Below are 64800 nucleotides of genomic sequence, written 5' to 3' on the forward strand. Positions count from 1 at the left end.
TTTCCAAACTGCCAGAAGATATTTCTCATTTAGGTTCATTGGAATATCTCAACTTATATGGAACGGGTATAAAATCGTTACCAGTAGGTTTGAAGGAGTTGAGAAAACTAATCTACTTGAATTTGGAGTATAGTGAGCTTCAGTGTATTGATGGGATAGTAGGAAGTTTGCTTAATTTGCAAGTATTGAAATTGTATTGTTCTGATGTTTATGTTGATGAGGCATTACTAAAAGAGCTACAACTCTTGGAGCACCTGAAGCTTTCAACACTATGCATAAGGGATGCCAAGATTTTGGAAAGTATACAAGGTGTTGCCCCACTGGCAAAAAGCATTCAAACTTTAAGGCTCTCCTATATATCATCACCTCGTGTAACATTATACACGCCAGCTCTGAGCGGTCTTCAACGCCTAGAAATTAGGTCCTCTGAGATTTGTGAGATAAAGATAGATTGGGAAGACAAAGAAAGGGGGGAGTGTTCTCCATGCTTCAAGCAACTCTCCCATGTTTCTATAACCAAGTTGGAAGGTCCAACAGATTTGACATGGTTGTTGTTTGCTCAAAATCTCAGGGCTCTAGATGTGTATCAATCATCAAGCATAGAAAACATAATAGATAGGAATAAAGCAATGAAGATTACACGTGTGCATCCAAATATTGTTGTCCCCTTGGGAAACCTGGAATCCCTTCAACTAAGTATGATGGATGAACTAAGGAGTATCTGTGTGAATTCACCGGCTCTTCCAAAACTGAGTTATCTTAAAGTCTTTAGGTGTCCAAAGTTGCCCGAAGATGCCATTGACATTCTTGGAGATGCGACACCAAAAGATTTCTCTTAGGAGGAAGCCTAGCTAACCTCATCCACTGGATGGCGTTGCTACAAATGGAATTCGAGAGAAGATTCAGCTAAAAACTAACTTAAAGTTTGGCGGCTGAAGGTGACCAAAGTGAAAAAGTGGTACACTCTCTCTTTCTCACTCTCTCTTTCCCCAGTATGTGACTACTTCCTTTCACTATTAAATTATGTTGGTGTTTATCGATTTATGTACTGCGTTTCACAAACTTGGAATCTTTCATATCAAAAGTATGTGTAAATTTAAAGACTTGTTAGGTGTGTAATTTCTATCTACTCTACTATCAGAAACAATAGCTATCTGAAGAATTGTGTGAAATATATTATTCAATAGGTGGGCTAATATATTTGAATTTGACACACCCAATAGATCAAGTAGAATATATATGATCGATTTAATCTGAGAAGGCTGTAGTAATTTCATTCAAATGTGATGTAACATCTACTTACGTTATGGGCTTCTTCTTTTATTACTCTTGGGTTAAGACCCATTTAGCTTAATTCGTTTTAATTCGTTATTTGACTTTCCTTAATTATCGAAGAGATTAGGTTAGGGCTTTGGTGTTTATCTCTTCTTAGACTCCTATATAAGGTTTGGAGCTTTCTTCTTGTATCGTTGGTTTTTGATTAATAAAGAGAGTACTTCTCAGAATTTAAGTCTTCGAGTTTATTGTTCTCTCAAGAAGAAAGCATGAACTCTAAGCAACTAGTGTTATTCGGAATCCATTGATCTTCGACGAACCCTAGTTTATCCCGCTGCAACAGTTGGTATCAGAGACAAACCGATCCAAAACATGCCGCCTAAGAAGAATCTTCAACAGCAACTCGATGAGCACAACGATGCGTTTAGGGAAATCATGTCAGATTTTCAGAGAGACTTGCGAGTTACTTTGCAACAATCTTTGGAAGGTGCAGTTCGTACAATGATGCAGGCACAACGCCAAGCTCCAGGGTTACCGCAACGTGAAGAGCACTATCTTGAGGAGGATGATGAGGATGGAGATGCTGTCTTCGATGACAACCGGTTCGCAAGGAACCAAAATCCACCGCAACATGGCGTGGTGGAAGCTCAGCGAGGTGATGATCGCCGTTGGGAATTAGGGTTAAAGTTGGAATTACCAGATTTTCATGGTTCAATGAAGGCAGAGGAGCTGCTTGACTGGATAAGCACCACCGAAGAGTTGTTAACCTTTAAAATTGTTCCTGACAACATGCGTGTTTCATTGGTGGCTACACGTTTTGGAGGTCAAGCCTCAGCCTGGTGGAGGCAGTTGAAAGAACAGAGGAATCGTGAGGGGAAGAGTCGTATTGATTCGTGGGAAAAGCTTAAACGCAAGTTGCGCAAATCCTTTTTACCGTATAACTACTCACAGATGATTTACACTCGATTCCAAAATCTGTGACAGGGTAACCGTTCCGTTGATGATTATGCTGCAGATTTTTTTCCCTCCTTGCTCGTAGCAGCCTGCAGGAATCGACTGATCAGCTGGTCTCACGCTTTATTGGGAGCTTACGTCAGCAGATACAGCACGTGCTCCTCCAATTCAACCCAGCGACGGTCTCGGAGGCACATCAACGTGCTCTTTTGATTGAACAGTAAGCTCGCACGTCTTCTTCTGCTTGGGGTTCTACTGCGAGACAACGTCTCTCTTCAGCTGTTGAGATGAGTGTCTCGCGAGGAAGTGAACCGAGTTCTACTCCGTTACTTCCTCCACCATCTACTGATCATCACGATACTACTTCTGCAACTCGTTGCGCACGACCACCAGCTTTCAAATGCTTCAATTGCGGTGAGACTGGACATCGTCAATCGGCGTGTCCTCATCAAAGTCGTCGTGGTCTCTTTGCTGATGATGAAGCGGTATATGATGAAGATCCTTTTGAGACTAATCAAGACCTTACTGAGGAGCATCTCACTGGTGATACAGGCACTGCATGCATTGGTGATTCGTCGGAATTTTTTGGCTCTGCAGGGCGTTACAGAGTCCTGGTTGCGCACTAACATATTTCGGTCGTCGTGCACAATTCGTGGCAAAGTCTGTTGTTTCATTATTGATTCCGGAAGTTGTACGAATGTAGTCTCAGAGGAAGCCGTCTCCAAATTGGTGTTAGTCACCGAACCGCATCCAGCTCCGTATAAGTTGGTATGGCTTAATACTCAAACAGAACTTCGTATCTCGAAGCGATGTCGGGTGCCTTTTTTGGTGGGATCGAGCTATAAGGACCTGATATGCTGTGACGTTATCCCCATGGACGCTTGTCACTTACTTTTGGGTCGCCCCTGGCAGTATGACAGGCGTACTTCTCACGATGGATTTGCTAATACGTATTCTTTCACGTTGAAAACAAACGTCTTATGTTACTTCTGACGCAAGAATCAGCTAATCCGATTGTCACTAGTGAGGAAGTACCTGTTCCTCCTATTGTTCCTACTTCGAGCCGACCTGTTCTCTTGTTATCGAAGTCTCAATTTGTGGAAGAGCTTCGGACATCTGAGGTGGTACTTGCAATTTTCACGGTCTCTCCTCCGACACCACTTGATCTTGTCGTTCCTCCAGAATTTCAGTCCTTGCTCACTGAGTTTCTTGATGTGTTTCCAACTGAGTTGCCTGAGGGGTTACCTCCACTAAGGGATATTCAGCATTGTATTGATCTAGCTCCTAACTCGCCACTACCGAATCGGCCGCACTATCGCATGAGCCCACTTGAACACGACGAACTTCGAAAACAAGTGGAGGAATTGCTGCACAAGGGATATATTCGGGAAATCCTTAGTCCCTGTGCTATGCCAGCTCTTCTTATTCCAAAGAAGGATGGGTCTTGAAGAATGTGCGTTGACAGTCGCGCAATTAACAAGATCACTGTGCGTTACTGCTTCCCCATTCCACGACTTGATGATCTTTTAGACCAGATCGGAAATGCTGTTGTCTTCACCAAACTCGATCTGAAAAGCGGTTATCACCAGATCCGTATTCGCCCTGGTGACGAGTGGAAAACGGCGTTTAAAACTCGTGAAGGACTCTTTGAATGGTTGGTAATGCCTTTTGGGTTATCTAATGCTCCTTGCACGTTTATGCGTGTTATGAATCAGGCTCTTCGTCCTTTCATTGGCAAGTGTGTGGTGGTGTATTTTGACGACATATTGATCTTTAGCCCCTCTCTCTCGGCTCATCTTACTCATCTGCGTGACGTTTTGTTGGTCCTGCGCCGTGAGAAGCTTTTTACGGCAACAAAGAAGTGTGTCTTTGGCGTGAATCAGGTGCTTTTTCTGGGGTATATAGTGTCGCAACATGGGCTAGCTGTGGATCCAGCGAAGGTATCTGCCATCAGTTTGTGGCCTACACCAAAGTCTATTACGGATGTAAGGAGTTTTCATGGTTTAGCATCTTTTTACAGACGGTTTGTGGCCCATTTTAGCAGCATCATGGCACCCATTACAGACTGCCTTAAGCAAGCACAATTTGTTTGGACGGAGGATGTTGAACGAGCTTTTCGATTAATCAAGACGAAACTTACTACTGCTCCAGTTCTGGCCTTACCGAATTTTGCGTTGCCTTTTGAACTCCACACTGATGCGTCGAAGACAGGGATTGGCGCGGTGCTCAGCCAGCAGGGTAAACCCATTGCATTTTTTAGTGAGAAAATTTCGGGTTCGCGTGGCAGGTATAGCACCTATGACGTCGAACTGTATGCTGTCGTACAGGCTATTAAGCATTGGAGACATTATCTGTTTCACAAGGAGTTTGTTCTTTTCACCGATCATGATGCGTTGAAACATATGAGTTCGCAGGAGAAAGTCTCAGCTCGTCATGCTTCGTGGTTTGCTTATTTGCAACAGTTTACATTTGTCATTAAGCACAAAGCTGGTGATTTGAATAAGGTGGTGGATGCTCTAAGTCAACGTCAACAGCTTCTAAGTACTCTTCATGTGTCGGTTCCAGGTTTCTCCATCCTTCCGGAGCTTTATCCTTCTGATTCCTTTTTCAGTAAAGTTTGGTTGGACGCTGAAGCTGGCCGAAGTTCAGAGTATTTTGTTCTTGATGGTTTTTTATTTCATGGAAGCAAATTGTGTATCCTAGAATGCAGTTTGCGCCTTCAGGTGATTAAAGAACTGCATGGAGAAGGTCATGTTGGGCGATCGTACGCTGCAGTTGGTTACATCTTCGTACTTTTGGCCTACACTTCGCCGTGATGTTGAAAGATTTGTTTTACGTTGTGGTATTTGTCAAGCGGCCAAAGGACATGCTTCGAACGCAGGTCTTTACTTGCCACTTCCCATTCCCACACAACCTTGGACGGACATCAGCATGGATTTTGTTCTCGGTCTTCCGCGTACTCAACGTGGACATGACTCTATTTTGGTGGTTGTTGACCGTTTTTCGAAGATGGTTCATTTTATTGCCTGCAAGAAGACAACTGATGCTTCTCAAGTGGCTACCCTGTTCTTCCGTGAGGTTTATAAGCTTCATGGGTTGCCTTTGTCCATTGTTTCCGACCGTGATACTCGATTTCTTGGGCACTTTTGGCGTTCCTTGTGGCGTCTTCTTCGTACTAGTCTTGACATGAGTTCTGCTTATCACCCTCAGACGGATGGGCAAACAGAGGTGACTAATCGAGCTCTCGGTGATTTCTTACGGAGTCTGCTTGGTGACAATATCAAATCATGGGATACTGTTTTGTGCCAGGCAGAATTTGCGCACAATCATGCCGTGAACCGTAGCACTGGATTTTGTCCTTTTCGTATTGTTTATGGCATTGTTCCCCGCGGTCCTCTTGACTTGAGTGTTGCTCTGGATCGTACAAGGCTTCGTGGGCGAGCTTCTGATTTGGTAGAGGAATTCGTGGATTTGCATTGTCAAGTTCAAATGAATTTGGAGGCTGCAGCTACCAAGTACAAAGCTGATGTTGATGTGCACCGCCGGGAGTTACAATTTTCTGTTGGTGACAAAGTCTGGGCTGTTTTGACCAAAGATCGTTTTCTTTCGGGTACGTCCAACAAGCTTTTGCCTTGTAAGATTGGTCCCTTGGATGTCGTTGAGAAGATTAATAACAATGCGTATCGACTTCGTCTTCCACCACATATGAAGACCTCCGATGTCTTTAATGTCAAGCATTTTGTTCCTTTTGTGGATGATCAGACCGATTGAAATTCAAGGATGAATTTCTCTTACCCCGGGAGACCTGATGTAGCGTCTACTTACGTTATGGGCTTCTTCTTTTATTACTCTTGGGTTAAGACCCATTTAGCTTAATTCGTTTTAATTCGTTATTTGACTTTCCTTAATTATCGAAGAGATTAGGTTAGGGCTTTGGTGTTTATCTCTTCTTAGACTCCTATATAAGGTTTGGAGCTTTCTTCTTGTATCGTTGGTTTTTGATTAATAAAGAGAGTACTTCTCAGAATTTAACTCTTCGAGTTTATTGTTCTCTCAAGAAGAAAGCGTGAACTCTAAGCAACTAGTGTTATTCGGCAACTAGTGTTATTCGGAATCCATTGATCTTCGACGAACCCTAGTTTATCCCGCTGCAACAAAATGCTTCTTAAATTTGTAGGCGAATATGGTTTATCGTTTATAATGGTGATTGGATGATTCCCTCATGATTAGGCAGAGCATAAGATTTTTGCTCCTCGGTTTTTTAACATTAGCAATTATCTTTCAGATTTGTGCAAAAGGGCTGTATTCTAAATTAGTTACATGTCAATTAAGAGGATCGTGTGTACTATTTAGTGTGATCAGCTCCTCTGTTTTACTTGCCATCAAATCCAACGTTTAGTAAAATACTACAGTGATTAGAACGTGGAACGGTGAGATAATTTCACGTTTAAAGGATTCACTTTCTGGACCATCTTGGCAAATGGAAAATCGTCAACGAAGCAAAAAAAAAACCTACTAGGCCACATGTTGAGGATATGCATCACTATGACTTGATTTAGTACAAGATCGTCAATACTGGTGAGTAAATGTTAGGAACTCGTTATAAAACTGCAGGGCACAAACTTCTTTATTGTCGCACAATAAGTTCTCAAGCGAGAGCCTAAGCTTACAAGATGTGACTTCTTGGGGTCGTGTTGAATGAGAACAAATAAATCAAATCAGAGATACATGTTTGTGATACACGTCTTCTAGCTTTGTGTGTTCAGTTATGATTAAGGAAACATGACACTTGATCGAATTAAAAAAAAATTGATTGAATAATATGCTCGAATCAAATCAACACCAAAACGATGGAAATTAATAGTAAAAAAAATTAAAAAAGAAAACTAAACCTAAACAAGAAAGAGAAAGCTCTAATTAGCTAATCAAAAAGACCAAACAAAAACGAATGCTTAGTGATGGGGATGGGGCCTAAAGCTCTGTAACCACTTGATGAGGCGATCCAAAGGTGACAACTTCCTCTTTTCCCACACAGCTCTGTGTAGTGGTCGCACCACCACTCGAAGCTTAAGCCCATCCTCACAATGACCAGTCTTTGAGGTAATGAAATAGTGGATTCCTGGTTTCGTGAGCCTAATCAGATCTTGTCCCGAATTGTGCACGGCAACAGGAGAACTCGGGTCGCAAGATTTGAACTCAAGATCACCTCTGACTTCCAAGACGTCGTTGACTTCATCGTCGTAACAGAAAAGAAGACTGTCTCCCACATGAAACTGTTTCTCTTCACTCCACTTGTAATACAAGTCACTCTCTTTAGGAACGCTCCATTCGTTAGAGTCACCGACTTTATATGTCTTTCCAAAAGGAAAGATCTTGCACGGACGTGACGGGTCATAACAGACGACAAGAACTTCGAGTTTCTGTCCGGCTACGCATTGAGCATGATTCGAGCTGATGAAGTAGTGATAACCTGGTTCCTTGAGAGTCACGGTATCGTTTCCTGTGTTGTAAACGGCTTTAGGAGAAGAAGAGTCGCATGAATCGTATGCCAAAGCACTAGAGACTTGAGTGACGTCGTTGAAGTTGCGATCGTATTCGAAAAGCAGAGAATCTCCCACGTCGAATTCGTTACGCTGAGCCCAATCATAATATGTGTCGGCCTTAGCGGTCCATCCCTTGGAGTCTCCGACTTTGTAGATTTTCGCCGAGCAATGACGTCCCATTAGAATCGTGAAGCTCATCATCACGAACACGAAGCACAGAGTTGTTCTTGTTGTTGTCGCCATTGTAGATCGAAGACAAACAAGAAAGATCACAAAAGATAACCGGAGAAGAAAACTTTAGGAAGAGGCGAAGAGCTCGATGAATCAGAGAGCGTTGATGAGTATGTAATGAGGAAAAAGAAACTAACCTAACTTTCTTTATATAAGGTTTTACTTACGGAACCTAATCCTTGCCGATTGAGGATTTTACTTGGTATACTTTCCTTATATGGTTACTTAATCCTAATCCTTACGGTATTAGGAGATTTTCTCGGTTTTGGCTATCCAATAACAATTTTATATTTTAGCAATTCCAAAGATAAATAGATATATTCTAGGCAGTCAACAAAGGAAAAATGTGTAATAAACTATCTGTGTTTGACTGTTTCAAATTTTATTTTGGTTTATCTTTAAAATAAATTAAAACTGTTTTTTTTCTTTTTGGATGTTAAGTCTTAAAAAAGTACAGTTTAACAATAAAATAAAACAATTAGCACGTATAATAAAGCAAATATAATAATATTTAAAAAAATTGAACATTAACATCTTTAACTCTCTTATTAATGACCAATTAACTTGCAGCATACTCAAACCGAAAACAATTTTTTTGCTATATGAAAAAATTTCATTATATCAAGCTCAAAACAGAGCAAAAACCAAATGAACACCAAAAAAGTGTCCAAATGCATGGCAAAAGCATCTTTTATATATATATATATATATATATATATATATACATCTAAACAAACTATACAAGATATTAACCATACAAAACCATATTAACTTTCGGTTTAAATATATATTTTAATTGGTAAATTAAATAAATCTAGATGGCTCTGCTACCAAATGTAAGTTTTAACTTTAATAATTGTAGTTCCAAGATCATCTAGATTTGATTGTAATCCAACCACAAATACCTTTAAGTACTTACCTTATCCATGCTCTCCTTTTATATTTCTTATGAGAGTCAATTGATTTTTTTATTCTTTAACCTTTCTCTTTTATGATATTTTTTTATGGAGAAGAGATCTAAATTTTTCTTATCTCTTATTTTAGCTTTAATGGATGTGTGTTCTAATCTGTTAAACTAAAATTTTGAGATTATGAGACATTTTAAATTACTCTAGCTAAACCTTCTATAAAAATGATATGTATGAGGACAAGTGTTAACCTTTAAACTATTACGTATAACAATAAAAAATCACACATGCAACCATCATAATTAGAACACATGCCCATCTGACATATATTATCCTTAATGAAAGACTTAATATCATAAGGTAAGAAAAAGGTTATCAATACACCTAAACTCTAACATCTTTAATCAAAACTGATCCATCACAATATTGTCTTTTATTTTATAATTCTAAACATTAATATGAACTTGATTTTTTATCATTAAATCCATAGACATAAATATCACATAAGAAAATATTTTTACATTCTTTCATTTGATATATGTGTCGACTTGATGATTTAATAACTTTAATGTGTGCCTTTATATCAAGTTCACTTATATTTTACTATACAATAAAATCTGAATTGATCGAATCATGACGGTCACAAGTCATTCAATCGATATGATCCCTTCCATGTATCACAACCAATCATAATTATATATATATATATATATATATATATATAGATTCTTTTATGAGAAGAACCTTAATAAGCAAACTAACTTTCATTGAGAATGCTTTTATATTTCCAAAACAACCATATGTTATCAATAAACCTTACATGTACACATTTTGATGATAAGATATTTTATACACCAGAAACCCTTACATATTTTAATGATAACATATTTTATAAACCAGAAACGTAACCTGTTAATTCAAATTGTCACAGCCATAATGAGCAATCCATAATTAAAAAAGCAAGGCTTTATCTATAAATAATACCCATACGTTCTACATGGCCAATGAACGCCTTAGGTGGTAATCTTTTAGTTAATGGATCCACTACCATTATATCCGTTGAAATATGCTCAAAAGATATTTTATGTTTCTGTACCTTTTCTTTGACAGATAAGTATTTTAACTCCATGTGCTGAGCACCGTTCGAGTACTTGTCATTCTTTGAAAAGAAGACAGTTGCAGAATTATCACAATAAATGCTCAGCGGCTTTTCTATACTGTCGACAATTCGAAGCCTTGAGATAAAGTTCCGCAGCCACAATGCGTGAATTTTCATGCCACAAATTCAGCCTCTATAGTGGAAGTAGCAATGACAGACTGCTTTCCACTTTTCCATGATATTTCTCCTCCAATTAATATGAACAAATAATAAAAAGTCGATTTTCTACTATCGACGCATCCGGCATAGTTTGAATCTGAATATCCGATGACATCAAAATTATCAGATCTCCTATATGTAAGCATGTGCTCTTGGTGCCTTGCAAGTACCTAAGAACTTTCTTTGCAGTGGTTCATTCTGGGATTACTTTGACACCAACCTATCATACCAACTGCAAAACTGATATTTGATCGAGTAGATGTCTGAACATAGTTCAAACTCCCAACCACTGATGCATGCAGAATTCTTTCCATTTCCTTACACTCCAATTCACTTTTTGGACATTGAATTTTGCTGAACTTGTCCCCTTTCTGAATTGGAGTACCCCTGCAGAGCAATTTTCCATGCTATATCTCTCTAAGATTTTATTGATATATCCTTTCTGAGAAGCAGGTCTATGGTTCGAGTCCGTTTAGCCCTAACCACCTGTGTCTACTATTTAGGCAGAATACCATCACCCATTTTTACTAAGAAACTTAAAGGAAATTTTACAATCTTTGTGATTTATTTCAGAATTCTATTCCTATCACATAATGTTGATATGCCTTGAATCCTGGAGCGTAGAAGCTTCCTAGCGTTGATGGGTGCAGGCTGCACGATCAATCATGCAGCATGCGTGATTAAGCATGCAGGTTACTTGCAGCATGTTAAGTTTACATGATGCGTCTTGAGGTTGTGTGTGTATGTCTACATGCTGCATGCTGAAGCTGATATTGAGATCTACACGCTGTGTAAGCTGATGTTGAAGACTACAGCCTGCGTGAGCAATGTAGAAGTCTGCGTGCATTTGGGCTGTTATTTTTGCATGTAGGTTCTGACATGGGCCTAAGTGAACGAGCCCAATTGCGGTTAGGATTAATTAGGGTTTATGCTACATTAAGCATGTTAACCTAATCTCTGATGTATTCTGAACTTTCTGTCTCCGTAGTAAAATCAGTCTCCTTTGCCGGTGGACGTAGCCAACACATCGTTGATGAACCACGTTAATTATGTGTGCAATCTTTTCGTTTACTTTTTTCTTCTTGCATCCGTTACAACAAACTGGTATCAGAGCTCCAGGTTGTGGGAGTTTTCCGTGTCTGGTGAGAAGATGTCTGAAATAAACGTGAAGATCGACAAGTTCACAGGGAGAAACAGTTTCAGCCTCTAGCAAATCAAGATGCAAGCTTTGCTGAAGCGACAAGGTTTGTGGGCGCCACTAGTTAAAAATAACAAGGGTGACACTGCTGAGATGGAAATTCTGGAAGAGAAAGCACACACATCAATTTTGTTGTGTCTTGCAGATGATATCATCGTCGAGGTTGCAAGTGAAACGACTGCGGCTGGATTATGGGCGAAGTTATAGACGTTGTATATGACAAAATCTCTAACGAACAAGCTGCTTCTGAAACAACGTCTTTTTGGGTTAAGAATGCAGGAAGGTACGTAACTCAGGGATCATTTAGATCAGCTAAACATGTTACTACTAAAATTACGTAGTATCGATGTTAAGGTGGAGGATGAGGATGTTGTGCTTCTTCTGTTGGTATCACTACCGCTATCATACGAGAACTTTGTGCAATCATTTATAGTCGGTGAAGATACTGTATCTCTGGAAGAGATCAGATCATCCCTTCATAGTAGAGAGCTGCGGCATCAGGCATCTGGTACAGTTGCAGATAATCAAGCTTCCGGACTGCTTGTTAGTGGTGGAAATAGCAGGCAGAAGAATGTAAGGAGAACATTCTCGAAAGGTCCTAAACCAGATGATATCTGCAATTACTGTAAGGAAAAAGGACATTGGAAAACTGATTGTCCTAAGAAGAAGAAGCAATCCGCTTCTGCTGCTGTATCTGACGGTGACACTGAGTAAGAAGGAGACATTGCACTGGCTGCGAATGAACACAAACTTCCATCTGATGTGTGGATCCTAGACAATGGAGCATCCTATCATATGTGTCCAAAAAGAGTGGTTTTCCACATACGAACATGTAGACAATGGCAGTATCAAGATGGCTAACAGTTCTGCATGCCAAGTTGTTGGGATTGGATCAATCAACATTAGGACACATGATGGTAGATTCTGTACGCTGACCAATGTGAGACATGCTCCGTCTATGACAAAAAATTTGATATCTCTAAGTCTATTGGACAGCAAGGATTTCAAGTATTCTGGTGGAGATGGCATGTTGAATGTCTGTAAGGGTTATGACACGATCCTGAAGGGTGTCATACATGGTACCTTGTATCTTGCAAGGTTCCACGGTTACAGGCTCAGTTAATGTTGCATCCCCAGAGATTCACAAGGAAGGTATGACAAAGCTATGGCACATGAGGCTTGGTCATATGAGTGAAAGAGGAATGCAAATTCTGTCAAAGAAAAATCTTCTTGATGGCCAAGAAGTCAAGAGTCTGGAGTTTTGTGAACATTGTGTCTATGGAAAGCTTCACCGCACCAAGTTTCCTAAGGCCATTCATAGAACAAAAGGCACGCTGGATTATATTCATTCAGACTGTTGGGGTCCTTCTCGCGTGGAGTCTTTGGGAGGTTGCAGATATTTTGTATCCATGATTGATGACTACTCAAGAAAAACTTGGGTGTTCATGCTGAAGCACAAAAGTGAAGCTTTCAAGAAATTCAAGCAGTGGAAAGCCTTAGTGGAATATCAAACAGGGAAGAAGGTTAAAAGGTTGCGAACAAATAATGGCTTAGAGTTCTGTTCGTCAGAGTTCAATCAATTTTGTATGGATGAAGGTGTTGCGCGTTATTACACAGTTAGAGATACACCTCAGCAGAATGGTGTAGCTGAACGGATGAATCAGACATTGCTGGAAAGGGCGAGGTGCATGCTCTCAAATGCTGGCTTAGAAAGAAAATTTTGGGTCGAGGCTGTAAGTACTGCATGCTACTTTATAAATCGTGGACCACACAGAGGTATTGAATGAAAAAACACCAATGAGATGTGGACAGGTAAACCTGCTGACTACACTTACCTAAAAGTTTTTGGTTGCACGGTCTACTACCACGTGAGTGAAGGCAAGCTTGAGCCAAGAGCAAAGAAGGGAATATTTGTGGGCTATGGAGATGGAGTCAAAGGATACAGGATCTGGTCTCCATCAGAAAAGAGAGTTATTACAAGCATAAATGTAGTATTTGATGAAAGTTCTATGCTCAGATTCTCAGCAGAGCCTACAATTTCCGCAGAGAGTGGTAGTGTTGACAAGCAGGTGGATCAGGAGGTTGAACGTGAAGAGAGCGATCTGCAGCAACACGAAGAGGGTCAAGGGAAACAAGTAGAAGACATTCAACCAGAACCGACTCTATCGGAAACTGAACCATCTGGAACTATAGCACGCAGTATTGCGAAAGACAGACCAAAGAGGATAGGAGTTGGACCGCCAGTGAGATATGGTTTTGAAGATATGGTCGGATATGCACTACGGGTCGCTGAATAGGTGGATACTTATGAGCCTTCTACGTACAGAGAAGCCTTATCATGTATTGATGCTGAAAAATGGGTATCTGCAATGGGAGACGAGATGCATTCCCATGATAAGAATCAGACATGGGATGTGATCGCACGACCACCAGGGAGAAAGATTGTTACTTGCAAGTGGATTTTCAAAATAAAAGAAGGGATATCACCTGCAGAAGGAGTCAAGTACAAAGCTGGGGTTGTTGCGAGAGGTTTCACTCAAAGAGAAGGAGTTGACTACAATGAGATTTTTTCACCAGTAGTCAGACACTTCAATCAGAGCACTGCTTGCAATAATGGCACGTCAGGATCTGGAGCTTGAACAACTTGATGTGAAGACTGATTTTCTTCATGGAGAGTTGGAAGAAGATATATACATGACTCAACCAGAGGGTTTTGAAGTTCCAGGAAAGGAAGAATATGTTTGCAAGTTAAAAAAATCATTGTATGGTCTTAAGCAGTCTCCCAGACATTGGTATAAGAGGTTTGACAGCTACATGAACAAGTTGGGATACATCAGGAGCCTTTATGATTGTTGTGTCTACTATTGCAAGCATAAAGATGGATCATATATTTATCTGGTGCTTTACATGGATGACATGCTGATAGCTGCAAGTAAGATGTGTGACGTTCAGAAGCTGAAGGATCTGCTTAGTTCCGAATTTGAGATGAAAGATCTGGGTGCAGCGAAGAAGATTATAAGAATGGAAATCTTTAGAGACAGAAGACAGAAGAAGCTTTTCTTGTCGCAGAAAACCTACATCGAAAAGGTTTTAGCAAGGTTTGGAATGTCTTCAAATAAACCTATTGACACTCCAACCGCAGCAAACGTTCATCTCACTATGTTCTCCATTCAGTCTGAAGAATATATGTCTCGAGTTCCTTATGCTAGCGCTGTAGAAAGCCTGATATATGCTATGGTTTGCACATGACCAGATTTAGCACATGCAGTCAGTATTGTTAGCAGGTTCATGGGACATCCAGGAAAGGAACATTGGCTGGCTGTTAAGCGGATTTTTCGATACCTTAGAGGTACATCTGATGTTGGTCTCATATACGGGGGTGAGAGTCCGTGTCAGGTGACAGACTATTCTGATTCTGATTATGCTGGAGATGTAGATAGCAGGAGATCAATGACAGACTATATTTTCACTCTAGATGACTCTATTATTAGTTGGGAAGCGACACTACAGCCTACGGTGACTTTGTCTACTACTGAAGCAGCTAAAGAAGGTATTTGGTTAAAGGGGCTGGTTAGTGATCTAGGTCTGCAGCATGATCAGACTATCGTATACTGTGACAGTCTAAATGCGATTTTTCTAGCTAAAGATCAAGTTCACCATGAAAGAACCAAGCACATTGACGTAAGATATCATTTTCTTAGAGGTGAGAAGAGGATCAATGTGAAGAAGGTAGGAACTGCTGATAATCATGCGGATATTTCACGAAGGCAGCTCCTCAAAGCAAGTTCAAACATTGTTTGGACTTGTTGAACATCACACGCTGTTAATCTAGCCCGAGTGGGCGTCTGGCTCCGCAAGAGCATCTGAGCCCGGTGAAGGGCATCTGGCTCCGTAGAAGCATCTGAGTCCAGTTATGGACATCTGGTCCGAAAAAAATCTGGTTTTCTGATTGTTGAAACATCTGGCACATCTAGCACATTAAGTATGCTGATGTGTGCTGTCGTGTGTGAGGGTTGTCAAGTTTTACCCTAAATACAATCAATAGCCGCAAGTGCACAGTTGATCGATTGTAGTACTTAGGGATCGAATCCACAGGGAAGGAGGATCTTTTCCTGCAAAAGCCTATGAAAGAAATATAAAGTAAGGAAGTCTAGAACCAAAACGGTTTTGTGGGGGTTTTGATGGTGTATTTAAAATGTAAAAACGAAATCTAAAAAGAAACTACGAGAATTAAATGACCTAATAACTAAACTTAACGAAAATGAATAAAAACGAGAAAAACGGATATTCTAATTGCTTAAATGAAAATCTACTAAAAAGGAATGACAATATTGAATTAAAGCTTGAAATAAAAACGGTGTGAATCTATAAGGAAAGAGGCGTTGGGCTTCAGAGAAGTTTTCTCAGGGGTACGAACGATTCAAAACATTGCTAGAGAGTCAAATTGATAAGATCTTAGCTTAAACTTTTCGAATTGGAGTCACGGACGTATGAATACGCCACTGTCGTGATCATAGACAACTATCTCTCTCAACTCTGACCAGTAGGTTTCCACTCTGGCCCTGGAAAAGAAGAGATGCATTATGTTTAAGACTCGTCAGCATTCACAAATCGCCCATAGGTAGGTTTCCACTCCTATGTTTGTTTTGCTCTCCCAAACTAGATCTGACACCGGATGAACACTTTCGTGTCACCAAGCATCTGGATCAGATTGTAGTTCATGACGCTACTCTCATGCAGTAAAAACGACTTCAGAAGAAAAAGTTCTAAGATTCGGCTCAAAAGCTCATGGAATCCTCATCGAACATATAAATCCCCATCGAAAATCTCTTAATCCCAACAATAAAACTACTCAGACATAATGAACGAAATCAAACACATAGTATTAATAAGTAGAATAGAAACCGAAATTGAAAAAGAAAGAACAAGGGTTCAAGAGAACAAATCTCTCTCTCCCTAAAAGCTAAAGCAAAACAATAAGAAAAATATGAAGTAATAATTCGGTTCTCTTAATTAGGGTTCCTAAAACATGTATTTATAGTGCTCAAGACATCTCTGGACGTCACTTAGGGTTTCTCCAAATGAGGGAATCATTGTGGGCTTCAGAAATGGGCCTTCGGGCTCGGAGATGGCTGGCCGCGGTCGGGATGGCTGTGACCGCGGGAAATGGATGGCTGGCCACGGTCGGGATGCTTCTGACCGCGGGAAATGGCCTGTTGGCCGCTGGTGGAAATGCTCGCCGGCTGGTTTACGGGACATCTTGCTTTTTGCGTATCTTTTGATTGAACCGTTGGATTGCCAAGCTGTAAAGTGTGTTGGAAAGCTGATACTTCCATCTTTAAGGTCTCCGAATTTGAGCTAGATCAGACGGTGAGAAGGCCTTCAATCAGGGGTGAACTTCTGACGGTTTGACTCTGAGCTGAAATCTGGTTTTCTATCCATTTTGTTAAGCTTTTTCCTAAGTTACCTGAAAACAGTCTTGGAACTACAAATACTAGAAAAACATAATAAAAGTACTTAAAAGCAATTAAAAACATAGAAAAAGTATTTCAAAACGATCCATAAAAGTGGTCAAAATACGGTGTTATCAACTCTCCCAGACTTAAACCTTTGTTTGTCCTCAAACAAAGCAAAAGCCTAAACTGGTTAAGTGAAAACAAAAATAGGGAATGCACAAATCTCATAGACATGAACTCCTGAACTAAGACCAAAGATAGTGCATCAATCCATGACTTAGTCTAGAAAATTCTCACCAATGCACAAGAGATACTAGTCCACTTTTTCCGTCATGCAAAACTTAAACAATCTAAATCTTGATTCCAGTCAACTAGCTCCCTACATTCATTAAGTTCAATAGTGAGTTCTCATTAAAGACATCATCCAGGGTAGACGGCGTTTGGCATTAAAGGTCTATTTAAGTGGTGGAGTTAAAGTGTTTTGGGTTACCTGAAGATCTGGAGGATGCAAGATAATATGCAAAACCGCAAGAGAGATAAGGACCTGTTGATGACCACAGTTTTCAGTCACTTCTTCTTGCCAAATGTTGTAGCATAATCCTTCCTCCTTTGTTGTAAACAGCTATTCCCCCAGACTTAGATTCTTTCCGGGAATCAGAAAATGATCTCCAAAACTCCATCAAATCGAACTCCAGTTGCCTTGGGACTTAAAATTCGACCTCTCTAGACTCTCTAAGGCTTTTATTTCCTTTCTTTTCTTATTTTCGGATTTTTTTTTTTAAGGAAATGCCTTTTAAATAGAGAGAGACTAGAAGACGAGATTGTACCAAAATTTGAGATTTTTATAAGGCAAACTGAGCTTCTTCTTGTGTTGAATCCTTCTGGGAATTCTTCCAGCAAATCGCAGGTCTCTGTCCTTGGTGACTGAAAACTGCGTCGTTCCTCTTTCTCTCCAACTTTTTTGCACTTATCTACATATAAGACAATAGAAAACAAGAGTGCATGTGATTTGAAAGAGGATTGGTTAAGGTGGGGAACTAGCTAAAGATGAACTAGCCATTCAGGATCAACAGAGAGTGGTAAAAGGATAAAGGAGTCCTGAATGTATGATTCGTTTCCCTGGTCTAATGCTTCAATGAGAAAATTAAGTCCAAATTAAGTCCAAATAAAACAGAGCTAGTGTATCCCTTCATCTAAATCGAAATCATTCAAATTCCTCTGGGGTACTTCGTTTCAAATGTGTTTAGCTACCACCTAGTCTAGTCCTAAATCATGAATGAGCATGTCACTAGGAATAGTCTAAAGCACACAGTCAACTATCATTGATTCATGTTCACCATTCCCTTTAAAACGTATTTTGTTTCGAAAAGCGATTTTGAAAAACTTTAAGAAAAATGCAAAAAGTGTAGATAATGCAAGACTCATGAAAGAAAAGTGGTTAGAAATGGATGAAATCCTCCCCCAGACATAAATCACACTGTCCTCAGTGTGAAACAAGTCGAGATTGGATGAGAAAAATGCATAGATAATCGAATTGGTAAGGACAAAGAGAACTTACCTGGATCCGGGATGCTGATGGAGATGAACCGGATTCATTCGAAGAGGTTTGGGAAGGTGATAGGTGGTGATGAAGGTGTTGGAGGGTGATGAATTAGGTGGACTGAGGATTGGTGAGGTGAAATGAGGTGAAGTGGGTGGTTTGGGGTCGGGTTTGATCTCAACGACCAATTGCCGCGGTCAGGAGTCACGCGACCGCGGCAAACAGGTGCTTGGCCGCGGTCAGAGTCACGCGACCGCGGTTGATGGTACGTTTCCCGCGGTCAAAACGTCTGCAACCGCGGGGGCTTATTTCGCGGCCTCTTCCTGCTTCTCCTTGGTTTCTGCTGGGCCGAGCAGTCAGGTACCATCCTTCTTATTGGTTTTTTCGGGTTTTTTGATTTTTTTGGCTTTTTTGTTTTATAAGAAACACCTGAAACTAAGAAAAAGAAAAAGATCAAAAGAAAAAGAAAGAAAAATCCTAAAGAAAACAATACCTAAATGGGTTGCCTCCCATTAAGCGCTTTTGTTTTAAAGTCGTTTAGCTCGACTTTTGGTGTTGGATGTTGCTTAGTCTGATGAAGAAGACCTTGTCCTGAGACAAGTCTTTTTCGACATCTCCTTGCTGTGCCTAGCAGGTTCTTCGTCACTCCAAAGTTCTTCTTCAAACTCTTCTGTTGCAGAATGTTTTCTTGCTTTGCTGTTGTATGGGACAGCTTCTGTGAAGACATATTTGTCGATATTAGCAAATGAAATCCTCCGGTTTGGCCAGTCCATTATAGCTCCGGAAGTTGCTAGAAAAGACCATCCGAGAATCACTGGATAAGTTGCATCTCTCGTCTCGACAATGTAGAAGTTGACAGGCACTATGCAATCTCCTATTCTCAAAGGAATTTCATGAGCTATTCCTTGAGGTGTTGCATTTGAATCATCAGCTAGACTAATCTTTGCTCTAGTCATGCGCAGGTGTTTAATACCAAGTCTCAAAGCAATTGCCTTGGACATCATGTTAAGACAAGCTCCAAAATCACATAGCACGTTTTTAAACATTTCTCCTCTAATAGAACAAGAGATAAGAAACTGACCTACACCTTCTATTTTATGAAGTGTTCGAACAGGTTTACCTCTTCTGGCATGATTGAACAAGTCTTCTATCTCAGGGATTGATTCTTTGCTCTCACAGAAGTAGTGGCCTATCATGAAGTCTTTGCAAGCTCTGGCAAACGTGATTCCTTCAGGCAAATTTTGAACCACATCATTGAATTCGTCGAGCTTCTCCTTGCTGATTTTGTTGGTGTAGTGGCTGCAGTCTTCCGGCTTTTTGAGGTGAATTGAATAGATTACAGCATCAGGTGATGTTTTGGGAAAAGTCAGACGCCTGGCCCTCCCAAAATAGGTTCTGATATCCTCCTTTGTCTCCTTGTTGTACCTAAAGAAAACTTGCAAACAACCAAGATGCCATATATCATCGAAACCTGTGTAAAGAGGGATCGATTTCACAAACTTGTTGAATTCAATGAGCCTTTCTCTGGAGATTGGTGCTCCTAATTCCACCATTTTTTCTGGATTGCCTCCTTCTATGAACAGACGATAGTCTTCATCTTCGAGGTAGTGCCCTTCATATTCATCCTCATATGCTAAAACTATGTTGCAAGGGAGTACCTCATTTTCTTCTTGAGATGTTTCGGAGCTGATAGCATACACCGTTTGCTCATGAAGAGGGGTTTTGACCATCCCAGCAGATGTATCAAATAAGCATTGACATGTAGGAGTCGAAAGGGGCTGAAAGGTATCTGACGGAGCATTTGCCGCGGGTAGAGGCTGCACGACCGCAGGTGGGGAGTGTTTTGCCGCGGTCAGGAGGCTCACGACCGCGGCTGAAGGGTTGTTGGCCACGGTCGCGAGAGTTCCGACCGCGGGAGAGGGACTCCGAGTTGTTTCCTCTGTTTCATCTGCTCCCTTTCCATCTAAACTGATTTCTGCACCTTCTAACTCTGTTTCTTATTTTAGGCTAAGATCTTCGATAAGAAGCGTCGAAACATTCGTTTCACGTCCATGCATAAGCTTTTTGATCTTCTCTTTGACTTCATCAAGAGCATAGACTACTTTGTCCACGGTTGAGTCAATTTCTTCTGCTTCAGAAATGGGCCTTCGGGCTCGGAGATGGCTGGCCGCGGTCGGGATGGCTGTGACCGCGGGAAATGGATGGCTGGCCGCGGTCGGGATGCTTCTGACCGCGGGAAATGGCCTGTTGGTCGCTGGTGGAAATGCTCACCGGCTGGTTTACGGGACATCTTGCTCTTCGCGTATCTTTTGATTGAACCATTGGATTGCCAAGCTGTAAAGTGTGCTGGAAAGCTGATACTTCCATCTTTAAGGTCTCCAAATTTGAGCTGGATCAGACGGTGAGAAGGCCTTCAATCAGGGGTGAACGTCTGACGGTTTGACTCTGACCTGAAATCTGGTTTTCTATCCATTTTGTTAAGCTTTTCCCTAAGTTACCTGAAAAGAGTCTTGGAACTACAAATACTAGAAAAACGTAATAAAAGTACTTAAAAGCAATTAAAAACATAGAAAAATTATTTCAAAACGATCCATAAAAGTGGTCAAAATACGGTGTTATCATGTGCATGTTTGGCATTTTGAGGCGAAGGAGAGGTTTAGTACTTCTGGCACTATGATGGTGCATCTGATACATCTGTCTGTAGGATTCAAGTCAAGGTGGAGGATTTGTTGATACACCTTGAATCCTAATGCGGAGAAGCTTCCTAGAGGATTCAAGTCAAGGTGGAGATTTGTTGATATGCCTTGAATCCTTGAGCGTAGAAGCTTCCTGGTGTTGATGCTTGCAGGCTACACGATCAATCATGCAGCATGTGTGATTAAGTATGCAGGTTACTTGCAGCATGTTAAGTTTACATGCTGCGTCTTGAGGTTGTGTGTGTATGTCTACATGCTGCATGCTGAAGCTGATATTGAGATCTACACGCTGTGTAAGCTGATGTTGAAGACTACAGTCTGCGTGAGCAATGTAGAAGTCTGCGTGCATTTGGGCCGTTATTTCTGCCTGAAGGTTCTGACATGGGCCTAAGTGAACGAGCCCAATTTCGGTTAGGATTAATTAGGGTTTATGCTATAAATAAGCATGTTAACCTAATCTCTGATGTATTCTGAACTTTCTGTCTCCGTAATAAAATCAGTCTCCTTTGCGTGTGGACATAGCCAACACATCGTTAGTGAACCACGTTAATTGTGTGTGCAATCTTTTCGTTTACTGTTTTCTTCTTGCATCCGTTACAACACATAAGATGCCTCACCCATATCTTTCATTTCAAAATTCTTGGAGAGATACTTTTTTATATCATGTAGCATGCCCATGTCATTTGCAGTAAGTAAAATATCATCAACATATAAGACCAAAATCAACAAGTTCCTCCCATTAACCTTAATGTAGATACACCGATCAACAATGATCTCTAAAAAAGCATATGACAAAATGGTATCACTGAACTTAAGATACCATTGTCTTAAAGCTTTTTTAGTCCAGATGTTCCTTTCCTGTTGCCACAAACCCTTCAGATTGGTCCACATATACTTCTTCCTCAAGCTCTCCATTCAGAAAGACGGTCTTTACATCCATTTGGTGAAGCTCAAGATCATACTGAGCCACCAAAGCCAAAACAACTTTTAAAGAATCCTTCTTTGAAACTAGAGAGAAGGTTTCTTTGTATTTGATTCCGTCCTTTTGGGTGAAACTTTTAGCAACAAGATGACTTTTATACCTTTCTATGTTACCTTTCTATGTTACCTTTCGAGTCGCGTTCAGTCTTAAAGACCTATTTACAACTAACGGTCTTGAAACCTTTAGACAACTCTAGTAAGTCTCATACTTTATTATAACCCATAGACTTTATTTTTTCTTTTCAAGCGATCAACCACTTTTCTGAATTGTTACTTTCCATGGCTTGTTGGAATGAGTTGGGGTCTTCATCAATTAATGCTTATGTCACATTCACTTCCAATGTTGTAAACCACATAGTCATCTGAAATAACAGATCTTCTTTCCCTTTCAGATTTTGTTAATGGTTCTTGTAGTACACTATTCTCTTCTTGAATTGTGACAGGTTCATCAACTGTACTTTCAACTAGCGGGTTTTGCACACCATCATGTTATTCTATTGTGGCATTGAATTGTGATGAAATAGTAGAAACAACTACCTTAGGTGCAATACCGGGTGAAGGAATTTCAACTTTTGTTTCTTTAATGTCTACTTTATGTGATTCATCACTCCCACTAGTTCACCATTCTCAATGAACCGAGCATAACCTGTCTCAACTATTCTCGTACTATGGTTAGGATAGTAAAATGTATACCCTTTTGACTTTTCAGGGTAGCCAATGAAAACCCAATGACAGCCCTAGAATCAAGTTTCTTTTCATGTGGGTTATATAGGAGAAATAATCTGACATACTCATTCCGTGTTATAAAAATTCTCATATGTCCTCGTTATAAAAATTATTTTTTTTTCGATTTATTTTAAAGGAAGAAAAGCGGTCAAATACTTGAAGGCCCTTAGAAAAGTTTGTTATTTACAAATCCAACCACCAATATCCACACCCAACCTGTCATATCGGGTTGAATCCGCATAAATCGGGTCCTCAGTCAAAATTAGGAGAATTGGTCAAAACCTAAATAGCAAATATACTTGATAAAATTTAAAAAAAAAAATATTTGAAATTTCAAATTCGAAATCATCCTCACCGTCGTCTAGTTCGTGAAATATTCCCTGGGATAACTAAGAGTGATTTGTTGCTTCCTGTTTTGAATCAACGCTAAATCAGGTCTGTTCATCTTCGTCCTTTGAATTCTACTTTATATTTAGATAACTTTGTAGAATTGAACTCATTTTGTGTAGAATCGAAATCGATTATATATTTTTCTAATTCGGTTCGTAATATGAAATATGAGTCATGGATGGTATCGAAAGAGAGTTTAGTTATGCTAGACCAGAACTGTACTTAGATTCCGATTTGCCACAGGAGAAAATGGTAGCAGAAGTAGTCGATTCGGACACGAGTAATATTCAGATAGTGTTGTGGCAGAACACTATGGAAACTACGAAAACTGAGGGTACGGAGGAGGAGAACCAGCCATTGCCACCCGTGAAAATGTTCTTTGAGCACGGTCAGTATCATAATGCAACAAAATTGGGAACAAGATGTTATATCCATAAAGCTGTTACGAAATTGGAGTCTCTAGATCTTGAACCCCATGAGCTGAGATAGTTTAGATAACACCCACAGTTCAACCACTTTTGGCACATGCATAGGGCCATGCATGAGGACACAACATACAAGATGATGGAATGTGGTTGCTTCTTCTTCGGACAGAAAACACAAATAAGAAGAGGGAATCTTGGTTTGTAGTGAATGGCGTACCCATTAGCTATTCCCTTAGAGAGCATGCCCTTTTGTCTGGATTAAACTGTCTACCGTACCTAGAGGACTATGAGAGCATATGAAGTAATTCGTTTAAAAATATATATTTTGAGAAAATCGTCCCCTCCCTTGCTGCTGTTAAAAGAAAAGCTACAGTCGATGCGAGGGCTAGATCATCATGATCGGTTGAAGATGTGTGTGGTCTACTTCTTATCCTTTATAATTAGTGGAAAGACGAAAACCGGAAAGGGAGCACAATCTGTTAACCTCTTATTCCTGAGGATTGTGGATGAACTTGAGGCTTGTAGAATGTTTCCTTGGGGTAGGTATTCCTTCGATGTAAATATGAAGGAGATTGAGCACACAATGAGGTATTTCAAAAGGGTTGTCGAAACAGATGCATGGACATTTCCAAACTTTGTTACTCCCTTGGAGGTATGTCACATTATAAAAAATTTGTAGGTCTAAGTGTAGTTGTAATACTATGAGCTTAAGTGTAATTTGTTGGGTTATGTGTAGTTGCTAGCTTTTGAAGTCATCTCACGTCTGAAGAACAAATACAGAGAAGATGTTAGAGGAACACAGAGGTATTGTCACGTATGAGCAAGCAGAAGTTCCAACCATTCACTCTAAAAGGTTTCCCTTTGTCGGAACTCTATGAAACACTGGGTAACACTAGGGTCATCGAGAGTATATTGCAACCATCCGAGGATGAGGAAATTGATAACACCGTATTTGTACCTATTTTCACCATTGATTTCAAATGCTTTTTCAAAGGTTTTAATCAGTTTTAGAAACTTTTATTATGATTTCTATGTATTTGTAGTTTCAAAGCTCTTTTCAGGAAACTTAGAGAAAATGATGGCAAAATAGAAGGAATCCACATTTCCAGCTTAGAGTTAGACCGTCAGAAGTTCAGCCTCAAATGAAGACTTACTCACCGTCTGATCTAGCTCAAATTTTGAGACAATCAAGAGGAGACAACCAGCTTTCCATAGCACTTTACATCACGAATATCCAACGGTGCAATCAAAAGATACATGGAGAACAAGTTGACCAAATTCACTAGTTCTGAAAGACTCTCACCCGCGACAAAGTAGCATTTTACCTGCCCCAGAAGACTTTCACCCCTGGTGGATCCATGACGAGCCACAAGGCCCAACATCAAAGCCCACTTCGCCATTTCTCTTCAGAGAAGCCCTAAATGAGACCTGAAAACCTTAGGACCTATAAATACATTTCTTAGCAGCTCTAAACGGGTGTGTGCTCCTATAATGACATTTTGAGCCACCAAACTTTTTTTTTCTAGGGTTAGGCGATGGAGATGGGGATTCTTCCCCTGATTCATTGTTCTTTCTCCTTTCTATCTAATTAACTTTTATGTTTCATCTTTTGCATTCTTTCATGTCTTTTATCATTCCTTGCATCATGTAGTTCTGTCCCAGAAAGTCAAGTTGTTTGAAGAGTTTTCGATAGGCATACATATCGATTAGGATTTCTAAGTTTCTAGACCATATTCAGGATCTCATCTCTTCTATGTTGTTCATATTGCATGAGAGTAGATTCATGACCTATTCTCTGAGCCTATGATCGATCAGAGGCACGAGAGTTCTGTATCAGATCATCCATACCTAGCTTCAGAAGAACATAGTCACTATAGGAGTTGAGAGCTACCTGTAGAGAAGATGTGAGCAGACGAATTCGATATTTAAGTCATGATCTTAGTTCTGGCATGAGAGCTAGGGTTAATTGTCAGATTTGAGTGATTAGTTGATTAAGATGGCGAGAGTTGGTTAATCATACACATGTCTATTCTAGTTCCAAGCAGATCCCAGAAACAGATGAAGATAAATCGTCCAGAGGCTAATTGGAAATGCTTTGACATCGATTAGAGTGAACCAGAGAAGTCTAAATCACCACCTATGAGTTTAGATCTATAGTTTGAGTCGATGTGCTTGAGATTTTCTTTTAACAATTCATATGCATTGCATTTTATTTTTTGTGAATATTAGATTAGGTTTAGTTTAGGATTCTTAACCAAAAACCCCAAAGATCACATGAGTTTATGACTTTACTTACTTCCCAGTTTGTTGTTTCTTGCAGATTAGACATCCTCCCTGTGGATCGACACCCTAAGTCCTACAACGTACATTTGTGCACTTGCAGACACTAGGGTTTTATAAATTTTAAACTTTTTGAGGACCAATGAGATTGTTAAAAAACTCAACCCGCATCACATCAAAAAACCATTGAAAACAGAGTTAAAACACATGCATAAGACATTATTATGATCCATAAAAGTGGTCAAAATACGGTGTTATCAAGTTTGCATGAACGATTGGGCTGATCTTATTAAATAGTATTTGCAAGAAGATAATTTGGCCGCTGAAACATACTACAAGATACATAAATTGGTTCATAGTCTTTGGTTGTTGATAACACCTGATTTTGACCACTTTTCACCATTGATTTCAAATGCTTTTTCAAAGGTTTTAATTAGTTTTACGAACTTTTATTATGATTTCCATGTATTTGTAGTTTCAAGGCTCTTTTCAGGAAACTTAGGGAATATGATGGCAAAATGGAAGAAATCCACATTTTTAGCTCAGAGTCAGACCGTCAGAAGTTCAACATCAAATGAAGACTTTCTCACCGTCTGATCCAGCTCAAATTTGGAAACAATCAAGAGGAGACTACCAGCTTTCCATAGCATTTTACATTACAAAGATCCAACGGTGCAGTCAAAAGATACATGGAGAACAAGTTGACCCAGTTCACCAGTCTCGGAAGACTCTCACCTGCGGAAAACACATGTTTTACCTGCCCTGGAAGACTCTCACCCCCGATGGACCTTAGGACGAGCCACAAGGCCCAACATCAAAGCCCACTTCGCCATTTCTCTTCATAGAAGCCCTAAATAAGATCTAGAAGACCTTAAGACCTATAAATACATTGTTTAGCAGCCCTAAACGGGTGTGTGCTCCTGTAATGAGATTTTGAGCCACCAAACTCTGTTTTTCTAGGTTAGGCGATGGAGATGGGGATTTTTCCCCATATCCATTGTTCTTTCTCCTTTTTATCTTATTAACTTTTCTGTTTCATTATTTTGCATTATTCTATGTCTTTCATCATTCATTGCATCATGTAGATTAGTCCCAGAGAGTCAAGTTGTTTGAAGATATCGACAAGCATATATATATCGATTAGGATTTCTATTGTTCTAAGCCATATTCTGGATCTCATCTCTTCTAAGTTGTTCATAAAGCATGAGAGTAGACTCATGACCTATTCACTGAGCCTAGGATCGATCAGAGCCACGAGAGTGCTGTATCAGATCATCCATACCTAGCTTCAGAAGAACATAGTCGCTATAGGAGTCGAGAGCTACCTATAGAGAAGATATGAGCAGACGAATTCAATGTCCAATGCATGATCTTAGGTTTAGCATGAGAGCGAGAGTTAATTGCTAGATCTAAGAGATTAGTTGATTAAGGTGACGACAGTTGGTTAATCATACATATGTTTATACTAGTTCAATGCAGATTCCCAGAAACATAAGAAGATAAATTGCCCGGAAGCTAATTAGAAATGCCATCATAAATCGATTAGATTAACCCGGAGAAGTCTAAATCGCCACCTATGAGTTTAAGAGTCTTTAGTTTGAGTCGATATGCTTTAGATGTTCTTTTAACAATTCATCATGCATTGCATTTCTTGTGAATATAAGATTTGGTTTAGCTTAGGATCTTAACCAAAACCCCAAAACTTTTATTGGTTTATGAGTTTGCTTATTTCCCAGTTTGTTGTTTCTCGCAGATTAGACATCCTCCCTGTGGATCGACACCCTAAGTCCTACAATGTACATTTGTGCACTTGCAGAAACTAGGGTTTTAATAATTTAAAACTTAAGGAGGACCAACGGGCTTGTTAAAAAACAATCATAGGCCCGCTAGCCCACCAAGTTTTTGGCGCCGTTGCCGGGGAGGCATGAAGTCGCTGGAGGTTGAAGCCGCAGACGACTATATATATGTCGAGTTTCTGCCAAAGCAATATAAGAAGTAAACAAAATTCATAAACACCCTAACTTTTTCTTTTTCTGCTTATTCTCTCTTTTAATTGCCCTAGTTTCAGAAACCTTTGAAGCATGGATCATTCAAGGAGAAACCCTAACCCTGAGCAAAGGTCCTGCGACCTGTGTGAAGCTCCCTGCGCATGTGAATCACCCTCCAGGCGTGATTTTGATCATCATCTTCGGAACCCTAATCCAAACCACCACCATGGAGACTCGCGACCTCCACACCACCGAGATGAGCCCTATTCGCCACACCTGGTGAATCATCGACCATCTCATCCTCTTCCTCATCAGATTCTACACCAGAACTATGAGAACAATCGACTTAACATCCTGATTAATCGATTGGAAGCCAAGCTTAATCAGTTCCTTGCCTCCCAAGCCCTCATCGATGTTGCCCTGCGAACGAAGATAGATGACGTGACCATCAGCCTCAACAAAAGGTTTGATGAACTCTCTGAGCATGTGAAGACACTGGAGGATCAGAGAACCAAAGCTAATGACGTGTTAGATCAGAGAATAGAGTCTATCAGGGAAGAACAAGACAAAAACAAGTTCAGCATTTGGCAAAACGAAAGGGAGCTGCAAACCCCAACCTTCAAGATCGATGACTTGGATAAGGAGCTGAATGAGAGCAAAAACCAGACCTACGACTACACATTGGAGCTGTGGCAAGGCATAGCAAAGGTTGAAAACAAGACAGAAGAGCTTGATGCTATTTTAGTCAAAGTTGTCTATGCTTTGGATGAAGTAGAAGAGAAAGTTGAAAAACTTTCTAAAGATCATAAGGAGTATGATCTGAACTCTGGAATCAATGATTTGGATACCCAAGACGAGCCTGACAACCACTGGAAGCAAGAGAACAGCAATGGAGAAGAAGAGATTAGAGAAGCAAGCATGGAGAGCCGGAGGAAGCTGACCGCGGCTGCGAGTGTTTCACCCGCGGCCAGAGCCACTTCCACCGCGGCTCCGAGCTCCTCACCCGCGGTGGAGCACGACTTCTCAGATTGGGAGAGCTTTCAACCTCTGTCTGAAGCCTGTTCATCAGAAAACCGACCTCATGTGACTAGACCTAGGTTGTTTGATCAAGCTGTCTTCTCAATCACTGCACAAGCATTAAACGAAAAGGAAGAATCCAACACTTATGCATCTTGCAACATGGTTTACACTTGTGACAATGAGCTTCAAGAGCAATTCTCAGAAGATGAAGAGTATGGTTTGTTTGTAAAAGATCCAAACCCTGGGGACGATTCATCTGATGACAACACAGAACCAATAACCAAGAACATATCTAGAGAGAGATTGATCAAATTCAACAAGTTTGTGAAGTCCATTCCTCTCTATCTTGGATTCGACGACGTCTGGAAGCAAGGCTGCCTTCAAGTCTTCTTCAGATACAGCAAGGAGACTAAGGAGAACATCTCTACATATTTCAGAAGATCCAGGTATCTATATTTTCCTAGATCATCACCTGTTGCAGCTGTTTACAGGATCCATCTCAAAGATCCCCAAGAAGCCAGTGATTACACAAACAAGATCAGTAAAGAAGCACTTGAAGAGTTCAACCAAGTAGTTCAGACCCTGCCAGAAGATATTTCGTTTGCCAAAGCATGTAGAGACTATAGGCCACTTCTTTTGTGACAGCAAAGAGTCAGTCCAAGAGATGAAAGACTTGTTCACACACACCCAAGAAGGTAGAACAGTTTGAACTCTGCACAAAGTTCAAGACAAACGTCAATTTCTTATCTCTTGTGACATTAGAGGTGAAAGATTCCTCAATATTCTTTGTGATTCTGGAGCTTGCATTAACATGATATCCAAAGCAACTGCTTTGAGACTTGGCATTAAGTACATCTCAAGTACCAGGACAAAGATTAGCTTAGCAGATGATTCAAGTGCAACACCAAGAGGGATAGTCCGAGACATTCCTCTAAGGATTGGAGATTGCATTGCACCTATCGATCTATACATAGTGAAGACCAAAAATAACTCTTATCCAGTCATTCTTGGATGGCCTTTCTTAGCAACTGCTGGAGCCATCATGGATTGGCCCAACAGGCAAGATTCTTTTGCCAATATCGATAAGGATATCTTCTATGAAGCTACACCACTTAAAAGCAAAAGAGGAGAGCATATAGCCCAGGCGTTTGAACCAGAAGAACTCTGGAGTGATGAAGAACCTGCAAAACAGAAAAGGAGGATTTTGAAAAGGACTTGTCTTAGGAAAAGATCCTATTTGAACTAATTCTTTTTCTTTACAAAGTCTAGCTAAGGACTATAAACCAAAGCGCTTGATAGGAGGCAACCCATTTTTGGTACTTATTTGTTTTTGTTTAGCTTTCTTTTTCTACTAAAGTTTTGTTTCCTTCATTTTAGACAGGCCTTAGTATGCCACCAAAAAAGAAAAGAGAAAAGAAAAAGAGCTGACCGCGGCCAAAGGAGGTTCAGCCGCGGCCAGCAGGCGTTTTACCGTGGCCAAGAAGGTCTGGCCCGTGGCTGGCACGCGTCCCACCGCGGCCGCGATGCTCCGACCTGCAGCCAGCACAGCCGATCACCTTGGCCACCTCCATTTCACCTTGGCCACCTCCATTTCACCTTGGCCACTTCCATTCCATCCTTGGCCACTTCCAACACCACCTTGACCAAATCTGTTCTGGATCCCTAGCATCCAAGTTTGATCAAGCATCACCACCACAACCACCTCACAATCCATCACCAACTCCAGGTAAGTTTTCTATTCCTTAACCTTTTAAATTTTTCACATACTCTATTTCTCATCTTTGCCTGATTTATTTCACACTGGGGGCAGTGTGATTTAAGTCTAGGGGATGATTTCATCCCTTTCTAACCACCTTTTCTTGCATGAGCCCTTGCATTCTGTATTTTCTTTAAAAAATTTTAATTTTCTTTTTATTTTTATTAAAACTTTTCAAAAGTCTTTTGAGTTTCAAAAAGTGTTTTCAAAGGTCATATACATTTTGAGGGAATAATGACAAAATCGATAATGATAACCAACCTGTTTGCTTCTACACCAATCACTCATGAAAGCTCTTTCAAGGTTTAGTACTAGACTAGGCGGTAGCTAGAGTACTTACACTACGAAATCCCACCAGAGGACTTCTATTCATGAAGATCTTTTCTGACAGGATATACTAGCTTATTTTACTTGAATTTAATCTTGAAATCCACATTTTTAGCTCAGAGTCAGACCGTCAAAAGTTCAGCCTCAAATGAAGACTTTCTCATCGTCTGATACAGCTCAAATTTGGAGACAATCAAGAGGAGACAACCAGCTTTCCATAGCACTTTACATTACAAAGATCTAACGGGCAATAAAAAGATACAAGGAGAACAAATTGACCCAGTTCACCAGTCCCGAAAGACTCTCACCTGCGGAAAACACATGTTTTACCTGCCCTGGAAGACTCTCACCCCTGGTGGACCTTAGGACGAGCCACAAGGCCCAACATCAAAGCCCACTTCGCCATTTCTCTTCAGAGAAGCCCTAAATAAGATCTAGAAGACCTTAAGACCTATAAATACATTGTTTAGCAGCCCTAAACGGGTGTGTGCTCCTCTAATGAGATTTTGAGCCACCAAACTCTGTTTTTCTAGGGTTAGGCGATGGAGATGGGGATTTTTCCCCATATCCATTGTTCTTTCTCCTTTTTATCTTATTAACTTTTCTGTTTCATTATTTTGCATTATTCTATGTCTTTCATCATTCATTGCATCATGTAGATTAGTCCCAGAGAGTCAAGTTGTTTGAAGATATCGACAAGCATATATATATATATCGATTAGGATTTCTATTGTTCTAAGCCATATTCTGGATCTCATCTCTTCTAAGTTGTTCATAAAGCATGAGAGTAGACTCATGACCTATTCACTGAGCCTAGGATCGATCAGAGCCACGAGAGTGTTGTATCAGATCATCCATACCTAGCTTCAGAAGAACATAGTCGCTATAGGAGTCGAGAGCTACCTACAGAGAAGATGTGAGCAGACGAATTCAATGTCCAATGCATGATCTTAGGTTTAGCATGAGAGCGAGAATTAATTGCTAGATCTAAGAGATTAGTTGATTAAGGTGACGACAGTTGGTTAATCATACATATGTTTATACTAGTTCAATGCAGATTCCCAGAAACAGATGAAGATAAATTGCCCGGAAGCTAATTGGAAATGCCATCATACATCGATTAGATTAACCCGGAGAAGTCTAAATCGCCACCTATGAGTTTAAGAGTCTTTAGTTTGAGTCAATATGCTTTAGATGTTCTTTTTACAATTCATCCTGCATTGCATTTCTTGTGAATATTAGATTAGGTTTAGCTTAGGATCTTAACCAAAACCTCAAAACTTTTATTGGTTTATGAGTTTGCTTATTTCCGAGTTTGTTGTTTCTCGCAGATTAGACATCTTCCCTGTGGATCGACACCCTAAGTCCTACAACGTACATCTATGCACTTGCAGACATTAGGGTTTTATAAATTCAAAATTTTTAGAAGACCAACGGGCTTGATAAAAACAACCCTAGGCCCGCAAGCCCATCAGTTGTCTTTGGAGATAATAGATATATGTGTTGATAATTGTAATAATATTCTAACTATTATTTCATCAACTTTCTTCTGTATCGAGGAATATTCCATCGGGTTACTTTAATTTTTACCTGACATTCTCTGATCTAAAAGTGTGACTTGGTTTACTTTAACTTTTCTTTTACACAACATTCTCGCTCTCGATTCTCCTCCCCACTGATAACACCTGATTTTTACCACTTTTTTGGATCACTTTTAATATCTTATGCAGGTGTTTTCACTCAGTTTTAAAGGCTTTTAAATGATTTTCATGTTTTAGAATCTCAAAAGAGTTTTCAGGATATTTTGACAAAAGGAATGCACTTGGGAGCAAAAAGCATAACTTTGGATAAATTCAGACCTTCGGAGGTTTGGTAACAAATAGAGGCCTTCCCACCGTCTGATCATCCTATATTTTAACACACGTAGAGCAGACAACCAGCTTTCCAATTCAAGTGGAATCAAAGCAATCCAACGGTTAGATCTTCAGATATGGTTGATTCATTGAACGCGTATCAACATAGTCGGAAGCTCACCCGCGGCCAAAACATCATTTACCGGGGGTGCGAAATTTTTAGACCACAGGGAGCTAAATTCCTAGCCTCAGAAGCCCACTTTAAAGCCCAAGTCACTCCTGTCACTATTCCTGCAAGCCCTAGGCGTTCCAGATGGCCGAAGACACTATATAAACCCCTCTTAAGTCATTTAGAAGGGTGTGCCACATTTTTCACCAGGAATCCTAGAAGAGAGTCACGCCTAGAAGAGGAGCCACCGAGAAGGGCACCATCGGCCCTCCTGCTTCAATCTGTTCTTCGTTTCTAACCTTTGTCTATTTCAATTCTCTGCAATTCTAAATACTTTTGTGATGTTGAACTCAACTATGTCTGAGTAATTTCCCAGTTGGGTTTTTCAGGGATTTTTCAAAGGGAATTTCATGTCTTGATCATACGCTTCATTCGATTTAGGATTATTAATCTTCTAAGAGTCCTTCGTTCATTCTTGTTCGAGAGTTGGCTAATCATACCTGTGTCTATTCGAGTTTGGGATCCTCTCTAGATGATTACCTTTACAATTTGTTTGCCTTTTGATCAGTTCATGAACCCTGCGAAAACCCTTAAAACCCAGTGTTTGTTCCCTATTGTTTTACAACTTGTTTATTTTGATTGCTTTTAGATTTAGTGACACCAAAACCAAAACTCCCCATTTTGCTTGTTCTACTAGTCTTAAGTTTTGATTGATTCATACTGAGACCTCAAAATCTATGTGGTTCGACCCCTAAGTACTACAGCGTACATCTGTGCACTTGTAGATATTTAGGGTTATAAATTTAAAACGTGAACCTAAAAGTAACCCTTGATTCTCTTAGCATCACCCACATCCCAACTATTTGTATTTGATAGAACAACAAAGGTCCGTACTCGAGCGTAGTTATACCAAGTTATTCTGAGTAAAACTAAACATTTAAATTGTTGATACACTTAAAAGCCAGACATCGTTCTCTTTATTAGCATTATTTACAAATAGTCAAAAGTAACAACAAACAATTTGATTTTACATTGAACTTGTGAGAACATCAAATAACATCAAATATTTGAGAATGAAAACAATATATAAGAACGGAGAGAGTATCAATTTGGCCACTCATTCGCGAATCTTTTGATAATACGACTGAATTTTGCTGCATGCATTGTCCAATAGCAAGTATCGCACAAATTGGTGGTTTCCTCCATGTGTCCATTTATAACGAAATAAGGGTTAATCATTTCCCTTCCGCAGTGCAAGTTCACTGCTTTGTCCATAACAAAAGAAGCATTATCTGAAAACACTTCTGGAGGGTCAGCGTGGAAAGCCTTCGGGCTTGCACGTGCCATTGTTCGAAGTATTTCTCATGCTTCTGCCCATGTAATATCTGTGACAGTTGTTAAACTCACTTCGCATCCGGACATGATGAGGAGAACCATTTTGTGGCAGTATTTCCCCATAGAGCATCCCACTTCCGCTGACTCCTTAATCATAGTCATCCCTGCCTCGCTATTACGGTCATAGAAAATAATTGAAAGACCTCTTTCAAATAAACTCGTTGGATTACCTTCTGCCAAACATATATCCTTAAACATGCTCATCCATGCCATATCAAACACCCAAGGTGTGGGCATGATTATCAAATCTACGCTCTATAGGAAGATTGGATCCTTAGAGATTTCATTAAAATCCCTAAGAGCCCCTTTAGCAGAACAGTAATCGTGTACTGAATTACTGATTATCTTCTCTAGTATTTTGTTTTTCATCTCGATGGGCAAATCAAAAATCCCTATTTGCTTTGCCATAGGAGAGGAAATGTGTTTCAGATACGATTTGTGACACAAATCCCTATCCACATTAACTCATTGATTCATCGTTCAAAAACAAAACGACACGTCGTTAGCTAACACACGTCGTCTACGAGTGTAAAAATTTACACGTCATTAACACGTTTGTAAAAATTGTATTTTTTTCTTTTACCACATTAACTCTTGCTAACTTACCAACTTTCTACACATAACATTTCCAAATACAATAGACGATTGTAGTTGCACCAAGTAATTCCGAGTAAAACATAAATACAATAGACAGTAGTTATACCAAGTAATTCCGAGTATAACATCACATTTCCAAATACAATAGTCGACTGTAGTTGTACCAAGTAATTTTGGATAAAACATCACATTTCCAGATACAATAGTCGACTGTAGTTGTACCAAGTAATTTCGAGTAAAACATCACATTTCAAAATACAATATTCGTTTCCTCAATATGCAATACAATAGTCGAGAGTAACTAAACCATGTTATCACCTGCATTACTTTCAGAGGCACCTGCAGCATTTTCACCTCCAGCATTTTGACCTGCAGTAAAATAGGAATAAATTTCATAAGATTCAGGGCGACGCTTATTACTCGTCTTCGCGTTCTTCGACTTTGGTCGACGCTCTCCTACGGATGGATGTCTTTTCTACTATTTTGACCCCCCCCCCTCTTTGTTTCTTTCTCCGGGGGCAAAGCACTCAATTGTTTTATATCATCGGGGACAACCCATTGTGACTTATGTGGAACAGGATAGATCGTTCTGTTATAAGCAAACGCCCACTGCTCGGTTAAATAATACATCATACACAAGTCCTCTACATTTATATTCTCTTCTCTGTTTGGCCGCTTCAAGTAAGCTTCTAGTGCGGCTAAGGCATGGACACAAGGATATTTGTCTATATCAAAACGCTTGCACGAGCAAATTTTACTTTTCAAGTTCACCGTGTAATTCATCTCATCGCCTCCAATGACTTTGTATTCAATCTGAGTGATGTTTAACTCGGCGACAGCTAGCCTCTTTGCTTCAGCCCATCTACTGTGAAATATATTCTCCACAAAGACCACCAGTTTACGTCTTGGTGGAATAGAAGCAGCTTCATTCTTATGCTTGTTAAATAACTCACACAACTTCGCAACAATCTCATCCATCATAGGTAATACCGATTGCTTCCTTGTATCCTTAAACACATTATTCGAGGACTCCACAACGTTACTAGTCTCTAGGTTGTACCTCTCTGCTGGAAAATAGCACATGGCCCATTTCCATACTTCTACATGTTTATCTAGATACTCGGCACAGAAGGATACTTTAATGTCATCCTCTTATAATAATCAAGAAACTCGGCATCTGTATACTGTCTTGCGCACTCCATGAATGTGTCTGCAATTATATCTCTATCTCTTAAAACTTGCATTTTCACATTCTGGGCCAGATGCCAGATGCAATACCCATGTTTAGCTTCCGTGTACACCTCAGCTCCTACCTTAATGAGGCTTGAATTTCTATCAGAAACAATAACCAATTCAGGACTATCGGGTATAATAGTTTTCAACTCCCTAAAAAACCACTCCCAACTGTCGTATTTTTCTGTATCAATTACTCCAAAAGCAATGGTGACGATCACCATCTTTACAAGCAGTAAAGACTAGTTGACAACCCATTCTGGCTTTCAAAAAAGTTGGATCAACAGTTACCACTTTTTTCATTGCTACAAACCCGTCAATGCAAGCTCGCAAAGCGACAAATAAGTATTTGAATCTTCGTTGTCCGTCTAGTAACACCTTCTGTTTTGTACCTGGATTCACATTCTCTAGCATGTACAAATGCGAGTACATATCTCTATAGCTGTCTTCAGGAAAACCAAGAACCAAAGATTTAGCTTGACGTATTCGTCTCCATGCGGTAGAGTATAACACACTCATATAAGTAATATTTTTGACCATAACCATGACACTGTGAGAAGTTGGTGTATCTAATCGACCTGGATACACTTGCATAACAACAGCTGTAACTAATTCTTGTGTTCTTTTCCTTTCTTTTTTGTTTGTACTCGCACTGGTCCGACAACAAGTATGCATCTTCCGGTATACTATAACAGAAAACAGGGTGTATTCGCATCCTTCCAAGCTCGTAAATACCAATTACAACCGGTTTCACCGCATTTCACTACGTATCGCTTCTTATCTAAATTCTTTATATTCAGACCAAAACAATTCTGATATGAAGCTCTATACACTAAATCTATCAAATCTTGTTTACATGCAAATTGTTGCCCTAATCTCAAATTCATAGCATCTTTCCATTCAAAATAATGTGTTTCTACACTAGCACAGGGACCATCATCAAAATCAAACCGTCTATATTCATCCTCCTTGTTATCAAATTTAGTTTTAACATTATCTACTCCATCAGCATATTCATGTGATACATCATCAACATCTTCTCCATTGTCACGTGTAACATCATCACCATATTTTCCATTATCATCATCTTTTCCCTCATCACCATCATCACCATCAGCTTCCTCTATCACCAGGACATTTTGTTGATGTTGTTCTGCTGCTGTGTAAATAGCAAGTACACCATTATTTAATCCATCATTACCTAAACGCAACCTCCGGTAATTGATACCAACTGAACGTACCCTCTCAACTCTAGAAAATTCATTTCCAACTTCAACACCTTTGATGACCTCTACATGAATAATACTTCAGCATCCCTCTTTATCCAATAAGGCCAGGAACACAACTAGGTCATCATCATTCGAAATATAAAATTGTCTCTGAGTTTGCACTAGTACCGGAATGTAACTCAGTTTCAACTTACTCAAAGATTCAACAATCCTAACTTTCATGCATATCTTATCCACTAAACCAGAATAAGTAATTTCCTCCAAAGTTGATGACGTAAACATTATACCATACATGGAAGCTGGTGCTAAAATCCATTTATCCTCCAAAGTTGAATAATATCCCCAATAATAAAAACAAATATGTTAGTAATCATTATCACCTGAAAAAATAACAGATAGACCATACTCAACTGCATAAAAAATGTTTTCAGTTTTTTCTAGTTGTACGCAAGTGATACCAATTGTAACTCTCTCTCTCTCGTATAATTAGTCAACTTGGGGAAAAAACTCTAATCTAACTCCGATTTACTGCAGTTTAACATCTAAACCTCCAATCCACTAAATACCCATTTGATTAGCAAACAATAACCATTTCCATAGTTTACAATTCCCTATTCAATAATTGAATTTAATCCCCAATAGTGGTTCAAGGGCAACGACTTTCAAAAATCAGAATGAGGGAAGAAATCCAACGAGAGAAATGAAAATTACCTTGATTAAGCTTAAATGTCGAATGAGTGCAGCAAAATGTCAAGAATGATTCGAGTTCTCTCGTTCTCTCTGTCGCGATCGCTGGGAAGAATCTGGTCAAAGATGGTTTCAAGATGGTCCGACAGAGCATGTTCCTGATTAAATAAATTTTTGGCGCCTAATATTTGTCGACATGCTCCTGATTGGTCATATTTTGAGACACTCGTTTCTGATTGGCTAGTTGTGCTTATATCTCATTGGACGAATTTTTTTTGTCGCTTTTGATTGTTTCATCTACGCTTAATTATCATTGGCTGAATTTATATTTATAATTTTCTTCTTTAGAAAATTACAAGGACAAATTGGAGATTTCTAAGTTCATTAAAAGATGAGGGACCCGTGAGGGAGACGAGAGAATGAAGAAGGATACGAGAGAATAAATAATTCCTTTGAGGAGTATTTCAAGTTATCTCTCGTTATATAGACTTAATTCTGCTAGAAGACCCCAGACTTATGTGCTTTAAACTTGGTTTCCTTCCCGTCGACGGTTCATAAGGCACTACAAGAAAACAATCGTTTTCCAACGGCCCATTACGACGGTTTTTAAATTGTCGCAACATTACAACGCGTTTACGACGATCTTACGTCGAATTTTAAAACCATCGTAAAACCGTCGTATAACAAAATCGTCGTAAACTCGTACAATTTACGACGAATTACGACGATTATACATCGATAACGAGAGATTTGCTTGTAAATGTAAAATCGTCGTAAATTCGATGCAAAATTATGACGAATATACGACGACTTTATTTCGATGTACATATTACGACGATTTTACGTCGAAAAAGAAGTTAGGTGAAAAACATTTAAAACATGTTTACCTAACAATTGTAGATGAAAAATTTTATCGCAAAATCGTCGTAAACTCATTGTTGAATGTAAAACCGTCGTAAAAAGTCGTCGTAAAAGCGTTGTAAAGCCCGAAATTTTCCTATAAATAGATCTTCATTCTTTCATTCAATCACAACACATCATCATTCAAACATAAGAGCATCTTCATCTTGGAGACCCATTGTAGGTCTCTTAAATTTTAGTATAGTGTTGTAAATCCTTATATATTGGGTTGTCCATTGTTGGAAACCCGAATTAAGAGTTATATTACTTTGAAAAAAAGAAGTAATAATATTATAAGGTTAATTTACTCCATTCACGTGGCTAGACGTGACACAAGAGACTACCTCCTTTATTGTCTAATCAATAAAAAGAGATAGTATTGTGAGTTTATTTTCAAGATGTCTATATACGAGCTAAGAAGTTGGATGTATATGCGTAAAGATTCAGATGGGGCGTTGACAGAAGAGTTCAAGAACGGGTTAGAAATATTTATGTATCAGGCTACAAATATGGAGAGAACGAAAGATAGTAGGAAGATGTTTTGTCCTTGTTTGAAATGCAAGAATACGAGGTATACACTAACCAAAACCGTGTGGACGCATTTATTAAATAGATGGTTTATGCCGCAATATTTTGTTTGGTATCTACATGGAGAAGGATATGGCAGTAATACTCATGGGAATGCTGGTAGTAGTAGTAATTATCAAAGTCATGTTGATATTGATGAATCGAATTATGGTCATCAGCCTAATCAGTATCAATATGACCAAAGTGTAGATCATGATAGGATGCACGAAATAGTGACTGATGCATTACATGAAATGCATACGGGTAATGTTGTTGAGGAACCTAATGTAGATGCCAAACGATTTTATGATTTGTTAGACAATGCTAATCAGCCAATCTACAAAGGATGTAGAGAAGGCTTGTCTAAATTATCGTTGGCAGCTAGGATCATGTCAATTAAAACAGATCATAACCTGGCTGAGGTTTGCATGGATGATTGGGCTGATCTTCTGAAGGAGTATCTACCGGAGGATAACTTGGCAGCGGGAACATACTATGAAATTCAGAAGTTGATTTTTAGGCTTGGTCTACCTTCTGAGATGATAGATGTATGTGTTGACAATTGTATGATTTTTTGGAAAGATGATGATCAGCTGGAGGAATGTCGATTTTGCCAAAAACCAAGATACAGGCCGCAAACTGGTGGGCGTAAAAGGATACCGTACCAACGTATGTGGTATCTCCCTATAACTGATAGGTTAAAACGGCTTTATCAATCTGAAAGGACAGCTGCATCAATGAGATGGCATGCGGAACATACACAAGTGGATGGAGAAGTTGTTCATCCATCAGATGCAAAGGCATGGAAACACTTCAATATGGTATACCCAGATTTTGCTAAGTTCAAACGAAATGTCTATCTTGGTCTGTGCACTGATGGTTTTAGTCCATTTGGTATGTCTGGTAGACAATATTCATTATGGCCAGTAATCCTAACTCCTTATAACCTTCCTCCAGATTTGTGCATGCAAAGGGAATTTCTTTTCCTAAGTATTTTGGTTCCAGGTCCAAATCATCCGAAGCGAACTCTCGATGTATTTCTTCAGCCACTCATACATGAGTTGAATCAGTTATGGTATACTGGCGTTCGTACATATGACTGTTCTACGAGGAAAAATTTTACTATGCGGGTTGTGCTTATGTGGACAATAAGCGATTTCCCCGCTTATGGTATGCTATCAGGATGGACTACACATGGGAGGCTATCTTGTCCTTATTGTCTTCATCGAACTGATGCGTTTCAGCTAAAACATGGTAGAAAAACTTGTTGGTTTGATGGTCACCGGAGGTTTTTGCCGGATAACCATCCATATCGGAGGAACAAGAGGTTATTTATGAAGAACAAAAGTGTACATGTCCCTCCACCCGTTAATTTAACAGGAGCTGATATACAGGCGCAAATCGATCATTGGAGGGCAGAAGAAACAGTAACTCATGGGAGAAACTGGCACACTCCTGCAAATATGCCTGAAGGTTATGGAGTTCATCATAATTGGCACAAGAAAAGTATCTTTTGGCAACTACCTTATTGGAAAGATCATCTGCTCAAACACAATCTTGATGTCATGCACTTTGAAAAAAACTTTTTTGATAACATCATGCATACAGTTATGAACGTAGCGGAAAGAACAAAAGACAATGGTAAGTCAAGATTGGACTTGTCTGATTTATGCAACAGAAGTGAGTTGCATCTACTGAGAAACGGGAAAGCACCAGTTCCTGTATTTCGGTTGAGTGCAGATCAAAAGTCAGCATTGTTCAGATGGCGACTGGTCACGTCCGGGTCCCGGATCCGGTTATCCGCCACGAGATCGATCAGATGCGGACCCGGTACGAGACGAGGATCGACCAGCTCTACGGTCTCTTCGAGATCATGGGAGCCGACAACCCGGTACTCATGGCGCAGTTGGACAAGCTGCGGGCTGATGGGGTTGTCGGATCGTCGGCTGCCGGGTCATCAACCGCCGGTGCAGACGGACGAGGAGATGTTCCGATCTCTCGGGGTTGAGCCTCCTAGAGCCGGAGATCAGGCACCGGCGGAAGCATCAAACCGAAGACCCGGCAAAGAACACGTCCAGGACGATGGGGAGGAGGCCGGTGACGGGATCGACGATTTAGATTTAGATTTAGATTTAGAGCTGTAGGGTTTTTATGTAAATTACAATTAATTTTAATTTCAAATTTTAATAAATTTTAAATTGTAAATTATTTTTTTTAATTTAAATTTTAATTCGAATTAATTTTTTTTTTAATTTTCAATTATATTAAACGTCGTATAATCGTCGTAATAGCTTTATTAAAACCGTCGTACATTCGTCGTAAATATTACGACTAATTTACGACTAAAATCTACGACGACAAATACGACGATTATACGTCCGAGCTTTACGACGATTTTATGACGAAATGATTAAATACTAAACGATTGATTTACGACGATTTATGCGTCGTACATTTTACGACGATCTTACGTCGACAATTAACGACCACTTAACGACGGTCCAGGCGAAGACCAAGTCGACGCAATTCGATGTAAAATCGTCGTAAACTGTACGACGCATTTACGACGATTTTGTTTCCCTCGATGTTACGACGAAACGTAACCGTCGTATATTATACGACGATTTTACGACGATTTGTCTATTACGACGATGACTTTACGACGATTTCGAAATCGTCGGTAGTCCGTCATAATGGCCCTATTACGACGAAATAACGACCATTTCGGCCGTTGTAAAATGATGTTTTTCTTGTAGTGAGGGGTCTTAGAAACTGTCTTACTAGAAAATCTGATTCAGCACATACATTGCAGTCTTTAATGCATATACCCACAATGAATGAGGTAATGAACAATTACTTAGCATACTCCTAACCATAACCATTAAAGTATGATTTCGCCTCTCAGCTACACAATTCTTCTGAGGAGTACCGTATACTATGCACAAATATTTTTTTTTGGGATTACCAAAATGTTCTGGGCCGAACCCATAATCCCTCCAAGCCTGAAACCACAGCATGTAATATTAGTTTCGTCCCAAGAGCCACTCGAACCAGTGAACTCTATGCTTTGCCTGAGATCTTTATCAGTTGAGCTATTTGCACAAATATATTTACTTTCAAGTAACTTTACAAATGGACCTAGACATTATCCCTTTTCATTTGATTTTCTGGAAATAAGAAAAATGTACATTATTAGCTCACTACTAACGCTATCATATCGTTGAATAGCATTTCAATGAACGATATGATCTCCAGAGCTATAATAGGGTGACCGCCAGACGATAGTGTTTTTGGATTGTGTTATAATATGTTGTTCTATTATAGTGTTTACATGGTGCTGTTAATTACTACAAGGTAGCTCATTTAACACTGTATTATTTCTTGTAGTAGCACTATTCGCATGCTATAATATGGAGTTTTGGTAGCTCTGTTTTATTGCTATAGACTGATCTCTTGTAACTCTTTTTACTGGCTATGTTATAACGTGTTGTAGTTTTTTCTAGGTTATAGTCTACTGCTTACTAACTCTTATTCCGGGTTATAGAATTATATTTTCTACAACCTGTAGTTTTGAAAAATTATATTGAAATCCGAGAGAAACCTGTTTTCCAAATTATTTTATTAATAACCCAAAACATGTATTACACAAATATTACAAGGACCAACTTTACTAAAACAACAAAAAGTGAAGGAATATTACTAGCTAGTGACATCTTAGCTTCTGAGTATCATGTGGCGACCGAGTATACCAGAGATTTATGGATCTATAATACTTACCATTTATATCAGACTTCACAACTTTTACTTTTTCTATGTAACTGTCTTTCCACTTCATCAATAAATATATCTAGGACATCTACTGATTTAGAATTTTCATTTAGTAGATATGTATATCCATAATGTAAGTAATTATCAGTAAAGGTGATGAAATACCTTTCGCCACCCCAAGAAGGGATATCCAAAGGGACATATCCATCAGTGTGTATTAACTTTAAAAACTGAGTGCTTCTTGTGGCTGGTTTCTTTACTATATATTCAATCTGCTTTCCTTTAATACAATCTACACATATATTCAGGTCACTAAAATCCAATTGATGAAGAATCTCATTTTTTACCAACCTCATAATCCTTTCTTTGGAAATATGACCTAATCTTTGATGCAACAAGAAAGCAGAACTTTCATCTAATGCATTACGCTTAACGTCTCGATTTTCAATATTAAACAAAGATTCACAAAACTTTTCATCAAGATTGAATTTATAAAGTGATTCATACAAAGTACCACTACCAAAAAAAAGTAACCATTCTGGTACAATGAGAATTCACCATTGTACCAGAATACCTAAAAAGTTCCTAACTCTAAATGGTGTTGTAATTTACATGGAACTGGCAAATTCAAACAGAAGAGAGTTTATAGTAAATTGGACAAAGAACTGTTCATGAACCTCCATTCCTAAAGTCGTTAACTTTGCTGCCAAGTTAGACATGTGCGTCACATGATCAAGAATTGGCTGAGACCAATCAAACTTTTTTGTGGGAAGTTCATTCATTAAGCTTCCAACAATTGATTTATCAGCCAAATGCGATTGTGAACATTCCTCAATTTTCTGCAAGAATTTCCTTGCTTTCTCTGTCTCAGGTATCGATGGCTTAATACTTTCTGCCATCATCGACCTCATAACGTTCAAGCTCAGCCGGTTAGAACGCTCCCATCTCTCATACCAAGACTTTTCAGATTCGGAGCTATCTACTATAATGGCTGAGGGTTCATCCTCCGTTAATATTGCAGAGTCTAGTGCCATAACACCCAGTGTACACCGCATTTGTTTGGACCACTCACCATAATTGAGTCCATTGAACTTTATGACAGAGTTAGCGGATGCAAATAAATTTGATGAAGCTACAAAACATTTATACATTCTTACCCATTAATGCTTTGAAACTTTAATACAGATTTAAACACTTTAATATAATCTTTTAAGCATAATAATTAGCAAACTTTGGGCAATACTTAAATACATGCACTTTTATTGATGCTAAATTTATACTTTTACGATTAATCAAAATATACAAATCAAATAAGCATGCTACCTTTGGGTATACATGTTATTGAACATAGTAAGAAATGATTAATATTTTTCGTATTACTAACTATATTCAATGATCCTTGGATAATTTCCTAGAATATAGATAGTAAAATAATTGACCAATAAAAAACTTTAATAACATTTATACCATCCTTTAATCATGATCAATTGACTATTATTTTTTAATACATATTAGCCACTTTAGTGACTAACATATTATATATACACCAAAAATATTGAAACTTTAATAAGTAAATATACTTTTTTGAGTTAACATTTCATATCACAAATTACCTCTTGATCAAAATGCATAGCGGTAGCATCTTATATATACTTTTATAATATCAAACAAATTATACAAGATATTAACTATACAAAACCATATTAACCTCCGGTTTAAGTATATATTTTAATTGGTAAATTAAACAATTCTAGATGACTCTGCCTGCTACCAAATATAAGTTTTGACTATAATAATTTTAGTTCATAAAATTAATCTTAAGATCATCTAGATTTGATTTTAATCCAACCACAAATATTTTCTTATAGAAGAAGAAGTACTTACCTTGATCCATGCTCTCTTTTTATATTTGTTATGAGAGTCAATTGATTTCTTCTTCCTTAATTTTTCTCTTTTATGATCTCTTTTGATAGAGAAGAGATATAAATCTTTCTTATCTCTTATTTTAGTTTTAATGGGTGTGTGTTGTTCTAATGGTGTTAAACTAATATATTGAGATTATGAAATCTTTTATATTACTTTAAACCTTCTATAAAAATGACATGTATGAGGACAAGTGTTAACATTTAAATTATTAAGTATAACAAGTGTCCAATAACAAAAAACACTCATGCAAACCATCACAATTAGAACGTACAGTCTTTTAACATATATTATCCTTAATAAAAGATTTAATATTATAAGGTAAGAAAGAGAATTATCAATACACCCAAATTCTAGCACCTTTAATCAAAATTGATCCATCACAGTATTGTATTTTATGTTAGAATTCTAAACATTAATTTGAACTTGATTCTTTATAATTAAATTCGTAGACATATATATCACCTAAGAAAATATTCTTACACTTTTGCCACCTAAGCTAAAAAAAAAACTACTAGGCCACATGTTGAGGATATGCATCACTAGGACTTGATCGAGTACAAGATCGTCAATATTGGTGAGTAAATATTAGGAACTCGTTATAAAACTGCAGGGCACAAACATTGTCGCATAATAAGTTCTCAAGCGAGAGCCAAAGCTTACAAGATGTGACCTGGGGATCGTGTTGAATGAGAACAAAGAGATCAAATCAGAGATGCATATTTGTGATACACATGTCTTCTAGTTTTGTGCTTCAGTTATGTTTAAGGAAACATGAAACTTGATTGAATTAAAAAAAAAACTTGATTGAATAATATGCTCGAATCAAATCAACACCACAACGACGGAAATTATATAAAAATAAAAAGAATAATAAAAATAAAAATAAAAACTAAACCTAAACCTGAAAGAGAAAGCTCTAATTGATTAATCTAAAAAACCAAACAAAAACGAATGCTTAGTGATGGGGATGGGGCCTAAAGCTCTGTAACCACTTGATGAGACGCTCCAAAGGTGACAACTTCCTCTTTTCCCGAACAGCTCTGTGTAGTGGTCGCACCACCACTCGAAGCTTAAGCCCATCCTCACAATGACGACTAGTCTTTGAGGTAATGAAATAGTGGATTCCTGGTTTTGTGAGCCTAATCAGATCTTGTCCCGAACTGTGCACGGCAAGAGGAGAACTCGGGTCGCAAGATTTGAACTCAAGATCACTGTTTACTTCCAAGACGTCGTTGACTTCGTCGTCGTAATAGAAAAGAAGACTGTCTCCCACATGAAACTGTTTCTCCTCACTCCACTTGTAATACAAGTCATTCTCTTTAGGAACACTCCATTCGTTAGAGTCACCGACTTTGTATGTGTTTCCAAAAGGAAAGATCTTGCGCGGACGTGACAGGTCATAACGGACGACAAGAACTTCGAGTTTCTGCCCAGCTACGCATTGAGCATGATTTGAGCTGATGAAGTAGTGATAACCTGGTTCCTTGAGAGTCACGGTATCGTTTCCTGTGTTGTAAACGGCTTTAGGAGAAGTAGAGTCGCATGAATCGTATGCCAAAGCACTAGAGACTTGAGTGACGTCGTTGACGTTGTGATCGTATTCGAAGAGCAGAGAATCTCGACGTCGAATTCGTTACGCTGAGCCCAATCATAATATGTGTCGGCCTTGGCGGTCCATCCCTCGGAGTCTCCGACTTTGTAGATTTTCGCCGAGCAATGACGTCCCATTAGAACCGTGAAACTCATCATCATGACGAAAACGAAGCGTAATGTTCTTAAGGTTGTTGTTGTCGCCATTATTGATCGACGACAAACAAGAAAGATCACAAAAGAAAACTTTAGGAAGAGGTGAAGAGCTCGAAGAATCAGAGAGCGTTGATGAGTATGTAATGAGGAAAAAGAAACTAACCTAACTTTCTTTATATAATAAGGTTTTACTTACGGAACATAATCCTCGCCGATTAGGATTTTACTTAGTAACCTTTCCTTATATGGTTACTTAATCCTAATCCTTACGGTACTAGGAGATTTTGCTCGTTTTTGGCTGTCCAGTAATAATATTATCCTTAGGAATTTCAATTTAAATTAATTCAGATGTTTTAAAAGATAAACAGATATATATTCAGCAGTCAACAAGGAAAAGTGTGTAATAAACCACTGTTTCAAATTCTATTCTTTTTGGATGTAAAGTCTTAAATTTTTTAAAAATTTTATTAATAAAATAAATAATTAGCATGTACAATAGAAACAAAAATAAGAATATTTTTTTAAGAATAAAGCAAAAATAACTGCTTAATCTTTGCTGATATAGGATTTTATTTAGTATATTTTCCTTATATGGTTACTTAATTCCATTAGAAAAATTGGACGTCTAGCCGTCTCGTCTCCCGATTTGCCGTTGTCTAATTTAGATTTTTTTTAAAAAAAAAATCATCAATTAATTTGAGAAAAATAGTAATTGATTTTTCAAAAAAAATATCGATAAAAAAATTCTAAACTAAAAATGATATTTACATTTCATTTCATAGTTAAAAAAAAAAGTTAATGATATCAAACTAAACCTTCCAAAAAAAATTAAGAATTGTAAAAAAGACTAATAAAATAATTAAAAATTAAAAATAATATAAATTAATTAAAAAAATAATTACTAATAATCAACAATTAATCCTCGGTTTTCGGCTTAGACACTAGTCGGACTCGGTCCGCCCACCTACCGGCGATTATTTGAACACAGCGGTTAACTGTATTAGGACTTTAGGATTAGGACTTTGCTCGTTTTTAGTTCGCAACTAAATTGAAAATTGAAGCCCATATAAATTTGGGCTTGGAATAATAACTGACCCCATTAAAATGTATACCGGGAATTTGGTTTTGATAAAACCGGAGACATTGAATAGCGAACCGACGGCGTAAAACCCTAATTGTATATAAATCAAGTACTTTCCTTATTTCTTCACTTCTTCTTCATCGCCGTCTCCAAAAACTCTTAAGCTTTCCGCTTTCTGCGAGATCAATCAAATTCTACAGTAAGCTCCTCAATTTCTCCTTATTATTCTAACTATCTTCAATTACTTAGTGATCTGTTGAAATTTTTTTCTAACTCACTCTTCTGTATTCTCAGAAAATGAAGGTTGTCGCCGCTTTCTTGCTCGCCGTTTTGAGCGGAAAAGCTTCCCCAACCAGTGGAGATATCAAGGATATCCTCGGATCAGGTTCGAATTTTGAAGTCCTTTTAAAAAAAAATTCAAATAGATTTGATTGCAATTGGTCTAAGATTGACTGTTGTTCATGTGTATATCTGTGAGAACTTACTTAACCTGAAATGAATGGTTTTTCAAACACTCTACTTGTGAATTCATTGGGAACTATTTGATTTTGCTGAGGAAGCTAATTTCTTTTCAACTTCTGTACACTGATATGCCTTAGAACTTGCTGGAAATGTGAAGTTCTGTATAAGCATTCTTTCTACTAATGTCATTAGAGAAACATAGAATGAACAATTTGATCCAGTAAGCTGCATTTGTGGTATGAAAATGGGACTGTATTGTAAGTTGTGAACTTGTGATGTTTGTAATGGGGAGGAACAATTGTTTGATTAAATTGTGGTGGTTGTTATCTTTGTATTTTGCAGTTGGTGCTGAAACAGAGGATTCTCAGATTGAGCTTTTGCTAAAGGAAGTGAAAGGGAAAGACTTGGCTGAGCTAATTGCTGCCGGAAGGGAGAAGTTAGCTTCAGTGCCATCTGGTGGTGGTGGTGGTGTTGCGATGGCTTCTGCTCCATCTGCTGGTGGAGGAGGTGGTGCTGCTCCTGCGGCTGAGGCCAAGAAAGAAGAGAAGAAAGAAGAGAAAGAAGAATCCGATGATGTAAGTTTTACTTTCTTTCATTCATGTGCTTTTTAAACATGGCTTGAAGTGAATTGAGAAGTGATGGATTTGCTTGTGTTTGAATTTTGCAGGACATGGGTTTCAGTCTGTTCGAGTAAGGCAGTAAAGCTTGGCTTTTCCGGTTTTTGTTGTCATCTTTTTATCTTTTCATGTTGTAACGTTTTGAAATCTATATGTTGTTGTTTAGTTTTGTATTCTTCACTCATCTTTTTAGATGTTGCTGAAAATTTTTAAGAGATTTTTACTCAAAAACATCATTCGCTTTTGTATTTCAATTTCTAGATGTGTTACCTCACAATCGTTTTTAACATCACGAATTATTTACATATTAACTAACGTCACTAAAAATCTTTATAAAAATATCAATTATACCAAGAACTTAAGAGTAGGCCTAGATCATTTGTTATCGTTTCAATTTATCTTCTATGTACTGAAACGCAATTTACCGAAACGCAATTACCGTTTTGCGTTTGTCTAATTTCAGCTATCTTGCCACAATCATCACTGAACAATGTCACCAAGAACTTGAGATAATTGAAAGGGAAGAAACTGAAGTTAAGATCCCAATTCGACCCAACTTCGACGCATCTTTTTGCTTTCTTTAGAATGAGAATTTCAGCTATTTTGATCAAAAGAGAGCAAGAAGGGTCTATGGAGTTAAAAAGATCCCAAAACTTAAACGTCAACAAACCAAAAAACAAAGTCAACTGTTTCAAGATTTGGAAACCAGAAAAGAGAATAAGCAACGTGATATTCCGATTCCAAAGTTTCTCATAAGAGAGGAAAAGTGTAAAGCCCCACTCTCTGTTTTATTCACTTCCAAGTCTTTCTCTATCGTTTTCACTCTTGAACCTCTGGCTGCTTCTTTCCACCTGATTTCATGTACCAACCGATCGCACCAAAGACAGTCACCACACCCGCCACAACCGCATAGTTTCTGTACTTGTCTTCTGACACTTTCGGGCCCGACTCAGCCGATGCGGATGATGTTGCGCCACTAGCTTTGGCTGCCCCTGCTGCTCCTGCAGCTTGTTCTCCCGGACCCTAGAAGTTTCATTAGAGTTCACTGTGAATTTTCTCTTTTTTTCTTGATAGAAAATTTCATCCATATAAGCTGTTTGTAGTTTTAACTACAGTACTTGATTTAAAGGAACCATTATTACCTGTCGGGCTATCTTCTCAAGCTTCTCCTGCTCCATTTTCTGCCATAACAATGTAGCTACTTAAGAGATTGATTTTCACCAATATTAATCTAACCAAGCTGAAGAGGAACAGCATATGACTCCTAAGAAGAAACAAAAAGACAGTATCTAACGTGTTTATAGTTCAAGCTGGATGTTACAAGGTTAACAAAAGATACTTTAACTTTTACAATCATACATGAGATCTTTCCTTAAAAGTAAAATCCCACATATTACCGAATACAAGCTCACAACAGATATAGACAGAATGAAGAAGGAATTAATAAAACTTTCTTCATCATCATAAAAGGAAAGTAGATACACCGCTTTGAAGATTTAAAATTTTAAGCCGAATAGTTCACAACAGATATGAATAGAATCAAGAAGGGATTTATTAAAAGTTTTCATCATCATCATAAAAGGAAAGTAGATAGACTGCTTTGAAAAATTCTAAGTCTAATAGTTCACAACAGAGATAAATGGATCGATTAAGAGTTTTCATCATCATCTTAAAAGAAAAGTAGATAGACTGCTTTGAGGATTCTGAGTCTAATAGTTCACAACAGAGATAAATAGAATCAAGAGGGGATCAATCAAAATCTTTCATCATCATCATAAAAAGAAAGTAGATATGTTTTTGAGGGTTTTAAGTCAAATAGTTCACAACAGAGATAAATAGAATCACGAAGTGATCGATAAAAAGTTTTCATCATCATCAACATAAAAGGAAAGTAGATAGACTTTAAGCACCTCTTTTGAGGTCTACGGAGACTAAACAGACAACATGAAGAGAAATTTTTTACCTTGATGAAAACATTCTCAGCAGCTCTTTCCTCCTCGCTAAGAACTTTACCACTAGAGAACCTGCGAGACAAAACTCTGATAGCGCTTCTTGTTGCCATGGTAATGAAAAAGTATCCTGTTAATAAAGAAATAAAAAAAAAACATAATGAAAATCATAACATCTCACACGAAAATACTTGGGGTGGTCATCTCTCACAACCATTTTAATCATACATACGACTGAATCACTTAGCTAAAAACATCTACTACCATATCAACTATGAGCTAGCAGAATAGTCAAACAAGTATACTTTCAAAGGAAAACACAGACAAGACACTTGTGAATCCTCATGGAGGCTGTAAATGCAAGTGTTCGTTAGCCACAATTTCTCATGTACCAAATCCATTCAACCTAGGGTTATAAACTTTTTAGATGAAGCACAATGAGCTCAAAAGTGAAAGAAACAAGACTGAATGGATCATAAATTTCACACCGACAAAATCGGAGGACCAAAGACCCCAAACAGGCAGGCAAATACACAGCAAAGAACGAATATAGCGAATAGAATCAGAGAAGCAAAACCTAATCTCGATCTTAAACCAGAGAAACGATAACCTATATCTAAAACCCATACGACCTCTCTAAATGGTGGTATCGCGAAGGATAATATCAAATAAAAGCAGATACGCGAAACCTAATCCTGATACAGATACATGAATCGAAACCATACGACCTCAACACACTGATATCGCGACAGGGAAAAAAATATTCAGGCTATTAGATCGAAGGAGATGAAAAAGAAAACGTCAAATTACTAAGCGAATCTAAAACGATAACGAGGAAGAAGGAATCGAAATCGGAGAAGATGATCAAGAGAAGAGAACCTCGTCGATGGAAGATCGTTAGAATTCGTCACCGGCTGTAGATGAAAACCGCTTACAGAAGAAAATACTGTCTGAGAGAAATGAAGAAAGTGAGGAAGGAAAGGGAAGGAGAGAGATTTTTTTGTAAGGAGTGAAATGGGCTGAAAAATAACAATTGGGCCCGAAAATATATTCTAATGCTTTGGACATCTTCCTGGACATCGTGGTAGACAATTTGTAAAAAAAATATGTATCAATATGTATCATTGTGAGACTATTGAACATATTTCACTTCAATGACTTTGTTATTCTTGACATTTTGGGTAGATGAAAAGATTTTTGGAGGAATAGGAATGATTTTTGAATATTTTTCCCTTGAGAAACATATGCACCGTTTTCTTTATATAAGATCGTTGCCTATCGGAAAAAAAAAAAAAAAAGATAGTTGCCTATTAAATTCTACTACTTGATTGTATGTGTGTTGACTTAAGCAATACTCATTTTCTAGTCTTATGAATGTAATTTACTTTCAGCATGGTTGAAAGAGTGACCATTTGGTATGTTTTTCAAAATACCAAGATATAGTAGTGCATACGATTGTGAATATATAACAAGTTTGAAGATCTGATAGATATCTCACGTCTTAAAATTCAATCATTTGATATTTTTATTTTTCTAATATAACTAGGAATTAATCCACACATTGTGCGGGATAATATTTTTCAAAATTATCTTTAAATTTAATATTAATTTTAATTTTTGGTGTAACTAAAATTAGTGACAAAATTCCTTAAACAAAAAATATAAATAAATAAAATTGGTGGCAACTAGATAATAATACATATTTATATAAATATCACAAAACCGATATTTACTTGTATATATATATCATCGAATAAGACTTTAAGTTAGTTTTGTTATACAGTTTAATTATTAGTAATTTTTAAATATGAAAGTGATAAGATGTTAATATATATATACTTATATACAATACTACCATAGATTATAATATAAATATATATATATATATCCATAAAATAATAATTTAATTGTAAATATTTTATTAGAGATTAAACTATCATTTTTAGTTAATGAATTCTATAATATATGTTAATGATGACTATATATATGTAGAGAAACACATCTAGTAATCTATTTAATCTATTTCGTAATTTACTAAAATATTTTTTTGACCAATCCGTAAAAAAATACAATTTAAATTTGAAAACAGATTTTAGTTTTTTTATAAAAATATTGAATTGATTTTTGAAAAAGTATTAATTGATTATGAGAATACAAATGAAAAATATTGCAAAAATTTAAATAGATTTTTTCATATATATGGATTGATTATTGTTTAAAATAATAGAATATATTTTAATATTTTAACAATTAAAGAAACTAAATGCACTTTTGATTTATATCTATATATATTCAAAACAAATATGTGAGCTCTATATTTAACTATCTTTTATGGAGGAATATTTAATTGAGCTTTCTATATTTATAAAATTTATTTATGTAATATTTTATTAGTAAAAGCTTATTTGTGTAATATCTTTTAAATAAATGTTTATTTATATAAAGTATTCTGTAATATTTTACAAATAAAAAATTATTTATGTAAAATATTATATAATATCTTATAAGTAAATGTTTATGTAAATATCTACTCAAATAATAATATAGAAATAATTCCAACTCAATCTGAAAGTGAAAATATTGATTTAAATTTCATTTTAATGTATTATGTGGGAAACGAACTAAATTTTACCTGGAGACTTATATCAGATCGAATACAATTGACTAGGTACATACATGTCCATGGTTTTTCTTAGATATACTATTTCATCGTTTTATCTCTTAATTTCTCATGTAGTCGAAGATGATCTTCATCAATTACTTATCTAATAGCTCTAGATACTAAAATAATTTCCTTGTCTATACTGAAGCGTTTTAATACTTTTAACTGTATGTGGATTGTAAATACGTATACCATTTGTAATTCAAAAGACATCAATTTCTTTGTCTGAAATCTTTCACATTTTTTACTTAAATTTTTTTTTGATAAATAACTTTTCTAAAAACTAAAATGATATATCCAATAATATATTTATAAATTGTTCAATGATACAGGCTAATTTAGTTAAACCTATATGAAATGATAACGATGACACTAGTCATTAAACTGACACATTTTTTATGTTATATGTTATGTCAATATACCAAAATGTTTCAACTTTCATACTTTAAATTGATGATATACATATATATATGTAAACGATTGCTTTCCCCCTAAGTTTCAGCCACAGGTGACAGTACTCCCATATTTTACTGTCTCCTCCACATTACAAGAAGCCTTCCATTACAAGCACTCATCTTTCCATTGCACGAAACATCTTTATTTTGGCTTTTACTTTTATAAAGAAAAAAAGAAGAAATATTTATATCTGTTATTTTCAATTTGATCTTCTTATAAACTCAACTGCAAAATTATAATATCCTTTCTTTTTTTCTGTTCTGCCTTCAACCACACACCTAACATTTGTTTCTAAATTTAATCCATACATTTGCCTACTTTATCTATGTACATCTTTGTCTTATTTATGGATTGGTAACCAAACAGTGAGAATAACATTTTAGCTACCTGTTTCAAATAAACTAAACTCAAGAAAGTTGTTAAAATTACCAATTGAAAAGAAACATGTTAACCTACTAGAGCTTTAGCCCCACTTGGTATTCTTTTTTTCTACACCTTACTATGAGCCAAACTAAATGTATTCAATAGAAAATATGGATTGGACCTCTTAAGTCTCTAAATCGGTCTAAAATAGATGGTTAATCAGTCATGGTGTGTTTGACCATGAGGGCACTTTAGTCATTTTACAGCCGTGACACCTTTAGTAAGCTAAAGAAATAGAAGCAACATGATAATGAGTTTTGATAGGCTCTTAATGCCAAGTCTTGGGTTATATAACAAATCATCTCCTTTATTGAGGAAGAGAAAGAAAGAAAAAAAAATCTGAGGAATAATGGCAACGACAAGACAGATCTTGGAACAGCCACAATCGCCATATATTCAACGCATCAAGAGCATCAATGGCAGTCCCATGATTGATGACAAAGAAGAGGAGCTTTCACGTTCTGCTTTGGCTTTGTTTAAGGCAAAGGAAGATGAGATTGAGAGGAGGAAAATGGAGGTTAAGGATAGGGTCAAAACAAAGCTTGGACTCGCTGAGGAAGCCACTAGAAGATTAGCTGAGATTCGAGAAGTAAGTTTGATTTTAACATTTTCAAGAACTTAGACAAAGATTTGTTGTTTCTTTTTTTTCCATTTTTGAGAGAGTTTGTGGTTATAACACTTTTCAGGAGCTAGAAGCTCTTACCGATCCAATGCGAAAGGAGATATCCGCGTTAAGGAAAAGAGTCGATGCTATTAACCGAGAGCTCAAGCCTTTAGGACAGAGTTGTCAAAGAAAGGTAATTATTGTGTGTTAAAGATGTGTTCATTAATCTTTTCTTGCAGAATCTTGTCTCAATGGTTGTTGTTTACTCAGGAGAAGGAATTCAAAGAAGCCCTTGAAGCTTACAATGAAAAGAACAAAGAGAAAGCTATGTTTGTTAGCAAACTTGTTGAGGTGAAACATTCTGTCTCCATCTTTCTTTGATAAGGATTGTTGTTTTCTGAATATTTTTTTCGGTATGAAATGTGTTCAGCTTGTTACTGAAAGCGAGAAACTTCGGATGTCAAAGCTTGAGGAACTCAGCAAAAGCATTGATATTTCGCTACGCTAAGTCGCTAACACAAGATGGATGACAAATCAAAGGTTGCAAAAAGCAGCCAAGCTTTTTTTTTTTAATATCTCTTCTGCAGCTTTTAATTGTTTGATTCAATATATTATTTGCTTGTCTTTGTGATCAAAACTATTTTTCTGATTCTGAAAACCTTAGAAGAAATGTGTTTAATGATTCGGTATAATCTCACATTCTTATGCTTTCATGTGTTGTGACAATGTTCCAGAAAAATATGCAAGTTGTGTAATTGGTCTGTAAATTGTAAAAGCAATATGTCTTAGGCTATGCGACTTTAACCTCTATCAAAATTTCTTACAAAACATTCCTCATTCAATGTAGATATAATGCAGATAAGCATATGGAAAAAAAATAAATAAATAAGGCTACAAAACTCAGTAATAGATGAAACTAAACATAACTCTTGGCAATCTTCTTCATCATCATCTCTGGAATCCTCTCAAAAATATTCTCTCATGATCTCTTTTGCTGTTTCTTCACCTTAACCTTTTGTTGCCCTTCAATTATTTCCTTCCACTTCTCTGCATTCTTTTCGCGCCTCTTCTTTCCCTTGTGGATTCTATTCTTCAATAGCTTTAGATCATCAAGAATCTTGATAACAACAGCTCTGCTTATAGCCGCTTGCCACAAGTTCTTCTTTGCTACAACATCCCCATCTTTCTTTAAAATCTTTTAACTTAATTGCTATTTCAAGCTCTTTTGCCTAAGAAACTATCTTTTTCTTTTCTGTTTATCCCATATTCCTCATCATCATCATCGTCACCAATCTTGACATAACCATACGTAAGATTTTTAAGTGCCTCTTCAACAACATTGAATTCCCAAACCTCAAGAACTTGAGTCTATCTTCCTCTTATATGTATCATCTTCTTGAAACCAGCAATCATAGGCTTGATATCTGTCTCATTACCGGGCTTTATTCATTTTACAGCTTCTGTTTCTACAAATCAAGAGTGGTCAGATAAGACCTTGAAACGAAACCACTTCTTTTCATGTTTCATGGGCAGATAGAATCTCGCAGGGATGAACTCAATCAACTTGTCTAAGGATTCAGCATGCTGATAGATCTCATGGGATTCATATCGAAAATGGCATCCGATTCAAGATCAAGTTTCTTCCTTTTCCTTTTCTTTGTCATCTAAAAGCCAAAAACCGATCACAATAAGAAAAATGAATGCAGTTTCAGAAAGATTTCAAAAAGAAATTTTTTTTATAGAAAACTAGCTGATATAGTTAAAAGATTATCCACCCTGCAAATAGATTCTTATAATTTTGTGACTTTTGTCAGAGCAGAAGAGCCTTAAGAGCATGTCCATTAGATAATTCGTCTTTAGAGTTTTTAAGAATATTAAATTAATTAATGAACAGTGGTCGACAATTTATTAAATCGATGGAGAGAAAATGAGTTTCATTTTTTTTATGTATTATATTGATAGAGAGAAAAAATGGTGGACAATTTATGGTCCATATTTGGAGAAAGAACCAATCTCAATTGTTTTTTAATCGAATACCAATGAGCACTTTACACCTATTTGAACAAACTTTGTATGGATTGCTCCTTAAAATCCTTTTCTAAGGATCGTTTGTTATGTATTTGGCATTTTTTATTTATTTTTTATCCAATAATTGCTAACAAACCCAATACTAAACCTCTTAAAAAACTCTAATGGACTTGGTCTAACCTAAAGCTTATGTAGCGAACCACGCGTGTTGGGCCGATAAATCGGCCTTTTTATTAGTTTTATCAAACCAAACCAGACCGAATTGAAAGCAGTTAAGTTATTAACCGGACCTATTTTCCGGTTTGATATTTTCTGTATACTCCGGTTAAAATTGACAAGTTGAACAACCGGAGGAGAGAGTGAGGGAGAAGAGAGAGAGTGTTTTCTTACTTCCGACGAAGCGATGTTGTTAAACCCTAACAATGGCGGAATCGACGAAAAGAAGAAGAAGAAAGCGAAGGTGGTTGTGATAATGGGTCCAACAGGATCTGGGAAATCGAAGCTAGCCGTTGACTTGGCGTCTCAATTTCCGGTGGAGATCATTAACGCCGACGCAATGCAGATCTACAGTGGCCTCGACGTTCTCACCAATAAAGTCACCATCAACGAGCAGAAAGGTTTCATTTAAATTCTGAATTCTCTTTGTAGCTCGATTCTGAAAGCTCTGATTGTGAAAAATTTCGAGTGATTTTTATTTTTTTAGGAGTGCCTCATCATCTACTAGGCACGGTGAGTCCAGATATGGAGTTCACTGCTAAGGATTTTCGAGACTTCACCATTCCTGTGAGCATCTTAAAGTTTCTTCTTTTATGTTCTTATGGAGATTCTGATAATGATTGTGTAGAGACTAGAGACACATTCGTTATGGTGTTAAACTCAATGTTTTGTGTCCCCATTACTTGAAAGAATCACATTTTGTTGTTCTGCATCAGCATCACCTTCTAAGTAATGTTTTTGGTTGTTTTGTTTTAGCTTATTGAGGAGATCCTTACTCGCAATCACATTGAGTTTATGATATGGAAAAAGTCACAATGTTTTGGTCGTATGTGATTGCTTTTTTCCGGCTTATTGAAATTTCTTCTGTTAATGTGTTCTTATGGAGAATCTGATAATTATATAAGAGGGTTGTGTAGAGCCTAGAGCCATATATGTTATGGTGTTAAACTCGATGATTTGTTTTCCTATTTATTTTGGAGAATCACATTGTGTTGTTTACGATTGTTTTCTTTCAGCTTATTGAGGAGATTCTTTCTCGCAATCACATTCCAGTTCTTGTTGGAGGAACAAACTATTATATACAGGTAATCATCAATCTTGCTGGTTGGTTTATTAAGCCATGTCTGGTTTTGTGGCAAGAGCATTGTATGATATAACCGTTGTTTAACACCGTTGTTTTATCTTATTAATGTTCTTCATTGTAGGCTGTTGTGAGTAAGTTTCTTCTTGATGATTCAGCTGAAGATATCGAGGAGTGCTGTTCAAATGTCGTCGCTTCAGGTATCTAGAATCTTTATCAACAAAATTAATAATTCTAACCGGATAATTGAGAGACTTTTCTGCTGACAGTGGCTAATGAAGCGTTGGATGTTGTGTCTATCTCTGGGAGAAATGATTTTAGTGATGGCTATGAACTTCTTAAAGAGCTTGATCCTGTGGCAGCAAACAGAATTCACCCTAACAATCACAGAAAAGTGAGATTTCTTGATTTGCTATCTTGATTTTCTTATGTATTAATAGCCAAAGACCTTGATTTGTATGGCTTTTGTGGTCTTTACAGAGTTTCTGGTTTACTCACTCTGTTCCGATGTTTTGTAGATTAATCAATACCTGAGCTTGCATGCTAGTAAAGGAGTTCTTCCGAGCAAGCTATATCAGGGAAAGACTGCAGAGGTGTGTCTCTTCCTCTTTACCTCGAGATTTTTGCAATTGGATTTGGGTTTGTCTCTTACATGTAACATTACCTTAACTGCTTTGAGAAGTTAATTTAACTAATGTATGCGGCAGGGCAGAACTGGGGATGCATCGATGCCTCTCGTTTCGATTACTGTTTTTTATGTATGGACGCTGAAACCTCGGTACTGGATAGATATGTTGGAGAAAGAGTAGATTCCATGGTAGATGCTGGACTACTTGATGAAGTATATGACATCTACAAACCAGGAGCTGACTATACGAGAGGTATAAGGCAGTCCATAGGTGTCAGAGAGTTTGAAGATTTCCTGAGTATGTATCTCTCTAACAGAGGTGCTGGTCAGTTAACGAGCTCAAGCGAGGATGATAAGGTTATGAAGGAGAATCTGAGGAAGATTCTGGATTTTCCAGAAGATGATAAGTTGAGGATTATGTTAGATGAAGCAATTGATAGGGTGAAGTTAAATACAAGAAGGCTCCTTCGTCGTCAAGTAAGTTTGTGAAGCTCTCGTAACTTATGGAATTGATCATATCTGAAGCATTTCATATGTTTGTGTTTCAGAAAAGGAGAATCAATCGGCTACAAATGATCTTCGGCTGGAATATTCATCACATTGATGCAACAGAGTGCTTACTAAGTAAACATTATTTGTTTCATCAATTGTTTCGACTTAAGATACCAAATCTCTACTTGGAAGAACAAACTTTTAAGAGTCTATCTTGTTGGTCTGTTCTATTGTTCTTGAAGGCAAATCTGAAGAGTCATGGGATGCGCAAGTGGTTAAACCTGCGTCAGAGATTTTGAGGTGTTTCTTGAAGACAGAAACTGAATTGGGTCATGATTCAAAGTCAATTGAAAGAGATCTATGGAGTCAATATGTTTGTGAGGTAACAATTAGTTCTGTGTTCAATGTCTCTTAACATCAAGTAGGATCTCTATATATATGCTGAACACATTTTTTGTTGAAGCAGGCTTGTGGAAACAAGGTACTAAGAGGAAGACACGAGTGGGAGCAACACAGACAAGGCCGTGCACATCGTAAGAGAACCACTCGACTCAAAAAGGCTGAAACTTTGAAAAGCAGAGAGACGCAACAACAAGAAGAAGACGAAGTGGGGATTGGCATTGCAGAGAGACATCATGAAAACTGAAAAAGGTTAGGACCCATTGAAAAAGAAGGCCCATCAAGTAAAACTCTATTTTTTGTTTTGTTTTGTTTTTTTGTTGCACTTGCTAAATTGAATTATCTCGTTTCTGAAAGGATGTATTTGATAGAATACTTTACTCAAGCCAAAAATCATGACTTACACTATTTAAATTGGAATCAATTGATAAATATTTTAGTTGTTGCAAAAAGTGAGAAAACAAAAAAAGAAACAGTTGTCCTGAAGAATGGGGCTGTAAAGTGAAAAGCGATCACGAGATAAATTAAAGGAGACTTAAATAAGAGAACTCCCAGAAAAATGGTCCTTAACCTTCACAGAGTAAATGCATGTAAGGATCATTTGCATTTTATTTACCATTCATGTTTTAAAAAACACAGATTAAAATTAGAATAAAAAAATGATAATCTGCATGCAGATCTATATTATTTTTCATACTGAATAAAAAATGGACTACATCATTTTTAGGCTTTGAATGGCAGCAATGCAGATCAATTTATGCAGAATTAAAAAAATATTATTAAAAAAATAAATGAGAACTGGATGCAAAACTGGGTGGACTGCTCATATTTTAGAGCTGGAAGAAATTTTTTTCTTTGGTTTTTAGGCAAGTAAATATCTGCATGCAGATTTTCTAATTTTATATTAATTTTTTTTGTTCTGCATAAAATCTGTGAATGGTAAAAAATTGCAGATCATTTTAAATACAATTTAACTGCAATTATTCTGCATCCCATTCAAAGCCTTAGACATGTTCATCCAGTTCTGCATTTCTTTTCTATTTTTTAATTATTTTATTGATTTATATTTATGATTTTATTGATCTGCATAATCTGCTTGATTTGCATTGATTCTATTTTATCAGCATAATCTGCATTATGTTCATCATTCGGAGCCTATGTATGTGTTTTTGATAGACACGTATCATACTTTTACTGTAACCATAAGGGTAACACGGTCACCTTAAATAGTATTGCAAATATCTATATTTCATTTTTTTTGTCCAAAACATATGGTCCGTTCCAGAATTTAATTTTATTATAAAATCATATAATTTATTTGTAATGTAGGTGAGAGACTATACTACAGTACTATTAATGTATTATTTAAACTTAAATTTCAAATGATTGACTTAAAAATCATTATTTTAGAATTTGTGTATCCTATTAACTCTGAACCATAAATAAAATTTGACAAATCTAAGCGAGCTCACTCATTTGCAATTAAAATACGTTAACTCATTAATACCAAAAAAAAAACCTTATTAATATACTTTAAAAAATTGAACGCTACAAAGTGACTCAAACAACCACTAAAAAAAAAAATTCCTCCGAAGAAACCAATTATCATTTCATCCAAATCATGATCCTAACACCAGTTTCAGTATTGGAAAGGCAATTTATCAAGTGTTGTTATCTCAGAGTGGATCAAAAACCTCAAAAACAATGCTCATAAATTACAGGATCGAGTATTATTTGAGACAAAATCCTATAACACTCTGATCCGATCATGGAAGATCAGATATACATATTTTTGGCCCCAAAATCATAGTAAACAAATTTACTATATTCATCATATCTCAAGAGATTCAATTTTTCAACAACCATTTTTATGTAACTGAAGTTTCTAGATCATTTCTTTTTCAAAACTAAAACTAGTCTCGATATTGCAGTGTTGAGTGAGTCTAATAACCTCTACTATCAGCATTAAAAAATCATTGTATTCTAATTATAGTTAACCATTTTGGTTTATTAAAATACTTTAATCGTATCATTCACTAATAATTTAGCGTAGATTATAGTTTGGAAATCCGTGGTTATCAAAAAGCAAAATTCGTGAGATTATACATAATATATACTGCATCTAGCATGAATAATAACAGTAAGAACATGATTTGAATTAACAGTATTGTGAAATGGAAAATAAAACAGTATTGTGAAATGTTCTTTACCAGGAAAAAACGACTGTAGCATGTTTTAGTTTGATACTCAACATAAGAATGTATGTTTTAGATTAACCGTATAACCAATAATTATAAGTACCATAAATTTTTTGGATTTTGCTCTTTTTTCTCTCTTGAAAGCCTACTTGCCATTTGTATTTGTTAATATCTATCAGCCAAGATCAATATACGCAATGGATGCAAACTTTTTTCCGATCATCAAAGATTTTCTGATGTGATGGGGTACTCATAATTGATTTGTATATTTCTTTCTATGTTTTTTATATGGAAAGAAATTGACTTTTTATAATAAATTATGGGTGTTTGGACGATCCATCTTTTTAGAACAAAAAATATAACCGTATTATTTGTTCAAACTTTGGGTTATGACTGCACGCAGCTTTACATAATTGTTCCTAGAAGTTATTGGTTTGGCTATCTGACTAGAAAATAAATGATGTCAAAGATATTCAAAGAGAACTGGGGAATACGTAGAGTTAAAGTTCACTTCTGAACAAATCAAATGCATATGCATAGTTACATTAATGTTACTTTGTCACTGTACCAATTAATATACATAATTACATATATATATATATATATTTATTTTTGACATCATATACATAATTGTATTCGAGGAAAGTTCTCATTTCATTATATATATATATATTTTTTAAATTGAAGGATAAATATAATAGACATGGTTGTGTGCCTATATATATGGGGTACACTAACATTTACAAAGGACACATGCAGGGCCATGTGAAGAGCCTAAGCAAATTTAATGCGACTGTTCCTCTGAGGAAACCGTTAGTTATTCTTTATCTTTAATCTTTCATATATCTTTCATCTATCGTTCATCTATCTTTCACATTTTTCTTATATTCCATTGACTCCCTTTTTCTATTCATATTAATTTTGTTAGTAACAAGTTTGTTTTGTCTTTGTTAGTAACAATTTAAATGTAGAGTTAGTTAGGTAGGTGGCAATGAAGAAAAATTAAATTAGGTAAATGTTAATAATGTGAGTTATTGTTGTTGAATAGGGTGAACAAAAAGTTTTTATTCGATTTTTAGCGTGTTCATTTATCTGATTATAATACTAAACTGACGTGTTTAATAATTTTATAGAACTATAAAATATTATATCATACATTTGTATGCTAAAAATATAAACATGTAGTATTTGATAAGGATATTCTGATATTCACATAGATAAATAACCTGGCACGAGAAATTTGTTATGTGTTTCCGCAACAATTGTTGTAACTGAGTTACTTTGCGAAGTTTTTTTGACACATAATTCTCTTATTTATGAATTTTTAAATAATATTATTATTTTCTAGGAAAAAATATAATTTGATTCAAGAAACTGATAGGATTCTTTGGCATTGAATTCAACATTTGTACTATATGGAGAAGTAAATATTTTCAGAGTTAATAGTAATATTTGGTTGATTAATATTACTAGTAGGGGAGGGACTGATATATTTTGATTCGAAAATTAAATTGTAAACCAAAAAGGGGACCACTAATGAAGGGAACGAAAGTAATACTGCGCGGCACATGTATCCCTCTTTCCTTTTTTTTTTTCACATCAGAAGAAAAAGAATTTAATAGAATGTTTTAGTGAGGAGGAAAATTTCAGGGAAATCGGCCAAAACCTACCTCAATTTCATCAAATGGTGTGAAAATATACTTGAGAAATTTGAGTGCCCGAATACATACCTGAACTCATTAAAACCGGCCTTTTCATACCTGCACTAATAAAGTTTTGGTAAATCCATACATTGACTAGTTTCCCGTTAGTCAACGGTCTTATTCCGTTAACGGAAAAAAATCTCGTTGCAACGTCACCGGAACGGAAAACGACATCATTTTACTTTTTTTTTTGTTCGTCAAAATCAAAACGACGTCGTTTTGATTATTTTTTTTTGTTCGTCCTTATCAAAACGACGTCGTTTTGATTAATTTTTTTTTTGTTCGTCATGATCAAAACGACGTCGTTTTGGTAACTGTGAACAAAAAAAAAATACTCAAAACGACATCGTTTTGAGTATGACGAACAAAAAAAATTTTTGTACATTAACCGATGTAAAAAATTTAGTAAAAAATTTAGTAAATTCAGTAATAAATTTAGTAAAAAATAACAGAATTTTTTAAAAAAATTTAGTAAAAAATTAAGTAAAAAATTTTACTAAAAAAAGACACCAATACTATTAACAACAAAATAACAGAAACATTGTTTTAAACATCCAGGGTTAATGTTATTTTTTACTAAATTTTTTAGGATAATACATCCATTGGTTAATGTTATTTTTTACTAAATTTTTTACTAATTCTGTTATTTTTTACTGTTATTTTGTATTTTGTTATTTTTTACTTAATTTTTTACTAAATTTTTTAAAAAATTCTGTATT

At 37.1% G+C, this 64800-nt stretch overlaps 8 protein-coding genes and 1 pseudogene across 8 annotated transcripts in view; 4 read left to right on the forward strand and 5 right to left on the reverse strand.

The window, feature by feature from the left end:
• LOC18027311 (probable disease resistance protein At1g15890) overlaps nucleotides 1-839 on the forward strand; it is a 2502-nt gene extending 1663 nt beyond the window's left edge. Inside the window, exon 1 of the mRNA XM_006409714.2 lies at nucleotides 1-839. This exon is cut by the window's left edge and continues 1663 nt beyond it. Within this exon, the coding sequence (XP_006409777.2) occupies nucleotides 1-839 (839 nt within the window).
• A 6342-nt stretch (nucleotides 840-7181) lies between these two features.
• LOC18027312 lies at nucleotides 7182-8015 on the reverse strand. The gene has a single exon (XM_006409715.1). The coding sequence runs from the start codon at nucleotides 8013-8015 to the stop codon at nucleotides 7182-7184; it is 834 nt and encodes a 277-aa protein (XP_006409778.1).
• Nucleotides 8016-35327: 27312 nt separating this feature from the next.
• LOC112081498 lies at nucleotides 35328-36109 on the reverse strand. The gene is made up of 2 exons (XM_024148258.1): nucleotides 35515-36109; nucleotides 35328-35395 (listed from the first exon to the last, which is right to left on the reverse strand). The coding sequence occupies exons 1-2, from the start codon at nucleotides 36107-36109 to the stop codon at nucleotides 35328-35330; spliced, it is 663 nt and encodes a 220-aa protein (XP_024004026.1).
• A 10182-nt stretch (nucleotides 36110-46291) lies between these two features.
• On the reverse strand, nucleotides 46292-47133 carry LOC18027313 (annotated as a pseudogene).
• A 1136-nt stretch (nucleotides 47134-48269) lies between these two features.
• LOC18027314 (60S acidic ribosomal protein P2-1) lies at nucleotides 48270-49519 on the forward strand. Its single transcript, XM_006409717.2, has 4 exons — nucleotides 48270-48362; nucleotides 48458-48548; nucleotides 48968-49200; nucleotides 49293-49519. The coding sequence occupies exons 2-4, from the start codon at nucleotides 48461-48463 to the stop codon at nucleotides 49317-49319; spliced, it is 348 nt and encodes a 115-aa protein (XP_006409780.1). The 5' UTR covers nucleotides 48270-48362; nucleotides 48458-48460; the 3' UTR covers nucleotides 49320-49519.
• Nucleotides 49520-49776: 257 nt separating this feature from the next.
• Nucleotides 49777-52198, reverse strand: LOC18027315 (uncharacterized protein At2g27730, mitochondrial). Its single transcript, XM_006409718.2, has 4 exons — nucleotides 52071-52198; nucleotides 51206-51321; nucleotides 50385-50423; nucleotides 49777-50265 (listed from the first exon to the last, which is right to left on the reverse strand). The coding sequence occupies exons 2-4, from the start codon at nucleotides 51302-51304 to the stop codon at nucleotides 50062-50064; spliced, it is 342 nt and encodes a 113-aa protein (XP_006409781.1). The 5' UTR covers nucleotides 51305-51321; nucleotides 52071-52198; the 3' UTR covers nucleotides 49777-50061.
• Nucleotides 52199-54994: 2796 nt separating this feature from the next.
• LOC18027316 (RAB6-interacting golgin) lies at nucleotides 54995-56052 on the forward strand. Its single transcript, XM_006409719.2, has 4 exons — nucleotides 54995-55321; nucleotides 55419-55529; nucleotides 55607-55687; nucleotides 55767-56052. Exons 1-4 carry the CDS (start codon nucleotides 55082-55084, stop codon nucleotides 55842-55844), a joined length of 510 nt encoding a protein of 169 aa, XP_006409782.1. The 5' UTR covers nucleotides 54995-55081; the 3' UTR covers nucleotides 55845-56052.
• Nucleotides 56053-56252: 200 nt separating this feature from the next.
• LOC112081499 lies at nucleotides 56253-57178 on the reverse strand. The gene is given in 6 exon segments (XM_024148259.1): nucleotides 56253-56534; nucleotides 56536-56586; nucleotides 56588-56704; nucleotides 56831-56932; nucleotides 56935-56986; nucleotides 57162-57178. Coding segments are annotated over 6 exon segments (621 nt in total).
• Nucleotides 57179-57734: 556 nt separating this feature from the next.
• Nucleotides 57735-60565, forward strand: LOC18027317 (tRNA dimethylallyltransferase 2). Its single transcript, XM_006409720.2, has 10 exons — nucleotides 57735-57981; nucleotides 58068-58147; nucleotides 58597-58665; nucleotides 58786-58861; nucleotides 58931-59055; nucleotides 59180-59254; nucleotides 59374-59766; nucleotides 59838-59913; nucleotides 60024-60163; nucleotides 60248-60565. The coding sequence occupies exons 1-10, from the start codon at nucleotides 57768-57770 to the stop codon at nucleotides 60425-60427; spliced, it is 1428 nt and encodes a 475-aa protein (XP_006409783.1). The 5' UTR covers nucleotides 57735-57767; the 3' UTR covers nucleotides 60428-60565.
• The last annotated feature ends 4235 nt before the right edge of the window (nucleotides 60566-64800 follow it).

The sequence above is a fragment of the Eutrema salsugineum genome, unplaced genomic scaffold (genome assembly GCF_000478725.1).
Source record: "Eutrema salsugineum unplaced genomic scaffold, Eutsalg1_0 scaffold_10, whole genome shotgun sequence".
NCBI classification, from domain to species: domain Eukaryota; kingdom Viridiplantae; phylum Streptophyta; class Magnoliopsida; order Brassicales; family Brassicaceae; genus Eutrema; species Eutrema salsugineum.

What these genes read in the sequence shown, in the direction of transcription:
- LOC18027312 (XM_006409715.1), bottom strand. Translation starts at nt 8,015, where the DNA reads ATGGCGACAACAACAAGAACAACTCTGTGCTTCGTGTTCGTGATGATG.
- LOC112081498 (XM_024148258.1), bottom strand. Translation starts at nt 36,109, where the DNA reads ATGTGCTATTTTCCAGCAGAGAGGTACAACCTAGAGACTAGTAACGTT. An exon ending in AGAAACAAAGAGGGGGGGGG is followed by an intron (nt 35,396 to 35,514) that starts GTCAAAATAGTA and finishes ATTTTACTGCAG; the next exon opens with GTCAAAATGCTGGAGGTGAA.
- LOC18027314 (XM_006409717.2), top strand. Translation starts at nt 48,461, where the DNA reads ATGAAGGTTGTCGCCGCTTTCTTGCTCGCCGTTTTGAGCGGAAAAGCT. An exon ending in CAAGGATATCCTCGGATCAG is followed by an intron (nt 48,549 to 48,967) that starts GTTCGAATTTTG and finishes TGTATTTTGCAG; the next exon opens with TTGGTGCTGAAACAGAGGAT. An exon ending in AGAAAGAAGAATCCGATGAT is followed by an intron (nt 49,201 to 49,292) that starts GTAAGTTTTACT and finishes TGAATTTTGCAG; the next exon opens with GACATGGGTTTCAGTCTGTT.
- LOC18027315 (XM_006409718.2), bottom strand. Translation starts at nt 51,304, where the DNA reads ATGGCAACAAGAAGCGCTATCAGAGTTTTGTCTCGCAGGTTCTCTAGT. An exon ending in CTGAGAATGTTTTCATCAAG is followed by an intron (nt 50,424 to 51,205) that starts GTAAAAAATTTC and finishes TTGTTATGGCAG; the next exon opens with AAAATGGAGCAGGAGAAGCT. An exon ending in TTGAGAAGATAGCCCGACAG is followed by an intron (nt 50,266 to 50,384) that starts GTAATAATGGTT and finishes TGAAACTTCTAG; the next exon opens with GGTCCGGGAGAACAAGCTGC.
- LOC18027316 (XM_006409719.2), top strand. Translation starts at nt 55,082, where the DNA reads ATGGCAACGACAAGACAGATCTTGGAACAGCCACAATCGCCATATATT. An exon ending in GATTAGCTGAGATTCGAGAA is followed by an intron (nt 55,322 to 55,418) that starts GTAAGTTTGATT and finishes AACACTTTTCAG; the next exon opens with GAGCTAGAAGCTCTTACCGA. An exon ending in GACAGAGTTGTCAAAGAAAG is followed by an intron (nt 55,530 to 55,606) that starts GTAATTATTGTG and finishes TTGTTTACTCAG; the next exon opens with GAGAAGGAATTCAAAGAAGC.
- LOC18027317 (XM_006409720.2), top strand. Translation starts at nt 57,768, where the DNA reads ATGTTGTTAAACCCTAACAATGGCGGAATCGACGAAAAGAAGAAGAAG. An exon ending in ATCAGGGAAAGACTGCAGAG is followed by an intron (nt 59,255 to 59,373) that starts GTGTGTCTCTTC and finishes GCGGCAGGGCAG; the next exon opens with AACTGGGGATGCATCGATGC. An exon ending in TGCAACAGAGTGCTTACTAA is followed by an intron (nt 59,914 to 60,023) that starts GTAAACATTATT and finishes TTGTTCTTGAAG; the next exon opens with GCAAATCTGAAGAGTCATGG.